Below are 72,089 nucleotides of genomic sequence, written 5' to 3'. Positions count from 1 at the left end.
TTCCATACAGCATTAAAATGTATTGGATCCGTGAAGGCAAACTTCATATTGCCCGAAGTTGCACAAGACTTCAATGAATTAGTATGGTATTCCTAAACATTTTAAAATAGGAATCCAAAGTGGGCTTTGGTATCGGCTGGTACAGTATCTTGGTACCAAAGCCCACTTCGGATTCCTATTTTAAAATGTGTTTTTAATTACCCAAACAGCAATACCATACTAATTCACCGAAGTCTCGCGCAACTTTGCCTACATGGAGCTAATACAGTTTAAAGCTGTACGGAAGCAGCATTAAAAGCAGTGTTTTTTTTAACAAATAGACTTCGGATCTGTGATCCGAAGCCCCATTCACTCTAACCTAGTTATAACATTTGCCAAATCATAAATTTAACAGCATATTAAGACATTACCACTGGTCCCCATTCCATAAGGTTTTCATTGCTTTTTGGTGTCAAGAATAATAGAGTATCAAGTGCTTGGTTAACTGCAATGAGCTTATTCTAAGTCAATGGTGGGGTCCTCCAAGAATGGTTAGGAAGGAACTGTTTCACAATGTATGTGTCAAAACCACCATAACTGTTTTAATATCAGATGCTAATGTGAACACTGCAATGAGTAATTAACCACAAAGACGACTTAGTGGAGATCTAATTACAGCATACTCATACTGTATATGACTGGACAGTACAAAGATCTATCTAATTATGTTTTTATGCTAAAGCTGCCCACATCACATTAGTCTCTTGTCAGCAGAACACGCCTGAAAGGCAGACACTCTACTGTGTGTGGGGATCTCCTGACAGTTGATATTAGGGTAGACAAGGATCAATTTTTTTTAATATTTTTGCACAATCTTTTTGTTCTGCCGGTAGATAAGCCACATTTAGAAGGGTCTGACAGAGGTTTTATACACTCGCCCCATAGAATACTCATACTGTACATGTCCGGGCAAGCCAAACATATATGTGTATGGGAAAGTTGGCAGAGAGTCAGGAGAGATAGCTGTTGGCGAAACAGTCATTCAGCTGAGAGCTGCAGAATGTGCATGGGCCTGTAACCATGACAAGAGGGCATTCTCTAGATCTAGAGAGATGAAGGGTTCACAATCATCATAGATGGGATTCTTTACTGTAAAAGCACTAGGACTATTGAAATCTCTGCCACAAGATGTTGTGATGGTTGATTTATTCTACAAGTTCAAGGACAATCTGGATGGCTTCCTTGAAATCAATAATATCATGTTATATGTATTAGATTCAGAAGAAGGGACATTGATTCAGGGATTTATTCTAACCAGCCATATTTCAAGTTTGGAATCCCTTTTTGCCTTCCTCTAGATCAACACTGTTGGATGATCGGTTGTACTTGAAGGACCTGTGTCTTTTTTTTCTCCCTTATCAACTATATACAGGGTGGGCCATTTATATGGATACACCTTAATAAAATGGGAATGGTTGGTGATATTAACTTCCTGTTTGTGGCACATTAGTATATGTAAGGGGGGATACTTTTCAAGATGGGTGGTGACCATGGTGGCCATTTTGAAGTTGGCCATTTTGAATCCAACTTTTGTTTTTTCAATAGGAAGAGGGTCATTTGACACATCAAACTTATTGGGAATTTCACAAGAAAAACAATGGTGTGCTTGGTTTTAACGTAACTTTATTCTTTCATGAGTTATTTACAAGTTTCTGACCACTTACAAAATGTGTTGGATTGTCAATGCAACCCTTTTCTCCCACTCTTCACACACTGATATCACTGCAGGAGAAATGCTAGCACAGGCTTCCAGAATCCGTAGTTTCAGGTGCTGCACATCTCGTATCATCTGAAGGCAATCGTCTATGCTGTGAAGATACGAGATGTGCAGCACCTGAAACTACGGATACTGGAAGCCTGTGCTAGCATTTCTCCTGCGGTGTTGCTATCAGTGTGTGAAGAGTGGGAGAAGAGGGTTGCATTGACAATCCAACACAATGGGCAGCACATTGAACACATTTTAAAAGTGGTCATAAACTTGTAAATAACTCATGAAAGAATAAAGTTACATTAAAACCAAGCACACCATTGTTTTTCTTGTGAAATTCCCAATAAGTTTGATGTGTCAAATGACCCTCTTCCTATTGAAAAAACAAAAGTTGGATTCAAAATGGCCGACTTCAAAATGGCCACCATGGTCACCACCCATCTTGAAAAGTTTCCCCCCTCACATATACTAATGTGCCACAAACAGGAAGTTAATATCACCAACCATTCCCATTTTATTAAGGTGTATCCATATAAATGGCCCACCCTGTAGTTTGATTAAAATCTTTATCAGTGAATTAAATTTTTTATTTATTTGCTTACCTATTTTTTTTAAGCTTTTTTATATTTATTTCTTATATTAACCCCTTCCCGTCATATGACGTAATAGTACGTCAGGGCGGCAGGTGCATTCCCGCATTTTGACCTACTATTACGTCATGGTGATCGGGCGGGCATCAGAGCGGTGCGTGCCTGATCACTGCAGGGGCCCGGCAGTTCGATGCCGGCAGATTAACCCCTTCTATTCCACGATCAGCGCTGACCGCGGCATTGAGGGAATTTGCGGCGGGTGAGGGAGCCCATCGAGTCCCCAAGCTGCTGTGGCAGGGACCCAAAGGGTGAGAAGGCAGCCTGATGCCATGCAGAGGCTGCCCAATGCCTTGCACGGCATCGGGACCTGCCTTCTATGGGTGCCCAGGAGATCCAGCCTCAGGCTGGGTCTCTTAGACAACTTGTTAGTGTATTACTCACTGTAGTACACGAACAGGCAATGCATTACAATACAGATGTATTGTAATTGCAAAGGAAAAGGGAGTCAGTCAGCACATCCCAATGCGCAGGGCACGTTGCTATGGCTGAAAACAACACTGTAAAACAAAACATGCAATGCAACAGCTCTCTGCAAACCAAAAATGCATGTGGAACCTAAACTCCCTGAATTGTATGGTAGCCGTCATGGCACATAACAGGTCGAATTTTGTGTTAGAAACCCGTCTTACAGAGATCGCCTTGACGTGCGGCAGACAGGCTCAAATAATTTTGTACAAAATGATTTGCCAAACATCTCTAATTTATAAGTATAGCACTAGCAATTATTATGCATTTTTGTACTTTATTTGGTTTGCAGAGAGCTGTTGCATTGCACGTTTTGTTTTACAGATGTATTGCAATGCATTGCTGAGGGGATCAGATCCCCAAAAGTAAAGTCCCAGAGTGGGACAGAAATAAAGTTTAAAAAAAAGTAAAAAAATTTGTTTTTAATAAAAAAAATACGTTTCAAGTAAAAAAACACGCCCCTTTCCACTGATTTTATATTTAAAAAAAAGAAAAAAAGAAAAGAAAATACACACATATTAGGTATTGCCACATCCATAACGACCGGCTCTATAAATATATCACATGATCAACCCCGTACAATAAACACCGTGAAAAATAAAAAATAAAAACAGTGATAAAAAAAAGGCATTTTTGTCACCTTACATCACAAAAAGTGCAACCCCAAGCGATCAAAAAGGTGTATGCCCCTCAAAATGGTACCAATAAAACCATCACCTCATCCCGAAAAAAAGAGCCCCTACATAAGACAATCGCCCAAAAAATAATAAAATTATAGCTCTCAGAACATGGAGACACGTTTCAAAAATGCAATTACTGTGTTAAAGTGAAATAAAAAAAAAGTATACATATTAGGTATCGCCACGTCCGTAACAACCAGCTCTATAAAAATATCACATGACTTAACCCCTCAGGTGAACACAGTAAAAAAATAAAAAATTATTTTTGTGATGTCACCTTACATCACAAAAATTGCAACACCAAGCGATCAAAAAGGTTTATGGCCCCAAAATAGTACCAATTAAACAGTCATCTCATTCCGCCAAAAATGAGCCCCTACCTAAGACAATCGGTCAAAAAAATGTCTCTCAGACTATGGAGACACTAAAACATCATTTTTTTTGTTTTAAAAATGCTATTATTGTGTAAAACTTGAATAAATAAGAAAAAGTATACATATTAGGTATTGCCACATCCTTAACCTCCTGCTCTATAAAAATATCGTGTGACCTAACCCCTCAGGTGAACGCTGTAAAAATAAATAAATAAAAACTGTGCCAAAACAACCAATTTTTTTGGTCACCTTGCCTCATAAAGTGTAATAATGAATGATTAAAAAATCATATGTACCCAAAAATGGTACTACTAAGAACGTCAACTCTTCCTGCAAAAAATGAGCCCCTGCACAAGACGATTTTTCAAAAATGCTTTATTATGTAAAGCTGAAACAAACAAAGAAAATAGACATATTTGATATCACCGCCTCCGTAACAACCTGCTTTATAAAAATAGCGCATGAATTAACCTGTCAGATGAACGTTGCCAAAACAGCCATTTTTTTGTTACCTTGCTTTACAAAAAGCACAATATAGAGCAATTAAAAATCATATGTACCACAAAATAGTACTAATAAAATTGTCACCTTATCCCCTAGTTTCCAAAATGGGGTCACTTTTTGGGAGTTTCTACTGTAAGGGTGCCTCAGGGGGGCTTTAAATGGGACATGGCATCTAAAAACCAGTCCAGCAAAATCTGCCTTCAAAAAACCATATGGCACTCCTTTTCTTCTGCGCCATGCGGTGTGCCCTTACATCAGTATATGACCACATGTGGGGTGTTTCTGTAAACAGCAGAATCAGGGTAATAAATATTGAGTTTTGTTTGGCTGTTAACCCTCAATGTGTTAAAGAATTTTTTTTATTAATATCGAAAGTCTGCCAAAAAAGTGAAATTTAGAAATTTTATCTCCATTTTCCTTTAATGTTAAGTAATAAATATTTTATGGGGTATCACTTTCTGTTTTAAAAGCATAGAAATAGAAATTTAGAAAATTGCAAATTTTTCAAAATGTTTGGTAAATTTGGGATTTTTTCATAAATAAAGGTGAAATATATTGACTCAAATTTATGACTGTCATGAAGTACAATGTGTTACGAGAATAAAATCTCAGAATGGCTTGGATAAATAAAAGCATTCCAATGTTATTACCACATAAAGTGACGCATGTCAGATTTGCAAAAAATGGCCTGGGCAGGAAGGTGAAAACTGGCCCGGGGTAGAAGGGGTTAAAAGATACTCCATCTAAAAGATACAACTTGTAATAAAAAATTTAATGCTACCGTACTAAGTTTGTCAAGGTTAACACTGATTGGACAGGTGTAGAGACAAATCTGCAACTGGTAACACCTAACTGCCAATGTGCATATCTTTCTAGGAAGAAATAGAGGAACAACATAGTGTTATTATTATCTATAATCTTTACTGAAACAGATATTCTCTTTACAACCATGGATAAACAGAAATTAATAGAAGAATTATGCTTTATGGTTGCATTTCTGTCTTCATCTGTTTTTCTTCTGTCTAGGTCACCATTATTTGGGAGCTTTTCTTCTTTCTTGTGGTATGTTAACTACGCTGCTTAAATAATGATTTCAGGCAGCATGGCCCGAGGTGACCCACAAGGCCTCTCCTGATTTCGAGCAGTGCCAGCTTCCACTAGGATTGATCCCTTTGTGAGCGATGTTTGCAATTTGTCACGAATAGCTTCAAATCCACATAATTCAGTGTAAAGCCTATTTAAATCATCATCTGTCTCTGTGGTTAAATTCTGGATGATATTTAATTGTCTTATAATTCACAGATCAATGCTCTTAGCTATCTAACTGGATAGTGGGAGTCGCTGAGAAAGCGGGTGTTTTTTGTAGACAAAATTAATTAATGTCAGATTTGAACCAACTGATTTTGTCAGCAAGTGAGGGAATATCAGGTACGAACCAAAGTATTTCAAGCTCCAGATGCTTAGGTCTTTCTAGATGTTATTAAATTTTTTAGGCCACATTAAATGTTTTCAATATGACTTCATTTATTTATTTTTTCCACTTTTTTTATTCTAATACAGAAAATACAGCCATAAAATCACACAAAACAAAACAGTAATATTTTTTATCCCAAAACCACCCCACAACCAAGCTCCCCAGGAGAGAGAACCAGAGAGAGGAAAAAAAATACAAATAAAATAAAACAGGGGTGCATTAAGTATTTAACCATTGCCTTCAAAATTCTGAAAACATATCCTTCTTTCCCCCGTTATAATATACTATCTTTTCCATCTTTATCATACTTTCTACCGAATTACTCCATTCTTGCACAGAAGGTGAGTAACTTTTGGTCCATTTCTTCAAAATTAAGAGTCTTGCCAAGAACAGTAGTCTACAGAGCACCTGTTTATCCCTCTTAGACACCTTGAGGTGTATTGTACCACCCAAAATACAAATTACTGGATCTTCCTCTATTTGTACACCCATATTATTTTTTATAATGTCGACTATCTGAAACCAATATCGGATCAGTTTTGGGCATCTCCAAAATCAGTGAAATAAACTTGACTGCTCCATACCACATCTAGGGCATTCATCTGTGGATTTCAAACTCATTTTTGTAAGTAATAAAGGGGAACGATGTAGCCTATGGATGATTTAAAACTGAGAAACCCCATGTGAGGCCCTCATTGAGACCAAATGTCTATTCCGTATTACATCCTCCCACTGTGCGTCTGATAACTCTTCAATATCTTTCCTCCATTACTCTTTAACCACTATTTTGATCTTACTTTGTTTAACCCCTTCCCAACTGCCATACGGCTATATACGTGCAGCTAGCACGTGTATAGACGTCATGGCAGTTCTTTAATCCAAGCGCTTGGATTAATCCAAGCGCTTGGATTAAAGCTTCTGCCCCTGCACTGCTGCTGTCACGGACAGCATACAGTGCAGTAATGCCGGCAAGGGTCCAATCAGAGTGGTCTCTTGCCGGCAATCGATCCGATTGGTTAGTCTGTGTAGACTAACCAATCGGATCACGGCAGTGTAAAAATGCCTGTTCCAGGCTCTGATCTGCACTCTGCAGATCAGAGCCTGAAATCAGGTAGTGTATGCTCGTGCCCCCCGACCTGTGCCCCCCCTGTGCACCTCCAATCACCCACCCCGTGAGCCCTGCCTCTTTGTCTTTGCTGGGCAGGCGCTCTCCCGTCCTGCCATCTGCCCCTGATGTGGCGCCCCCCCTATGTATCGCTTGCGCCCCCCCTACTGTGCACCTGATGCGGTGCCCCTGACCCCAATGCAGTCCCCCTGCTGTGTGTGATGGCGGTGGTTCCGTTCCTGAGCCGCTGCAATCAGCATTGAGTGTCAGCTCTATGCTGACACTCTGCTGTAACCCCTTAGATGCCGCTGCATCCTTGGGGTTAATAGAGGACAGGGGCTCCCTCTCTCAACCATCGGGCTGCCGCGCTGGGATGTCAGCGCCCGATGGTTGCCATGGCAACCGGACGCTTTGCAAAGGCGTCTGGTGTTGCCATCTACAGGAAATCTAATGGTATTATACTTTGTATAGTCACAGGGTACCACCTGCCTTAAAACGTAGCCTTTATTATATAATGCATATAAAATAACAAACTCCCATTAGAACAAACACACAAAAAAAGGAAAGAAAAAACAAAATCGACACTCTAGAGTTGGACCAGCGGTCAGTGCTTTGAACCAGGTTATATCTGTATCTTGGTGGGATCCCTACAGGGAGTTGTGATTCCAGGCAGGATACTGATCTCTAAAGCAGGCCTGTCCCTATATGTGGCCCTAAGATATTTATTCCTGCCTAAAAAACTGAATGGCCGCCCCGATAGGGGCGATCCCGTGTTCAGGAACCTCCTGTATATCCCTGGTTTAAGTACAATGTGTCACGAGAAAACAATCTCAGAATGGCTTGGAAAAATAAAAGTGTTCCAAAGCTTTTAGTAATAGAGAATACTCAAGGTCAGGAGGTCTATAGTCATGGCCCAGTGTATTGTGACTCAGAGGTGTCTATAAATATAATTATTGTGCTGAGTGTACCTATATTATAGTTATTTTAAAACATAACTTTTATTTTGTCGATATTTAGAATATAAAGACACTTTTTTTGAAACAATGCTTGTGTTGCACTGCTATCTTTAGAGGAGTGTCAAGCGTGACATAGAGATTCCGATTTTTTCAGGCAGCGGCTTTTTGTGCTGTGGTCGCTTTTTACACGATTATTCAGGTGGGTTGCTCTGCCTGAGTTCTATCCCTACATATACTAGTCGTGATGAGTGGGGAGAACCCTATCTGGCTGTATTCCGGGCACCCGCCCTTACAAGGGCGACCCACAACCGCTGGAACCTCGGATCTATCGCTGTTTCACCCTGACAGCTAAATTCCCTCTAAACTGGAAGTGCCCTTCCACCTTCCTTAACTAATAGCTGTAAGATCTCTTTTTCATCCTAGAAATACTTCCATTCCAAATAAATTCCCTCATCAACCTATCTATGATGACAAAGATTCTAATTGATAATCATGCTGTAGAACACTGAAGAACATAAAGAATATTAGGGAGGAAAAACGTCATTATCAGATTAATTCGACCCATCATTAACAAAGGGAGCCTTCTCCAAATCTGGATTTTTTTTTACGTTTATCAATGAGGGGATATACATTTAGTTTGACATACTCATCTAGGTTATGTGCTATATTTACACCCAGATACTTCAAAATACTTCCCTTATCAACAACGTCTACTGTACATTAAAACACCTCTCCCTATCTCGTTCACTTAGTATCATCAAATGTGATTTTCCCCAATTTATCCTCAATCCTGAAAAATAACTACATTTTTCTATTATACCCATTAAAGTATTCAACTCAAACTCTGTCCCCCAAAAACAACTAAATATAATCTGCATATAGCATTATTCCCTAAAATTACCATATTGAAAGCCTTTATTATTATCATTCTCTCTAATAATTATGGCTAATGTCTATATTGCAATTGCAAAAAGCAGGGCTACATCCCTGCCTAGTGACCCAGAAAGGGCAAAGGGCAGGGACATCACTCCATCCACCACCACACTCGCTCTGGGGTGGAAATAAATTAATTTAATTCAACCTATAAAAGAATCCCCAAAACCAAAGCATTTAAGAACCTCCCACAAATTTTCCCATTCTACACAATCGAATGCTTTAGTTGCATCCAATGATAGTATCCCTTTATCACTGTTTATATCTTTATTACCCTTTATATCTTTATATCACTGTTTATATCTTTATATTCAAAAATAATCTTCTGATATTAGAATATATCAATCGCCCCGGGATAAACCCTGCTTGATCTTCATTTATTATTGATTTTATTTATTTTCATAACCTATCTGCCAGTACCCTGGCTAATAATTTGATATCGGTGTTCAGCAACAAGATAGGTCTGTATGACTCTGGTTTTAATAAATCTTTAACAGCTTTTGAGATCAATATAATAATAGCTTCATTCATTGAATCAGGGAGCTTATTTAATCTCTTGGCCTCAATCAGGGTCTCAATTAATTCTGGGAGAAATATTTGATTATATTCCTTATATACCTCAAATGGTAACCCCCCTTTTTATCTCTAGTGAAATTTAAAGCTCTAGAAAATTCTTATACATTCTCCTCTAATTGATTTTTTTGGACATCAGAAAGTCTCTTAAAGGGAATAACACTTAAGTATCGACATAATTCCTCTTTTTTATACCGAGCTTGAGATCTATATAATTGTTGGTAAAACAATGCAAACACATTACAGATCTGCTCACGGGTTTTAACAATTTGTCCCTTATCATTCTTTATTACACCTATCCAGTTTTTTTTTGCTGATTTTTAATTATACTCGCCAACAAACTACCCACTCTTTCCCCTTCTGAAAAAAACTTGGCCCCCTGAAAAAATTACAATGTTTGATATTTTTCCATTTATATTTCTATCACTCTTTTTTGTTCTTCTTCCCAATTTCTTAGATTTTCTACTGTGGAATTGTGGGCGCAATGTTCTTTTACTTCCTTTAATCTCTGTTCTGCCACTTGAGTTTTTTTTATTAACTTTCTTTTTCTAGCTACTTACTTGTTTATATAGTATTCCCCTCAAGAATGCCTTCGCCGCATCCCATATCACTTGCTTACTGGCTGTATCTCTGTTTAGCAAAAAAGAAAGCTTCAATTCCTCCTTAATAACATCTTTGGGCAGTAGGGTAAGCCAGTTGGGGATAAATCTAAATAACATTAGACCCTGTTTAATCAAAGAGCCAAGTTCCATTACTATTGTGCAATGATCAGACATAGACATACTGTAGGGAAATACTTTATCTTTGTTATATACCTTTCCAAAAATTTCCTATTAGCAAAGATCATATCTATCCTTGACCAGGTTTGATGTGTTTTTGAATAACAAGAGTAAACCTTGTCCTCTGCATTATATAATAGCCACACATTCACCCAGTCAAACTCGGATATCAACCTAGCCAAATTAGTATTATGGATTGAAATCTTGCTATTAAATAATCTATTGTTAGTTAAATCTATCACTGCATTATAATCGCCCAAAGCAATCACCATACAGTCCTGTCTCTCAATCATATATTTCTGTAATTCATACAGTACCTCAGGTTTACATGGAGGAGGAATGTATATATTTGCAATTAACATCGGCACATCGTTAACCCTACACTGTAGGAAGAGATACCTGCCACAGTCATCCACCTTAATTACGTAAAATACAAAATGTACTTTATTATGTACTAAGATATAGACCCCTATTGAATATGATGTGTAAATAGAGTGATATTGTGCTTCTATCCATCTTTTTTTTAACGCAATTTATCAATTATTTATCTTAATGTGTTTCTTGAAGGCAGATGACAGCCAGCAGGTATCTCCCCAACCAATCAAAGATGGCAAACCTTTTCGGCCTCTCTCTCAACCCACGTATGTTAAGTGTAATAATTCTTGTCATTGAAGTAATACTGTATGTGAAAAGAGAAAAAAAAACAAAAAACACTCTTTCCCCTCTCTCCCAGGGAGCAATAACCCCCCCCACCCACATCCCTCAAACCAAACAGCTCCCATATCTTTGAAGAAAGATAGCTCCATAACTATGCATATACTCTGTAATCCCCCCTCTCCTTCCAACTCTAATACTCAACCAAAAACCTATCAAAATAGGGTACACAAATCACAAATACTTCATAGCTCAAAGACCCTTCTGATCTGTCCATCAATTTACTTCCTCGGGTGACTGAAGAAAAAATACTTATCCTGATAGACCACTCAAAGTTTTGCTAGAAAAATCAAACTATATTTAACCCCAGCTTGTCTCAGTCTTTTTTTCACGTCATTATATTTCTTTCTACGGACACTAGTAGCTACAGAGTAATCAGGAAAAACTCTTATCTTTGTCCCATCTATTACAAATTTCTCTGAAGCTCTAACTCCTTTCAGCACTACATCCCGATCTTTATAGCATGCAAATTTTATCAGAACTGTCCTCGGATAATCTCCTGGAATTCTCTTCTGACTGGGAACTCTATGGGCTCTCTCTATTACAAAAGACTTAGAGAGTTTTCCAAGTTCTCATAGATCCATTTATCCATAAATCCAGCACAGTCCAAGCCCTCTATCACTTCCAGTATTCCCAGACATCTCAAATGTTTTCTTCTTGACCTATCCTCCAGATCCATTAATTTCTGGTCCATAACAGCAATAGTTTGTTTCAAAAATGCTACATCTTTTTCAAGCTTATGAACTAGATCTTCCACCACTGATGTCCTACTCTCCATCTCTTGCATACGTTCCCGCAGCTTTACCAAGTCATCTCTAATCAAGCTCACGTCTGATTGAACCGCCCCAACCTGTGTCCCCACTTTCCCCATCATATTCTCCAATCTTGTAACCATGCAAAGGATTTCATTAACCATCTTTGGGTCAGAGTCACCTATTACTTCCTCCATTTCCTTATTTTCTGAGATATTCAGCTGTGTATTCTCTTCCAACCAAGAAATCGCCCCCTCCTCTACATCATTCCTGGGGCAAGAGGATCTCAGTGGGGGAGTTGTAGGTGTCAAAAGTTTGCTCAAGGCATTTTGTATCTGCTTCGTTTCCAGCCTAGCTCTATCCCCTAAACGTCTATTAATATTAGCCCCCTGATGATCTTCTCTTTTTTTTTTGTGGCATGATAGAGACGCAGCTCACTGAGCAAACTTAGTACGTTAGTTGGAAAATAAGAAATTCAATTAAGAAACTGAAGCCAGTCAAAAGAAGGATGTTATACAGTCTTATTTCCTATATGTTAACAAGTGGTTAATGGAGGAAACACAGATTAGCTGTATAAGAAACTGGTAGGGGAGACACAGGCTATCTGTAGACGTAACTTAATCCAGAATCCAAGTCGTTCTATCAAGGATTAAAGATACAAATGCTGTTTAGGAGTTTTAATTCATTAGCAGGGGCGTAACTAGAAGTGACTGGACCCCACAGCAAATATTTGTAAGGCACCCCCCAGCGCGCTTCGCACCTCCCTCCTCCTGTGTAAACCCCACTCCTTTGGCACAGTGTAGCGGTATACTGTATATTGTGGGGCACCGTGTAGCGGTATACTGTATATTGTGGGGCACAGTGTAGGCTATATGTGTATAACATAAACATATTTCATATGAAAACTTACAATTACTTGTCTTGGCCCTTGGGGATCTCGGACGCCACTTCAACACTTTGGCTGGGGGACTCGGTGGAGCTGATGTTGTGTTTTATCCTAATGAGAAAGATTTCATAATAAGGATTTGGAGAAGGGGCAGAGGGATAGCAGAGCAGGGGGAGGCTGGTGCTGTTACTAGGGGGTCATACCATGGGGGAGTAATAAAGCCCACCATAATTCCCCCCCAGTAGAAATAATTCTCCTTATAATGTGACAGTGCAAAAATACCCCCTTGTAATGCCCCCAGTTGAGCTAATGTCCCCATAGTGCCCCCATAGTGCCCCCATAATGTCCCAGTATAAAATACCCCTATATAGTGCCCCCAGTAAATTCCCCCATAGTGCTCCTCTCCCCCCTTCCTGCTAGTGCCCCCCATAATGTACCAGTGTAAAATGCCCCATATATAGTGCCCCAGTAGTTGCCCCTCAGTGTCCAGCCTCTGATAGGCTGCCGGCCTAGTGTCCCCCATAATGCCCCCCAATAATGTGCCAGTAAGTGTCCCCATAGATGCCCCCCCATCATGTGCCAGTATCAAGTGCCTCTCTCCTCCCCCCCACATGTCCCAGTATCATAGTGCCATCTCCCCCCAATGTGCCAGTATCAAGTGCCTCTCTCCTTCCCACCCCCCATGTGCCAGTATCATAGTGCCAAACCCCCCATGTGCCAGTATCAAGTGTCTCTCTCTTCCCCCCCCCATGTCCCAGTATCATAGTGCCATCTCCCCCCCCAAAAAAGTGGCAGTATCAAGTGCCTCCCCCCATGTGCCAGTATCATAGTGCCAAACCCACCCATGTGCCAGTATCAAGTGCCAACCCCCCCACGTGCCAGTATTAAGTGCCTCTCTCCCCCCATGTGCCAGTATCAAGTGCCTCTCTCTTCCCCCTCATGTCCCAGTATCATAGTGCCATCTCCCCCCCAAAAAAGTGCCAGTATCAAGTGCCTCTCTCCCCCCATGTGCCAGTATCATAGTGCCAAACCCCCCCTCCCACATGCCAGTATCAAGTGCCAAACCCCCCTCGCACGTGCCAGTATCAAGTGCCTCTCTCCCCCCCACCCATGTGCCAGTATCAAGTGCCAACCCCCCCCCTCCCACGTGCCAGTATCAAGTGCCTCCCCCCCCATGTCCCAGTATCATAGTGCCATCTCACCCCCAAAAAAATGTGCCAGTATCAAGTGCCTCTCTCCCCCCCCATGTGCCAGTATCAGGTGCCAACCCCTCTCCCCCCCCATGTGCCAGTATCAGGTGCCTCTCCCCCCCCCATGTGCCAGTATCAGGTGCCAACCCCCCTCCCCCACATGTGCCAGTATCAGGTTCCAACCCCCCTCCCCCCCATTTGCCAGTATCAGGTGCCAACCCCTCTCCCCCCATGTGCCAGTATCAAGTGCCTCCCGCTCCCCCCATGGCAGTAACAGTCGGGTATTAAAAAATAAATAAACACTTCTACTTACCTCCATGTCAGTGATGCGATGCAGCCTCTTCCTGTGTCCCGCCCTGTATGTCCATATATGGAGTCAGTGCTTGTATTTCAGAAAAGTTTCTGCTGAGATTCGAACCCACGACCTTCATGTATCAAAGGCAAAGCACTTAACCACACAACCATAAGAGCTGCCTTGCCAATGACTGAAAAAATATGAGACTTCTACTGTTATAGCTGGCTAAGTGTACATCTATACACATGACAGCTGCCCCAACACACCCAGCACTGCTATATCTCTATAAGACAGCTGTCCCAGCACACTCAACTCTGCTATATCTCTATATATGATAGCTACCCCAGCACACCCAGCTCTGCTACATCTATATATCTCTAAGTATTGCTATACAGTAGATAGATATATAGAGATATAGCAAAGCTGAGTGTGCTGGGGCAGCTGTCATGTGTATAGATGTAGCAGAGCTGGGTGTGTTTGAGCAGCTGTCATGTGTATAGATGTAGCAGAGCTGGGTTTTCTGGGGCAGCTGTCATATATAGAGATATAGTACAGGGTGGGCCATTTATATGGATACACCTTAATAAAATGGGAATAGTTGGTGATATTAACTTCCTGTTTGTGGCACATTAGTATATGTGAGGGGGGAAACTTTTCAAGATGGGTGGTGACCATGGCGGCCATTTTGAAGTTGGCCATTTTGAATCCAACTTTTGTTTTTTCAATAGGAAGAGGGTCATGTGACACATCAAACTTATTGGGAATTTCACAAGAAAAAAAATTGGTTTTAACGTAACTTTATTCTGTCATGAGTTATTTACAAGTTTCTGACCACTTATAAAATGTGTTCAATGTGCTGCCCATTGTGTTGGATTGTCAATGCAACCCTCTTCTCCCACTCTTCACACACTGATAGCAACACCGCAGGAGAAATGCTAGCACAGGCTTCCAGTATCCGTAGTTTCAGGTGCTGCACATCTCGTATCTTCACAGCATAGACAATTGCCTTCAGATGACCCCAAAGATAAAAGTCTAAGGGGGTCAGATTGGGAGACCTTGGGGGCCATTCAACTGGCCCACGACGACCAATCCACTTTCCAGGAAACTGTTCATCTAGGAATGCTCGGACCTGACACCCATAATGTGGTGGTGCACCATCACATTATGGGTGTCAGGTCCAATCATTCTTAGATGAACAGTTTCCTGGAAAGTGGATTGGTCATCGTGGGCCAGTTGAATGGCCCCCAAGGTCTCCCGATCTGACCCCCTTAGACTTTCATCTTTGGGGTCATCTGAAGGCAATTGTCTATGCTGTGAAGATACGAGATGTGCAGCACCTGAAACTACGGATACTGGAAGCCTGTGCTAGCATTTCTCCTGCGGTGTTGCTATCAGTGTGTGAAGAGTGGGAGAAGAGGGTTGCATTGACAATCCAACACAATGGGCAGCACACCATTGTTTTTCGTGTGAAATTCCCAATAAGTTTGATGTGTCACATGACCCTCTTCCTATTGAAAAAACAAAAGTTGGATTCAAAATGGCCAACTTCAAAATGGCCGCCATGGTCACCACCCATCTTGAAAAGTTTCCCCCCTGCTGCTGGGGCAGCTATCATATATAGAGATATAGCAGTGCTGGGTGTGTTGGGGCAGCTGTCATGTGTAAAGATGTACACTTAGCCAGCTACAACAGTAGAAGTCTCATATTTTTTTCAATCAGTTGCAATGCAGCCCTTATGGCTGTGTGGATAAATGCTTTGCCTCTGATACATGAAGGTTGTGGGTTCGAACCCCAGACACATCAGGAGACTCCAGGAGACAGTAAGATTAAGATCACATTAGCAAGGGGGCCTGGTCCGCGCCGCTGCTGCTGTGAAGGGGCCCTGAACATTAAGACAAGAATCAATCATATTTAACTAACTTGAAAATAAACTGTCACACACACTGCCGGGGCCCCGGGCCCCGAAGCAGCTGCTTCCCCGGTAGTTACACCACTGTTCATTAGTTAGGAGTTAGCGAGGGGCTAGAGAGAGGGACATAAGCCAGCTGAAAGAGAGGGGCAGGGGGGAAGCATGGTGGTCATAGAATTTCTACAGCGGTAACACAGTCCAAAGTCCAAATTATTTAGTTCGAGGATAAGAGGTCAATGATTTTAACAAAGCTGGGTACATAGATCAAAAATAAAAGGAGATATTCCTGGAACCCCAGTTATCATTAAAAAAAAAGACTCCATTCAGTATATTCTCTCTCACACATGTACTCCAGATAAGATCTTCAGCCTCCAGCAGCCCACTGCAAACAGACCTCTGCTCCTCTCCTCCCCACACAGGTAGCACCCGCGCAAACCCTCCGTCCAGAGAAGACAGCATACAGCTAGCAATCCCCATCTCACCACCTCATGTACCACTGCGGAAGTTCCCAACACCAAGATAATTCTCCTCCAAATACATTGACCGGGACCAAGAAGACCCAGCTGGGTGCATCAAAGGGAGCTGGGCGGCATGTTCTGGATCATACAGAGCGGTTGTGGGCTAACAGCTTCACCACATGGACTGCGCGTCCCAGAATTAGATAGCAGCGAGGAGGGTAGAGGGGGCGGAGTCCAGCGTCACTCGTCAGACGCTTACCATGCGCACATTTACTCTGACCAATATGATTTCATTTATAATAATTTTTAATATTGGACACTTCATTATCTACTGGTTAGCAATCTTATCTTTCTGCAGCTATAGATTCATTTTCTAAAATCTTGTGAAACATTTTGCAATTGCCTTTTCTATAGAGTATCCTTTAGCAATGTATAGACACGTAGCCACAAAATTGGGTAGCGGGCTGTGCACTGGCCTTGCGATATGCCCCCAATGTCTGAGATGGGCATAACCCTTTAAGATACTGTACATCAAGTGTCAGGGGATAGCTGGGAGCTGCCCCATACACATTAGAGTGTCCGCCTAACCCTCTGTTCTCAGCAGGTTTGGCAGACAATACACTAATGTGGGGGATCTGACTGTTATCCAGTTACAAATATACAGAAAATACCTTGTAGAACTGCTTCAGTAAGCTTTTAAAGAAATAAAAACTTAGTGGGTAAAATTATTCTGACATTCTCGACAAAATTGCTAAACCTTAATAAACCTCAAATAATTTAATACATATCATTTCTGTACAATTAAAATATAAGGGAGACAAAAATCCTTCTAGACTCTGTCTATGGTAGACCGATCAATTCTCTTCTATAACAAGGCTATTTTTTGCTCAGCTTGCACTTATATAAATGTTTACATCATCTTATTCTCATGTGGCAGCAACCATCACTTTAACCTTGATGATTCCTCTCCTGGAATCCTCTATAAATCTCATTATGTTAAAGTCCTATGTGTACCATTATACAGACCTATGTGCCTTTTATTAATACAACATTCATTGCCTGTAACCTGCTTGTTGTATTTCTAATGCTTACTTTTTAACTCCTTAACAACCAGAACTATTTGGGCCTAGAAGGATTTTTTATTTCGAAAAAGCACAAGCAGTCTGTGCTAGCAGATTATGTGTGTAGCCAACCTAAGATATTTAAAGCACCTTCTCCTGTGGGAGGGTGCCTGAGCAATAGGTTCTAGTTGTCTCAGTTGTCTAGTTTCCTGCAAAGGTGTGCTACTTGTCTTGTTTGCCCTCCTGTCTGGTTCCTCTGCAGCAGAGTGCAGATTCTTTAATGGAGGTAAAGAGGTGGCGGGTGCTTAGATAATGCCTTTAGGAGTAGCCACAAGTCAAATTTAGTAGACACAATGGCTCTACTTCTACTGTGTAATAAGAAGCTGTAACTTTTTTTTTTTACATAAAGGTATGTGGACTTTGTTTTTTGTATGAGTTGTATTTTTAAAACACACCATTTCAGGGTACTATAACTGCTGTGAGTGTGTGCTGTACGGAAATTATGAACATACATTCACTGACAAAAAATAATGCATCAAGGAGGAATTGTTGGAATTAAATAAAACATATGTGCGAATGTAAGGGCTCATGCACGTGACCGTATGTATTTTGCGGTCTGCAAAACACAGATGACGGATGTATTGCATCCATATTTTTTGCAGAGTGGACATACAGTAGTTATTTTACTTTTTTTTCAAGCCCCATTGAAATTAATGGTTCTGTATACGGACCTGTAAAAAATGGAACAGAAATGGAAGTAAAATACGTAGTGTGCATGAGCCCTAATGATGACATATGTAAGTTATTACAATATTAGGTCAAAAGAATAAGTTTATTGTGGAAAACTGTACAATTAAAAGAAGGCTCTAGCACCCAGTTGGTCTTCCTCTAGCCTGGATACAAGATAAGATATGGTTGGACATGGAGGCGTATGCAACCCACTAGCCAGCAGCAGAGGTGTGAGGAGGTGGAGAAGGTAGGAAAGGTGGCTGCAGCAATGAGAATGGTTGTAGTAATCGTGGTGATTAACTCTACTACATAATTCCCCCAGACTTAGTGTTAATCAAGTGGAGGAACGCAACCCTTCTTCTGAGGCGAGCCCCTGAGGAGCCAGTGCAGAGGATAGGAGTGGTAGCTGTGCTACCTGTGGCTGCAGTTGTCCACTGTATGATGCAGGCATCTAGCTATGCCTGTCCTGAACTGCGGTGGTGTTACCTTATCGTGTTTCCTCTCAACTTGCAGTGAGGTTAGATAGCTTGATCACTCTGCTGACAAAAATACACCATAGTTTACAAATCTTCAGTAGCCTGGGACCCTGCAGGTTCTCTGGGGCAGTGTTCCTACTAGATGAGCTGCTTCTTGGGTTCTCATGGTGTGGAGGAGTGGGAACTGGATAACAGGCTCCCTCACTCCCCACTTTCTAACTCCTCTCACTAGCTCTGGCCCTCTTTGGCAGGAAGTTGTACCTGCCCACTTTTACCAAGAAAGGAGGAATGTGATGGAAAGTCCAATTCCTGTTGCCAAACACTGACAAACATACCCCATCTGCTGGTGAACAAAGTGTATAGCATGACATTACTTTACATTGCATTACACATCAAACCATTTACAATAGTAGTAACCTCAGGTCTTAATGAATACACTTTCACTGTAGGAAAAACCCTGGATTTGGGGGGCTTCTGCCTGATGGTGTCTGGGGTGCCCTTAGTGTCAGATGTGTGGCAGTGGGGTGCAAGGCAGGAGACCAGGTAACCTGGGTCAGACACGCAGACAAAAGATCAGGCCAACGTGGTCAAAGCAAAATATTGTCTCTCTTTTACGGAGTGGGTGATGGGTGGCACATTACAAGTAATACGCACAGTCCTCAGATATATCACAAGGTAGGCTTTTCTCAAAGGCTGTGTATAGGAGGTGGAAATGGCGATAAATCTGACAATTGAGAAGTGTTGTAATCTGGTAGAGACATTCATGGGAAGCCCTATTTTACACAGTTGGAATGAGAAATGTTTAGACAGTGACAGCATTCTCAACATTTGTCCTAAGTACACCACAACAATGGATCAAGTGGTACCTTGGAACTGAACTCGAGTTCGAAAAATGTTTTTTTTACAGTAGAACTCAATTTATGAAGTCATCAGAGCCAATACATTCTAATACTGTACGAAGCGCTCGCTCCTTGCAGTATTGAAACTGAGTTTTAAGTGAATCGACGTCGGATGTTTAATCCGAAGTCAATTTGCTCATCCCTAATTATTAATATAAGGATTATTAGCACTAATATTTTAGTGCAAATATTTTATAGTCCATGAAATGACAGCCTGAAGTTTAGAATGCATGGACCACACCAAATACTGCGTTTCTTCACTTTAGATGTTTTGCCAGGCCTTTTCTGCTGCCCTCTTCTGCTGATGCTTTTTTTTGTTGACTTTCTGGCTTCGATTGTGGCTTCAGTAACTGAAACACATGCTTTAAAGGGAACCTGTCACCAGTTTTATGGTGTCCTAACTAAGGGCAACATGAATAAGTGACTGATTCTCTTAGCAAAATGCTGGGTCACTTTCTTTAATTGACCCAGTCAATCTGCCAACATCTTGTATTGAAAAGCTCCAGCTGATAATGATGAGTCATGAATATTCATGAGCTCCTGACTCTCCCCGCCCACCTGCTGCTGAGTGACAGTTTTTTTCCATATGAATCAGCAGCAGGTGGGTAGGGGAGTGGCTATAGTTCTGAATAAAAAAAAAATGCTGGACTTAATGACATCACGCTGGACTTAAATCAGCTCATTAGCATGCGGCATGTGGCATCTTTGTGTGTATATTATGAGGTAACCATCTGTCACACCAGTAAGTGAATACATCTAAGGTACTTTTTAGGCCTCTTTCACACTTGCGTTGTCCGGATCCGGCGTGTACTCCACTTGCCGGAATTACACTCCGGATCCGGAAAAACGCAAGTGTACTGAAAGCATTTGAAGACGGATCCGTCTTCAAAATGCTTTCAGTGTTACTATGGCACCCAGGACGCTATTAAAGTCCTGGTTGCCATAGTAGGAGCGGGGAGCGGGGGAGCAGTATACTTACAGTCCGTGCGGCTCCCCGGGCGCTCCAGAATGACGTCAGGGCGCCCCATGCGCATGGATGACGTGATCCATGTGATCACATGATCCATGCGCTTGGGGCGCCCTGACGTCACTCTGGAGCGCCCGGGGAGCCGCACGGACGGTAAGTACACTGCTCCCCCGCTCCCCGCTACACTTTACCATGGCTGCCAGGACTTTAGCGTCCCGGCAGCCATGGTAACCACTCTGAAAAAGCTAAATGTCGGATGCGGCAATGCGCCGAAACGACGTTTAGCTTAAGGCCGGATCCGGATCAATGCCTTTCAATGGGCATTAATTCCGGATCCGGCCTTGCGGCAAGTGTTCCGGATTTTTGGCCGGAGCAAAAAGCGCAGCATGCTGCGGTATTTTCTCCGGCCAAAAAACGTTCCGTTCCGGAACTGAAGACATCCTGATGCATCCTGAACGGATTTCTCTCCATTCAGAATGCATTAGGATAATCCTGATCAGGATTCTTCCGGCATAGAGCCCCGACGACGGAACTCTATGCCGGAAGACAAGAACGCAAGTGTGAAAGAGCCCTTAGTAGTTAATGATTGTATATAATTAGTTAGATTATAATCAAATATCCACATGACAGGTTCCCTTTAAGATGCCCTTCAGTAGTGATGAGCGGCATAGGCAATATTTGTTTTCGCGATATTACCCACATTTGTTGCATAATATTCGCAATAAATTAGCGAATTCTAGAATTTGTGATCTCCAGTCATTATTTTCACGATTGTGCAAATCAGCACTAATGATGCGCTTTTTTTTTGCGCAATACATGCAACTTCACATTTTATCAGATCTGAGTAGATATTACTGATTGGTGCACTAAATATTGTTGTGACACAGCACTGTGTCTGTAGTATGTATGTATGGACAGCAGAGAAACAGTAATTCCTATAACACTACCTAACACTCTGCACTGGAACCTATCAGCTACACTATATCAGGATATAACCTACACTGACTATCTCCCACTAACTATCTGTATTACATATATATGAGCTAACTAACTATCTAATGTAATTGGATAAGGAATAGGATCCAGATGAAAGCACAGCAATGACACTGCTCTCTCTCTCAGAACTGCAAAAAAACAGCAGAAAATGGCTGCTGGGCAGGTTCTTATATAGTAGGGGTAGGCAACTTTCCTATTGGTTGATAGAGATGTTGCTAAGCTCTGACAAAGATATTGCAGCCTTCTCATTGGCCCAAAAGCAAGAAGGGAGGTTACTGATAGAAACAATCTAGAATATTCACGATTACGAATATATAGCGCTATATTCTACATCTTCGCGAATTCTCGAAGTGCCGATATTAGCGATACAAATTCACGTTCAACACTAATCCTCAGCCGCTTTTGTTGTATGTTTTGGTGATTATCCATCTACAGTATACTGTAAATCACCATCTTATCAGATTGGCAGCAAATGACTGAATCTGGTAGTATGTATGGTTCTATATTAGGGGAGCACAACCTGCTGCCTGCGATGTTATTCATTGTGGCCCTCAACCACTGGTCACAGACTTGCTTGTCTGTTGGCTGCTCAGATGAATTTTAGATGTCACAGAAAAGAGAAGTGGCACATAGGTTGATGTATTAATGATGGCTTATTTGGCCAGCTCTATGGTCCCTGTATTTAAGCAGAATAGGGGGTCTCCTCAACCCCATGTGCCACTCTAAAAAGGAGTAGATGAGGTGAAGGGGTGGCCATATTCAGTACCCCAGAGCAAAGTACTTGCAAATTGTTTTCTTTGTCATGTTTAATCAAATTTCTTGTGATTTAATGCCATGTATAAACAGTATAGTTCTTACATGGGTCTTGCGGGGTTAACCAACCCTGATACATCCCCTAGAGGAGGCTGAGATGTGGACTGTTTAGTTCCACTAAGTATGTGTCTTGAGTTTGCAGAGGAAGGTAGAGATGTGACTCGTGCTTCCTCCTCACAGGACCAAAGTTGCAGAGAGTAACCTTCTCTTAAGATTATCTACTGAGAAAAAGACCTCACCATTTCTACAGTATTCCAGTAAGAGAGAGAGAGAGAGATTTCCAGGATCTTTAACAGCCGAGCAAATGGCGTCAGTAAGTACATTGCTGCCTAAAAACTTATAGACTTTACTGCTTTGAATGGGATACTGCTAAGACACCATCCACACTGGGACAAGACCTGACCAGTAATATCTTAAACCCTGTATGCCTCAATTGCCGATTACCGAGTAAGAGAAGGAGTAGGAATGTGCTGAACCTAAACCTATACCCATACAGAATCATCTGGGGAGATGGTGTGTTCTGAGACTCTTGGATGTACTACAACCCTCATTCTGTACTTCAGTAAAGAGAGACATCTATTCTGTTACATCTACCCTGGTTACTGACCCCAACACCATTTGCTGGCCACAGCACCAACATCTCCTGTCTTGCACCAACACCAAGGGCACTCCAACTACAATCAGACAGGACCCCTAACATTAGTCCTGAGGGAAGAAAAGGGTGTGGCCTCCTTTCACTGCCCCGACCCTAGGGAGCAATGGTGTGAGGAAAGTCATTGTGATAGACTTTTGCAGTCAGAACATGCATGTGTATGGCTATCTCCATTGTAGTTTTAAGGGTTTTGTAGATAAACATAAATTACAATGAAGAGAGAGCAACATACTGTACATGCATGATCTCTTCCTTGTCTCTTTCTCTTCCTTTCTGGAGTGTGAATTAGGGAGTACCCCCATTGTCCCATAAAGTGGCAGTCCTGGAAGTGGAAAGGGCACCTACCAAATATATACAGTATTTTCAAAATGCCATACATTTTCCAAAAAGTGATACCTCTTTAAGTTTTATTGTTGCCCTTGGGATTGGTTAAATCTGGCATTTTGACACTCAGACCAGAAAAGGTTGTACACCCCTGCTCTATACACTTCAGAGTTTATGATGCTTCATCTATCAACAGTTACATCACCAATAAGCACTAGAGAGTCAGTTCCAATGGCAGCCATGCATGTCCAAACAATGCCTCCACCATGTGTGCTAGATTTAGTGGTAGCCTTCAGATCATGAGCTGTTCCTTTTCTTCTTTTCTCTATATTGTTCTCTTCCCACCATTTTGGCACTACAAATCTATCTTGGTTTGCTTTTACTTTTTTATCTTCCCAGATATCTTGCTCCAGAACAGTTTTTTTTTTAAATGGGGTCAGCAACGTTTGTCACTCCAGCAGTTGTGAAACTACAATTCCCAGCATGCTCCATTCACTCCTATGGGGGTTCTGAGAACATCTAAGCAAGTGTGCATGCTGGGAGTTGTAGTTTCACAACAGCTGCAGTGTTGGAGGTTGCTGACTCCTGTTTTATAAGAAAGGTTTGTTTTTCTGTTTCCAGTGGTTTGTATGTTGAGGTAAACCCTCGCATTTTCACCAGTTTTATTTCCCGACTATCCAGTGCAGATGGTCCTCTATCTTTGTTAACAAGGGATGAGCACATGACCTCAGCAGTCATATGCGATACTACTGGCATCATGACTCCAATTCATCTTGGTTTAACTTTCCAAAAATCTTGCTCCAGATCCAGAACTTGTGGCTGCTGTTTATATTTCCTAAGAACATTTTATCGAGTCTTTCTGTTATTGAGTGTTCCCAGTGGTTTGCATCTTAAAGCAAGCCTTCTGCATTTTCACCTGTTTTATTCTCCACAGATCCAGCACATATGCTCCTCGGTCTTTGTTTACAAGTGGTAAGCACATGACCATAGCAGTTATATGCCGTACTACTAGTATCATGGCTCTAATTGCTGACTGGTGATGTACAGGCTAGAGCTTCTGACGTGAATAAGCAGTGGGTAGATGACATAGTGTTTTTTTTTTTTTTTATAACACTGAGGGCTCATGCACATGACCGTATGTATTTTGCGTTCCGCAAATAACGAATCCGCAAAAAATACGGATGACATCCATGTGCATTCTGTATTTTGCGGAACAGAACAGCCGGCCCCTAACAGAACAGTCCTATCCTTGTCCGTAATGCAGACAATATTAGGACATGTTCTATTCTTTTGCTGTACGGACATACGGAAATGGAATGAACATGGAGTAACTTGCGTTTTTTTTTGCGGACTCATTGAAATGAATGGTTCCGTATACGGTCTGCAAAAAAAAACTGGACGGACTTGGAAAGAAAATACATTCGTGTGCATGAGGCCTTACTGTTTTTATTATTTTAATTCAAATAACCCATTTAATTTGTCATGAAATATTGATATAAGGGTCCAAACCAGTCTAGGAAACTGCTCATTAGTTAATTATTCATTTACTTTTGCGCCAGTAGGAGCTATGTACAAAGAATGTCTGTAATTACTAAATGGTTAATGCAATATTTTTGCAAAACCTGCAAACTGAAAGTCTTTGCTTCAATCACATATTGACGCCTTTATTTCAAATCCATTGTGGTGGTGTACAAAGGCTAAATAAAGAAATGGTGTCTCTGTCCAAATACGTGTACAGGATTCAAGCCTGGACCCACAGCAGTTCTGCAATCATCAGCGTCTCAGTGCTGCAGCGGTCATTAGTTTGAAGCACCAGAAATTGCAGGTTACATTCTTCTTTTTGACCTTCTTAATGTTTCATTTTTTCAATAGCATTCATATAAGCCCATGTGGGAGGGCCATTATTAATTTCAAGGTTAGGCAAGATAATTGGCTTTCTTTGTGGATTGAGAGAATATTTGCTGTTGAAGAGAGTTAGATGAAGGTTTCAACATAAAATACATTTTCCCCAAGGAAAGGCTTTGTGCTTTGTGTGTTCTGTAAATGGTGGCGATATCGGTAGTTCTCTTGGTAACTGCCCTATTTACACACTTAGAAGCAATGTCCATAGTATAGAACACGCCGATTAGAATTTCCCTAGTGACCCGTTAATTCCTATCATGGAACTGTATAGTACATATACTGGTTTGAGAATTGGGATTATTTTATCCTCAATGTCAGTCAGAGTTCATGTTAGGGTCCATTCACACGTCTGTAGTGTATTGTGGATCCGCAGTACACCCAGCCGTCACCCCCATAGAAGTGTCTATTCTTGTCCGCAATTGCGGATAAGAATAGGACATGTTCTATTTTTTTGCGGAGCCGCGGCCCAGAAGTTCGGGGCAGCGCTCTGGAAATGCGGATGCGGAGAGCACATAGTGTGCCATGATTGATGTAAAAAATGATTTATGCCATGATTGATGTAAAAAATGATTTATGCCATGATTGATGTAAAAAATGAAAATCTGACATCATACAGTACATGGCAATCTCTTTCCAACAAAGCTAGAGCCAGCCCTGTACCACACATGGGACCAGAGATCTCCCCATTCATTGCTTCAATTGTTCTGCTAGAATGGAAGATCAAGGGGCATGTCCTTTTTCAGGGGACATAGCCTTTCTGCTCTAGCTCTTTCCCTGTAACTGTCACAGTATAAGGCCTCATGCACACGGCCGTTGTTTAGGTCCTCATCCGAGCCGCAGTTTTGGCGGCTCGAGTGCGGACCCATTCACTTCAATGGGGCCACAAAAGATTAGGACAGCACTCCGTGTGCTGTCCGCATCCGTTGCTCCGTTCCGTGGCCCCGCAAAAAAAATATATCCTGTCCTATTCTTGTCCGCGCTTTGCGGACAAAAATAGGCAGTTATATTAAAGGCTGTCCGTGCCGTTCCGCAAATTGCGGAACGCGCACGGGCGCCATCCGTGTTTTACGGACCCGCGATTTGGAACGCAAAACACACCACGGTCGTGTGCATGTAGCCTAAGGCTCCATTCACACTTCCGCAATTCTGTTCCACAAAACACGTCCGCGGATCCACATAACACATACGGATGTGTCAATGGACCCTTAAACAGAAGATATGGCTGGTGAAAGTTGAAGATTTAAACTGAGTGTGTGTAACCACCTCAGTAAGGTGGGCAAGAAATAATAAAAAGAACAAAAAGCAGGTGGCGCTATACAGAAACACTTTATTGAATAACTAAGTAGCTATACAAAATTTTTAATTACATGCAACTACAAAAGTATTCAGATTAAGGTGCTGATTGGAAAAATTTAGAATTTGTTTCATAGCACAACCCCATTAAGGGGATTTTTTTTAAAGTTTTTGGATATTGATGGCCTATTGATCCCTTAGTGATGAAACCTGTTTGGGCCTTAATGACCAAGCCAGACTTTGGAAATCTGACATGTGTCACTTTAGCAGGGAATAACTTCGTAAAGGTTTTGCACATCAAAGTAATTCTGACATTGTTATCTCGTCACATAATGTACTTTACTTAGGTGGTAAAATTTTACCTATAAAATATGCGTATCTTTATTAAAAAACTGCTTGGCCGCCATCTTTCTTGAGGGCAGGGGGGGGTTTGGGATCGGGACCCAGCTTTCCCTTATGGGCAGGGGGGGTTTTGGGATCGGGACCCCATCCCTGCACCGAAGACTTTCTCCCTCCTCTCTTAACCGCCTCAGGACCGCCGTATGCAGGATTGCGTCCTGGCGGCGGCCCTGCTATTCTGGGTGGACGCATATACGCATCCTCTCGCGAGAGGCGAGATTTCCTGTGAACGCGCGCACACAGGCGCGCGCGTTCACAGGATCGGAAGGTAAGGGAGTGGATCTCCAGCCTGCCAGCGGCGATCGTTCGCTGGCAGGCTGGAGATGCGATTTTTTTAACCCCTAACAGGTATATTAGACGCTGTTTTGATAACAGCGTCTAATATACCTGCTACCTGGTCCTCTGGTGGTCCCCATTGCTTGGATCGACCATCAGAGGACACAGGCAGCTCAGTAATAAGTAGCACCAAACACCACTACACTACACCCCCCTTGTCACTTATTAACCCCTTATTAACCCCTGATCACCCCTAATCACCCCATATAGACTCCCTGATCACCCCCCTGTCATTGATCACCCCCCTGTCATTGATCACCCCCTTGTAAGGCTTCATTCAGACGTCCGTATGTTTTTTATGGATCCACTGATACATGGATCGGATCCGCAAAACACATACGGACGTCTGAATGGAGCCTTACAGGGGGGTGATCAATGACAGGGGGGTGATCACCCACCTGTCATTCATCACCCCCCTGTCATTGATCACCCCCCTGTAAGGCTCCATTCAGATGTCCGTATGTGTTTTGCGGATCCGATCCATGTATCCGTGGATCCGTAAAAAACAGACGGACGTCTGAATGGAGCCTTACAGGGGGGTGATCAATGACAGGGGGGTGATCACCCCATATAGACTCCCTGATCACCCCCCTGTCATTGATCACCCCCCTGTAAGGCTCCATTCAGACGTCCGTCAGTTTTTTATGGATCCATGGATACATGGATCGGATCCGCAAAACACATACGGACATCTGAATGGAGCCTTACAGGGTGGTGATCAATGACAGGGGGGGTAATCACCCCATATAGACTCCCTGATCACCCCTCTGTCATTGATCACCCCCCTGTCATTGATCACCCCCCTGTAAGGCTCCATTCAGATGTCCGTATGTGTTTTGCGGATCCGATCCATGTATCCGTGGATCCGTAAAAAACAGACTGACATCTAAATGGAGCCTTACAGGGGGGTGATCAATGACAGGGGGGTGATAACCCAATATACACTCCCTGATCACCCCCCTGTAAGGCTCCATTCAGACATTTTTTTGGACCAAGTTAGCAGATTTTTTTTTTTTTTCTTACAAAGTCTCATATTCCACTAACTTGTGTCAAAAAAAAAAATCTCACATGAACTCACCATACCCCTCACGGAATCCAAATGCGTAAAATTTTTTAGACATTTATATTCCAGACTTCTTCTAACGCTTTAGGGCTCCTAAAATGCCAGTGCAGTATAAATACCCCACATGTGACTCCATTTCGGAAAGTAGACACCCCAAGGTATTCGCTGAGGGGCATATTGAGTCCATGAAAGATTGAAATTTTTGTCCCAAGTTAGCGGAAAGGGAGACTTTGTGAGAAAAAAAAAAAAAAAACTATTTCCGCTAACTTGTGGCAAAAAAAATAAAAAATTCTATGAACTCGCCATGCCCCTCATTGAATACCTTGGGGTGTCTTCTTTCCAAAATGGGGTCACATGTGGGGTATTTATACTGCCCTGGCATTTTAGGGGCCCTAAAGCGTGAGAAGAAGTCTGGGATCCAAATGTCTAAAAATGCCCTCATAAAAGGAATGTGGGCCCCTTTGCGCATCTAGACTGCAAAAAAGTGTCACACATGTGGTATCTCCGTACTCAGGAAAAGTTGGGCAATGTGTTTTGGGGTGTCATTTTACATATACCCATGCTGGGTGAGATAAATATCTTGGTCAAATGCCAACTTTGTATAAAAAAAATGGGAAAAGTTGTCTTTTGCCAAGATATTTCTCTCACCCAGCATGGGTATATGTAAAATGACACCCCAAAACACATTGCCCAACTTCTCCTGAGTACGGCAATACCAGATGTGTGACACTTTTTTGCAGCCTAGGTGGGCAAAGTGGCCCACATTCCAAAGAGCACCTTTCGGATTTCACCGGCCATTTTTTACAGATTTTGATTTCAAACTACTTCGCACGCATTTGGGCCCCTAAAATGCCAGGGCAGTATAACTACCCCACAAGTGACCCCATTTTGGAAAGAAGACACCCCAAGGTATTTCGTGATGGGCATAGTGAGTTCATGGAAGTTTTTATTTTTGTCACAAGTTAGTGGAATATGAGACTTTGTAAGAAAAAAAAAAATCATCATTTTCCGCTAACTTGTGACAAAAAATAAAAAGTTCTATGAACTCACTATGCCCATCAGCGAATACCTTAGGGTGTGTACTTTCCGAAATGGGGTCATTTGTGGGGTGTTTGTACTGTCTGAGCATTGTAGAACCTCAGGAAACATGACAGGTGCTCAGAAAGTCAGAGCTGCTTCAAAAAGCGGAAATTCATATTTTTGTACCATAGTTTGTAAACACTATAGCTTTTACTCAAACCATTTTTTTTTACCCAAACATTTTTTTTTTATCAAAGACATGTAGAACAATAAATTTAGAGAAAAATTTATATATGGATGTCGTTTTTTTTGCAAAATTTTACAACTAAAAGTGAAAAATGCCATTTTTTTGCAAAAAAAAATCGTTAAATTTCGATTAATAACAAAAAAAGTAAAAATGTCAGCAACAATCAAATACCACCAAATGAAAGCTCTATTAGTGAGAAGAAAAGGAGGTAAAATTCATTTGGGTGGTAAGTTGCATGACCAAGCAATAAACGGTGAAAGTAGTGTAGGTCAGAAGTGTAAAAAGTGGTCTGGTCATAAGCTAGGGGGGCTGAAGTGGTTAGAGATCACATTTTCGGTGATCACCGTGATACAGTGTATCACGGCGATCATGTGATCAGAGACCCCGGAGCTCCAGCGCTTGATTTAAGTGCTAACTTGGGCTGAAGTGCCGCCGTAAAAAGGCGGCGCTCCAGCCCAAGGCCCCTTAGTGACCACCATAAAAACACATATGGGTGGTCACTAAGGGGTTGTCTCACTTCAGCAAATAGCATTTATTATGTAGAGGAAGTTAATTCAAGCCACTTACTAATGTATTGTTATTGTCTATATTGCCTCCTTTGCTGACTGGATTCATTTTTCCATCACATTATACACTGCTTGTTTCCATGGTTACGACCACCCTGCAATCGATTGTGCTCATGCTTGCATACTATAGGAAAAAACACCAGCTAATGTGGGTTCCCACTGTCCAGGCCACCAGGTAGGCCGGCACTTTTTCCTACAGTGTCGTAGCACAGTCACCACTGATGGATTACAGGCTGGTTGTAACCATGGAAACGAACAGTGTATAATGTGATGGAAAAATGAATGTACGAACAAATAAAATAAATACAGCACCCACCACAGGCTTTAACTCTTAGGTCCGGCTGCACGCCCCTGTCAGAGCTGTATCCAACTACTCCCTATAAAGATCCATATAAAATAAAAAATGCTTGAGGAAGGCTAAGGAGTAGCCAAAACGTTGAGTGTACTTGGGCTGCTTGTTAGTGGACTATCACTTATGGATTAAAAGAATGATTTTCCTTTCATGGGATGCTTCCTCCATTTTTTTATATTGAAAAATGAATCCAGACAGCAAAGGAGGTAATATGGACAATCACTATACATTAGTAAGTGCCTTGTTTTAACTTCCTCTACATAATAAATGCTATTTGCTGAAGTGAGTCAACCGCTTTAAGGCTATCTATATTAGATCGGTGGGGGTCTAACACCGTGAACCCCCAACGAACATCTATTTTTGGGCAGTTGCTAGCATCAGAAAACTAAGGCTCCCTCCACCGTGTAGTTCCCAACAGCTTCCCGAAACATCTGTAGTATATCATCCAACTACTGGCTTGGCCGAACATGCATACCGTATGTTCTAAGTGGGGATAATAATCCAAAGCCAGATACCTCTAGAGGTGGCTTATCTGTCTAGAGAACACATGGATCGGGCCCTGAAATTCACTCTGTCCAAACCATCCTTTCTTGATATGACCTGACTGTGGAGAGTCCCCTCACACTTAGTTGGCAGTCTCGGCTGACTTCTTTTTGAGCCTAGGATAGACTTGTGGAGGCTGAGCTGCAAAGAGAGAGAGCAGTAGTCCACTGAACCAGTGAGAAGACAGGAGTTGTGTTTCAGACGACCACAGACTCCCCCTAGAAACAGTAGTCATCGACCATAGCAAGCGCTGATAAAAAATAAATGGCAGGTAAGTATCATCTAAAGCAGGGAACCATAACATTTTGTGGTCTTTGGACAAGATTAATAGATTAAATGAATTCCAAGAGGAAAGGGTTATTGCCATTTCAGACATTTATGGCATATCAAAAATATATGCCAAAAAAGTCTAATAATCTAATGAGTGATGGTTCCACTTTCAGGACTCCCACCTATCTGCAGAAAGGGAACTCCCTATTACCCATTTGCACTTTAAACATGGAGAGACCATGTATGTGGCTTTTTTCATCCATAAATTGGCAGATTGATGGTCTCCTGAGCTGTATGAGACACTCTAGATAGGAATAGATGAGGTGGTGAGGTGGCTGTGTATGCATGTAGCTACATTCATTGGAGTTTATTTTGAGATCCTGAGAGTGTTTCACTGCTCCCACAAGTTACGGTACAATGAATCATTGTGCCAGCACACTTATCTACTCCTTTCTGGGGTGCCACTGAGGGTTCAAGTGACCATCATGCTGCCAAAATATGGGGATTCCATAGATATCTCAGTAGAAGTGACTCTAGGGGCTCATTCTATACATTCATGCAGATATGGTCTCTTACAGTTTAAGCCTTCAGGATGCAGCATTCCAAAAGCCATAGCTTTTTAATTTTCCCATTGGCATAGCTGTATGAACCAAGTTGTTTGACTAAGTAATGGAACCAAGCTGTATGCATAGATACAGTAACACAACCAAGCTGCGAGCATACTGTAGATACAGTAAAACAACCAAGCCATATGCATAGCTATAGTAATGTAACCAAACTGTATGCATGGTGTGATATAGCAAAGGGTTTTGTTTGGGAAGGCAGGTATTTTCCTCCCAACATGGGCGACTGGGCTGATTTCCAGCCAGGTGAGATCAAATACCGGACCGGAGTTTAAGTGCCGATCCGGGTTTTGGCAGAACATGGCTGTCCTTTAAATAGGCAGCTGGGCTCAGAATCAAGGTCTCTGTCTTGGGATCTGAGGCATGGTGCCGTGCTAGAGGGATGAGAGCCGCATGCAGGGAAACAGGCCCCCTAAAGCCTGTTGTGGACGCTGGAAAAACCTGCTAATAAGGTGACTGTTTTGTGCTTTCTACTTTCCTTTGTGTGAACAAACACTAAGACTGAAAATTGTTGCTTTGTTTTTTCCCCCTGTGTGAATAAACACTGAAGTTGTGTTTTACAAACTGTTTCTTTTGCCTCTGTTCTGCGTCCGCTTACCCTGCCTACCAGAGCGAATCCTCACAATGGATAGACTAACAGAACCATTTTGCATGAGCTGAACTCAAAGATCTGAAACATTTTCTACATACACAAAAGACCCATTACTCTCAAATATTGTTCACAAATCTGTCTAAATCTGTGTTAGTGAGCACTTCTCCTGTGCCGAGATAATCCATCCCACCTCACAGGTGTGGCATATCAAGGTGCTGATTAGACAGCATGAATATTGCACAGGTGTGCCTTAGACTTCCCACAATAAAAGTCCACTCTGAAATGTGCACAGTTTTGCCTTACTGGGGGGAAGGGGGGGGTGTCAGAAAACCAGTAAGTATCTGGTGTGGCCACCATTTGCCTTACGCAGTGCAACACATCTCTGTCGCATAGAATTGATCAGGTTGTTGATTTTGGCCTGTGGAATGTTGGTCCACTCCTCTTCAATAGCTGTGCGAAGTTGCAGAATATTGGCAAAAACTGGAACACGCTGACGTATACGCATCCCAAACGCTTAATGGGTGACATGTCCGGTGAGTATGCTGGCCATGCAAGAACTGGGATGTTTTCAGCTTCCAGGAATTGTGTACAGATCCTTGCAATATGGGGCCGTGCATTTGTAGTGTCCCACTAGGTAAATGTGGGCACTACACAAGGGCTAATATGACCATTATAATTTATATGATGTTTTATGTGCATTTTTCCTGTTTATTTGTGTATCAGGCCTGTTAGGGTGTAATTCCACCTCCAAGACAGTAGCGGGAGCTAGGGAACCCCTAATATATATAGTTAGGCCCAGACAGGAAAAGGGGAGTGTAGTCCAGGAGGCTAGTGAGAGCAGTCAAGCCTGCCTGAGGTTCTTGAGACAGATTTTGCTTAGAAGTTTGTTACCAGGGGAAGAGTTACCTCCTGAGAAACCTGCAGTTCCTACAAAGCACAGTACTGAGCAGAGCAGAAGTGTTTCCAGACAGACAAGATAGCTGAAGGGCAGAAGGATCTATCTAATGCAAGGAGATATATACTAGAGGAAGTTTCTTTACCAAGGATAAAGCTACCAATAGGGCATACGGGCCTTGGGATCAAGACAGACAGGAGTTCTGAGGAATAGTGCACAGGATTTCTGAGGAAAAGGTGCAGCCTGATCTGTGAGTGTATTTAACCCTCTGAGTATCTTGCAAGAACATTGTTGCCTGTCATCATTGTATAAGCCTGCTTAAGACTGCTTCTGTCACATGGAACTGAACCTAAAGAACTGTATATCGTTAACTGTTCCAGTAAAGAAAGTTTTGGTTCACTGCAAACTGTGTTCCTCACTTATTACTGCTATCAATTGGTGTGCCACCGTTACAGGCACTGGCGTCACGAATCTTAAAGGGATATTGCCACTGGCACATTAAAACCTGCAACTCCCAGGGCACCTCACCTACCACCGGCCTGGTCCCTATATACAGAGAGTGCCCCAGAGGACTACTGTGCCAGCCTCTCCATCACTGCTGTACGCCTGCCCAGGGTCATCCTATAAACTGTGAGTAACCAAGAGCAACCCTCGTTTGCCTAAGTAACCGTGACCTCACTATCGCAATACCCTGCAGGGCTGCTTACTGCATATTTTGGCGTCACGAACAGGATTTATGGATCATTCCTACGCCATTGTGGAATATAAACTGTGTGCCAATATTGCCCATGAAGTGATAAAGCCCTATCCGTTTATTTGGAAAATTGCTGGGTCAAAGAACTGTAAAAACCGCAGTGTGAAAATCATACTTTGTGGACTGTTTGCCGCTTATTTAAGTCACCGATTGCTGTCAGTGAAAAGACAGCGTTATACTCAAAAATGGCCGCTTGAGTTAACTGGACTATCAGTGAGCCTCGTTGTGTCTGTTCGGCAAGAAAAAGAAGAGAAGGTACCGCCCAGCCTGTGAAAGAAAAGTACCACCCTGTCTGAAGAGAAGATACCGCCTACCTTGAATCCCGGAGCTCCGAGAGGCCGCGCCTACCTCCTGATGCTGCGCGTGGGACCTCCGCACAACGTAATCCCGTGCCTCGTGAGATTTGGACCGAGCATCGCCGGAGTAAGTAAAAACTTTCGGATTCACTGGCCCCTTTATACAGTATATCAGCACCGGGGAGGTTCCGATCCTTGCAAAGAGACTGGGGGAGGTCCCTCATTATTAGCAAAAAACTTAACCCGGGGGTAAAGTACGCCCCACTTAGATCCGACCTGCTCCGTCGCTCCTTAAAGGGCCATACCCACTCCGTAGGTGCCCTTAGCAACGTTTAAGCAAGCAAAGGCCAGCGTGTGTCTGCCTATAGTCCTGGCCACCAGAGACCACACAATGTCCGCACCTGAAGAAGCAGAGCGGGCGGTCCCCGATGTGCCTCCTGAAATGCACGCCACTGATAACAGGGCACCCGCATCAAGCCTGATGCCACTGACCATGCCATATTATTTTGGGGCCCCCTGGTTCCCGCGATATTCCGGAGAAGCCCATAAATTGAAGGACTTTAGAGACCAGATCCTGGCCTTATTCCGGCTCTACCCTATCTCTGCTGAGCAACAAATGGAGATCCTCTTAGCACAGTTAGAAGGGGCCGCCCGCAGGGAAGTCATATCATGGCCCCGTTCTGAAAAGAGTAGCCTGGACCAGATCTTTGATCGCCTCGGCACCACGTTTGAGGCCAGAACGGTGTCCGAAGTTAAGATGCGATTTTTCAGCAGGAAGCAACAGCCTGGAGCGTCACTCCGTGATTTTGCCTTGTCCCTGCAAGAGACCCTGAGGGCCGTGGTCCAGGTGGACCCCAGGGAGGCTGAGGACCAGGACCGGACTCTGAGAGAGCAGTTCATAGCGGGTGTAAACAATGAGCACTTAAAGGGCCATCTGAGGATGCTGTCGGCCCAACACCCCAATTGTGCGTTTTTGGACTTTAAAGAGCTGGCCATCAGTATCCTAGGCCAAAACCCGCCCATGGGGCCAGCGGCATCCCTCGAACCTCAGGCCTGTCAGTCAAAGACTATTAATATGAGGCCGTCCAGAGTTAGTCAAGCCACCCAGGCTCCAGTAACAGATGTGGTGGCGTCATTAATGGAGCAAGTTAACCATCTCACTAAAAGCCTGGAAAAGGTGTGCAGGAAAAGAGAGGAATGGGAAAGACCATTGTTCTTGGAAGACGAGAGCCCCTTACCTCAAAAACTCCTCCCACCTGCATATAAGGAGGTATACTCCAAAGAACCGGATGGACGACCGAATTAACGGTCTAAGAACCACAATCAACCTGTCTGCCACTATTGTAAAAAATATGGACATACTGAATCAACGTGTTGGCAGTTAAACGGGCCACCCCCGAGGCCGAGGACCGCCCCTTGGGAGGTAGAACAGTAGGTCCAAAGGATCCAAGTTGGATGCCTAGATACGTAGGATCTTGTCCAAAGATTAACATAAGCATCAACGGGATACCTTTTGAAGCCCTGCTGGATACTGGGTCTCAGGTCACCACCATCCAATGACCCGCCTTTGATAAATTCTGGGATTCAAGTCTCCTCACCCAGCCACCAGAATCCTGGCTGGATATCATTGCCAGCAACGGCAAGCCGGTGAAAGTTCATGGGTACTGGGAACCTACCCTTCAGGTGGGAGAAGCCACCTTACCACAGCAAGGTGTGATTGTGGTGCAACCTGGAGATAAAGGGGGACACCCCGTGATCCTAGGGACTAATGTCTTTAAAAATTGTTACTCCGAGGTGCTGGAGGCATTGAACCAATCCATACCTTCAGCTTCACCTGCTTCCAAAAGAGTCATTCAAAAGACTACTAGTGTGCTGTGTGCTCAGCAAAGATTCGCAAATGGAAAAGGAGAAATCTGTACTGCCCAGATCCGGGATAACCGACTGGTAATCCTGCCACCGAATTCCCAGATCATCTTATGGTGCCGCGCTGTGCTAGGGATCCAGGGCCTGGACCATCAAGCCCTAGTGGAGCCTATCGAAATCGAGAATCATCCCTTCGTGCGAGCAGCCAAGAGCCTGGGACCGTATCCCAAGGTAAAGTGCCTGTCCGTTTGATTAATTTTGGTGATCACCCTGTTACTCTCTCTAAGCACTGCCCCGTTGCTCAGCTTTTCCAGGTATCCTTCCAGGAGGTTATCTGTCTGCCTGCCACGGAGACGTTCCAGACCGCACAGAGCAGCAGCGCACCTGCCAGCGCCTCTTCAGTATCCTGGTGGGAGGAACTTCATTTGGGGAAAGAATCCTCCCCGAAGGAGCAAATAGAGGGAGTCCTGAGTCTGGTGAAAGAGCACCACAAGGCCTTAAGCAAACACTCCACGGACTACGGAGAGGTCAGTGTAATCAAACACACCATACCTACTGGCTCTCATCCTCCTATTAAGGAGAGATATAGACCCATACCGCCTACTACCTATCAGTCCGTGAAAGAGATGATACAGGAAATGAAAGACTCTAACATAATCCGGGACAGTCATAGTCCCTGGGCTGCGCCCCTAGTTCTTGTTCGAAAAAAAGATGGCAGCATTAGGTTCTGCGTGGACTATAGGAAAATCAATCAAATCACTCATAAAGATGCTTATCCGTTGCCACGCATTGAAGAGTCCTTGACTGCCCTGGGGTCATCAGCCTACTTCTCCACTCTGGACTTAACCAGTGGGTACTGGCAGGTACCTATGGCCCCAGAAGATCGGGAGAAGACCGCTTTCACTACGCCTATGGGTCTGTTTGAATTTAATTATATGCCTTTCGGACTGTGTAACGCTCCAGGGGTGTTCCAGCGGCTGATGGAGCGTTGTTTGGGCCATAGGAACTTTGAGACTGTACTGCTATACTTGGATGACGTCATTATCTACTCCAAGACATATGAGGATCATTTAAAACACCTGACTGAAGTGTTTCAAGTCCTTGTTAAATATGGCCTTAAAATCAAGCCGTCCAAGTGCCATCTGCTGAAACGTCTGCCATCAGCAGTAAAGTACCTAGGGCATGTTGTTAGTGACGAAGGAGTCCAGCCTGATCCTGATAAACTTGCTGCTGTCCGTAATTGGCCTACTCCCACCACTGTGAAAGAGGTGAGAAGTTTCCTCAGCTTTGCAGGATATTATAGACGCTTCATCCAGCATTTTGCACAAATTGCGGATCCGATCCAGGAACTCCTAAGGGGGCATCCCAAGAAGAGTCCAAAGACTCCTATCCCTGTTGAATGGAATGAAGAACGGGAGATTGCCTTCCAGCTCCTAAAGAAGAAGCTGACTGAACCCCCTGTCCTGGGTTACCCGGATTATCAGAAGCCGTTTCACCTCTACACGGATGCTAGTAAAAGAGGCCTGGGAGCCGTGTTGGCTCAGGTGCAAGACAACAAAGAGAGGATGATTGCCTACGCCAGCAGATCCCTGAGGGGAGCTGAGAAAAATGATCAGAATTATAGTTCCTTCAAGCTGGAGTGTGGGCTGTGACTGAAAAATTCAAGGACTACCTTGCTGCCACTCCGTTTGTTGCCTTCTGTGCCAGCCTCTCCATCACTGCTGTACGCCTGCCCAGGGTCATCCTATAAACTGTGAGTAACCAAGAGCAACCCTCGTTTGCCTAAGTAACCGTGACCTCACTATCGCAATACCCTGCAGGGCTGCGTACTGCACATTATCATGCTGCAACATGAGGTGATGGTCGTGGATGAATGGCACAACAATGGGCCTCAGGATCTCGTCACAGTATCTCTGTGCATTCAAAATGCCATCAATAAAATGCACCTGTGTTTGTTGTCTATAACATACAGCTGCCCATACCATAACCCCACCGCCTTCATGGGCCACTCGATCCACAACGTTGACGTCAGCAAACCTCTCACCCACACAACGCGACACACACTGTCTGCCATCTGCCCTGAACAGTGAAAACTGGGACTCATCCGTGAACAGAACGCCTCTCCAAACGGGCCAGACGCCATCGAATGTGAGCATTTGCCCACTAAAGTCGGTTACAACGACGAACTGCAGACAGGTCCAGACCCCGATGAGGACGACGAGCATGCAGATGAGTTTCCCTGCAAAGCAATTGTTGCTGCAGCTGTCCGGGTGGCTGGTCTCAGACGATCATGAAGGTGAACATGCTGGATGTGGAGGTCTTGGGCTGGTGTGGTTACACGTGGTATGCAGTTGTGAGGCCGGTTGGATGTACTGCCAAATTCTCTGAAACACCTTTGGAGACGGCTTATGGTAGAGAAATGAACATTCATTGCACGGGCAACAGCTCTGGTAGACATTCCTGCAGTCAGCATGCCAATTGCACGCTCTCCCTCAAATCTTGCGACATCTATGGCATTGTGCTGTGTGATCAAACTGCACATTTCAGAGTGGCCTTTTATTGTGGGCAGTCTAAGGCACACCTGTGCAATATTTATGCTGTCTAATCAGCACCTTGATATGCCACACCTGTGAGGTGGGATGGATTATATCGGCAAAGGAGAAGTGCTCACTAACACAGATTTAGACAGATTTGTGAACAATATTTAAGAGTAATGGGTGTTTTGTGTATGTAGAAAATGTTTCAGAGTTTGGCTCATGCAAAATAGGAGCAAAACCGAAAGTGTTGCGTTTATATTTTTGTTCAGTGTAGATACAGTAATGGAACCAAGCTGTATGTATAGATACAGTAATAGAACCAAGCTGTATGTACAGATACAGTAATGGAATCAAGCTGTATGCATAGATACAGTAACAGAACCAAGCTGCATGCATAGATACAGTAACAGGAGCAAATTGTATGTATAGATACAGTAATAGAACCAAGTTGTATGTATAAATACATTAATAGAAACAGGCTGTGTGCAAAGATACAGTACCAAAACCAAGTTGAGAATATAGATACACTAACAGAACCGAGCTGTATGCATAGATACAATAACATAATCAAGCTATGTGCATAGACACAGTAATGGAACTAAGTTGTATGCATAGACACAGTAATGGGACCAAGTTGTAAGCATGGATACAGTGATGGAACCAAGTTGTATGCATGGATACAGTAATGGAACCAAGTTGTAAGCATGGATACAGTGATGGAACCAAGTTGTAAGCATGGATACAGTGATGGAACCAAGTTGTAAGCATGGATACAGTGATGGAACCAAGTTGTAAGCATGGATACAGTGATGGAACCAAGTTGTAAGCATGGATACAGTAATGGAACCAAATTGTATGCATGGATACAGTAATGGAACCAAGTTGTAAGCATGGAAACAGTAATGGAACCAAGTTGTAAGCATGGAAACAGTAATGGAACCAAATTGTAAGCATGGATACAGTAATGGAACCAAGCTGTAAGCATGGATACTGTGATGGAACCAAGTTGTATGCATAGATACAATAACAGAACCAAGCTGTATGCATAGAAATATTAACAGAACCAGACTCATTTAGATAAATCAACAGAAGTCACAGTTGTAATAAATTACTGTATGTACAGAACCGGACAAACCAACTCATAAATTAAAGCTTATACCAATGTCTCATAAGACCAGGGCTGTGCTGTGACTACACAAGTGTGTACTGCATACAGCTGCACAGAAATTTCCAGTTTGTGATGGGAAATTTGCTGACTATCTCAATCAACTCATGTGCATGCAATGTCTGTGTATATCCAAAAATCTCTATCTTGTACACCCCATTTTGGAGATCATTCTCCCCAAAATTATGACTGCAGTGAGACTTTCCTAAGAAAAGATTAGTGAATGTTTACCTTTCCCCTTGAGCCCCAGTAAGGGTGAATTCACACATCCATTTTTACTGAACAAAAAAGGCTTGCATGCAGGACCTTCTTGATCAGTCTTTTTGATGGGTTCTGCAATGGAGGCCCCAAACAGAACTTCCAACGTAGATGTGAACAAGCTATAAGGTAAGCCCTTTGATCAAAAATGATGTAGGAAAGAACACATCCCATGGTCCTATTAATATCTTAGGGCTAAATAAAAGTGGCAGGAGCTCCCTCATCCACACATTCAGACAACTGCTCACACATTAACATGCATGTTCTCATACACACAATGAATAAGGCAGGTTCACACACTCTCATGCACTCCTTTTACACATCATGGACAAGCATACTTTTATAATCCATACTTCTACCCATGCAGGCACACTTTTTTTGCATGCATACAGTAGTAGCAGGCATCAAACAAACTTGCATGCTGCACAATCATATACAGTAGTAGCACACGTGTGCTATTTGTGTAGTCCACTGCTCATTTACATTACATTAGATAGGCCATATTATGCAAATAGCGTAGTGTGCAGTGGCCAGGAACGAAGATGTATCATAGTTAACATTCATTTAACACCTGCTAGAGTACATCTTACTTTTATATATATAGACAGACTTTTAAATGCATACTTCTATACATGCAGGCAGGCATTTACATGCACAATTCTACACATGGGAAGTGAGCCCCTGAGATGCTGGAGCAGAGGATGGGAGTGGTAGTGGCCCTTATCATGGTTTACTCCCTGAGGCCATCACACCCTGCTATTCTAGCTCTGCTCTTGACAGGAAGTAGTCCACTCCTACCAAGAGGGGAGGATTGGGAAGGTTAGTCCTATCCCTATTGCCAACCATACCTTACCTGCTGGTGTACAGTGCAAGTATTACATAGCCTGGCAAAACATAATATAAAATTGGATTACAAATAGTGATGATTGAGCACCAAAGTATTCGGGTGTTCGGGCCGAACAAGTTAAAAAGTATGCTTTACACAGCGTATAAGGGTGATGTCACAGCACAACAGGAATCTAACAGGGGAAGAGGTGAAAGTAATCCTCCTCCTACCACGACCACGCCGGCAAGGACAGGAAGCTTTACAGAAGTGTTGTTGATGGAGGACATGCAGAGCTTTTTAAGTCCTACGCATCGCCACAGCCCTTCGGGGTCCACCCTCAGAGAACAACTCGACCGACAGGTAGCAGACTACCTCGCCTTAACTGCAGATATCGACACTCTGAGGAGCGATGAACCCCTTGACTACTGGGTGTGCAGGCTTGACCTGTGTCCTGAGCTATTCCAATTTGCGATAGAACTTCTGGCCTGCCCCGCTTCAAGTGTCCTGTCAGAAAGGACCTTCAGCGCAGCAGGAGGTATTGTCACTGAGAAGAGAAGTCGCCTAGGTCAAAAAAGTCTAGATTACCTCACCTTTATTAAGATGAATGAGGGATGGATCCCGAAGGGACTGACAGTGGGGGATGCATTTGACTAAAAAAGGCCTGATGAGATGCCTTGGGCTATAAAATGGTCCACACGCTGCTGTATTTAATCTCTGCATGCCGGATGACTTGCGTGACTTCTCCGCCACCAACTAAGGCTCAAGCCGCAATGTTTTAGTGCACTTTCTGCCTGGAAAACAGGAGGTATTGTCCCATTACTTTTGGTCCCTTAACAAGTGGGAGGCACATAAGTAAACTGTTGTAATTCCTTCACCGTTCACCTGATTTGGATGTAAATACCCTCAAATTAAAGCTGACAGTCTGCAGTTAAAGCACATCTTGTTTGCTTCATTGTGGTGGTGTATAGAGCCAAAAATGTTAGAATTGTGTCGATGTCCCAATATTTATGGACCTGACTGTATGTCACAGAAACACACAGAATATGGACACTAGATTATGCCCAGAGATTAAGATTTTGCTCTAAAGACACTGTTTTCTGAAGCAGGACAGTATATGTCACAGAAACACACAGAATATGGACACTAGATTAGGCCCAGAGATTAAGATTTTGCTCTAAAGACACTGTTTTCTGAAGCAGGACAGTATATGTCACAGAAACACACAGAATATTGTCACTAGATTAGGCCCAGATATTAGGATTTTGCTCCAAAGACACTGTTTTCTGAAGCAGGACAGTATATGTCACAGAATATGGACACTAGATTAGGCCCAGATATTAGGATTTTGCTCTAAAGACACTGTTTTCTGATGCAAGACAGTATATGTCATAGAAACACACAGAATATGGACACTAGATTAGGCCCAGATATTAGGATTTTGCTCTAAATACACTGTTTTCTGATGCAGGACAGTATATGTCACAAACACACAGAATATGGACACTAGATTAGGCCCAGATATTAGGATTTTGCTCTAAAGACACTGTTTTCTGATGCAGGACAGTATATGTCACAGAAACACACAGAATATTGTCACTAGATTAGGCCCAGATATTTGGATTATGCTCTAAAGAAACAGTTTTCTGATGTAGGACAGTATATGTCACAGAAATACACAGAATATGGCCACTATTTTAGGCCCAGATTATGGGAATCTGCGGTATAGACACTGTTTTCTGATGTAGTTTATATTTATATTTTTCACTATATCTGGCCCTGACAACCTCAAAATGTATTGAAGCGCATATCACTGATTGCACCGTTAACAGCAAAAATGTGGATAGATTATGGGAAAGAAAAATAGTGTTTTCTGTATTCTAATTTTTTCCCTATATCTGGCCCTGACAACCACAAAAGGTATTGCAGTGCAGATCTGACAACTCACGGATGACACCCATTACAGCAAAAAGTGGATAGATTAAGGGGAAAAAATAGTGTTTTCTGTATTCAAATTTTTTCCCTATATCTGGCCCCGACAACCACACAATGTATTGAAGCGCAGATCACACAATTCACGGATTGCACCGTTTACAGTAAAAATGTGGACAGATTATGGGAAAAATACTTATTGCTTTCACTATTATTCTTCCTATCTCTGCCCCGGACACACAGAAGGTATTACACAGATGTCACAAGTTACTGCAGACACCTCTATATAGAAAAAGAATCTCTATTTTGCAAAGTATGTAAAAAACTATTTGAGTACTATCTTGCTAAAATAAATTGCTTCCAACCACACACAATAGTCCTTAAAAGGACTTTTGGGTCTTTGAAACGTTATTCACTTGAATAAAATACGATCACAAACTCCCTACACTGTCTGTCCCTTCCTAAGCGCAGCTCTCCCTGACTCGCAATGAGCCGAACCCCCTATAGCACCCAATGACGCGTTCCGGCCAGCCAATCACTGTAATGCCAGCAGCCAACATGGCTACTGGCACTACAGTGCTGGCAGCACTTAGCTGCGCATTTATTGGCTGCTTAGCAGCCGCAAATCGTGCGGGGAGCATATATTCGGCCGAGCAGGCTTGCTTATCACTAATTACAAACCAAACATGGCAGATACCCCTAGGTCTGGGGTACTGCACATGCAGGTAAGCAGTTACACACATAATTCTATACATGCAGGCAGACTTTTACATGCATACTTCTATAAATGCAGGAAGGCTTTTACACACATTCTCTTACACAAGCAGGCAGGCTTTTACAATGCATACTTCAATACATGCAGACAGGCTTTTTCACATGTTCTTTTACACAAGCAAGCAGGCTTTTGCATACATACTTCAATACGTGCAGGAAGGCTTTTTCACACATTCTTTTACACAAGTAGGCAGGCTTTTACATGCATAATTCTATATATGCAGGCAAGCTTTCACACCCATACTTCAATACATGCAGGAAGGCTTTTACACACATTTTTTACACAAGCAGGCAGGCTTTTACATGCATACGTCTATAAATGTAGGCAGGTTTTTACATGCATAATTCTATATATGCTGTCAGGCTTTTACATGCATACTTCAATATATGCAGGAAGGCTTTTATGTACATTCTTTTACACAAGCAGGCAGGCTTTTACATGCATACGTCTATAAATGTAGGCAGGTTTTTACATGCATAATTCTATATATGCTGTCAGGCTTTTACATGCATACGTCTATAAATGTAGGCAGGTTTTTACATGCATAATTCTATATATGCTGTCAGGCTTTTACATGCATACTTCAATATATGCAGGAAGGCTTTTATGTACATTCTTTTACACAAGCAGGCAGGCTTTTACACGCTTCATTTTACACAAGCAAGCAGTTTTTTACACACACATTGTACTTTTAAATATGGCACTGTTGTATACTACACTACACATATATCTCTTACCTACTTCATATGGCTCTCTTGCAGGTGTATGACTGGCTAGCTGCAGCTTCCAACTGTGGCTCCAGGTCCTGTACCAGGCCCTGCCTCCTAATAGCAGCGGGCTCTATAATGATACAGGCAGTTCCTTCCTTCCTGAATCAAATCACAGGCCGCAGTGGTGACCTGCTCGCCTTGCATCCCTACAACTGGTCACATGACGCAAGGGGAGCGGGTCACTGCTGTGGCCTGTAATTGGCTGTAGCGGTCACTTGTTCCCCTATCAATAGATGTTGTTTTCAGTGCTGCAGGGAGAGGAAGAGCTGGCCCTTGAGCAACAGACACCGAACGCAGAGGTAGGGACCAGGTAAGTATGATCATCACTGTGGGTCGGCCAATCTGGGAGGTCTGTCTGACTCTTGGATAACCCCTTTAAAAAAGAACTCCCGCCAAAAATTGTATTCTCTGACCTGTGAGAAAGGTACATGATGTAATCTGTAGTGAATGTAATTTTCTTACCAGTGGCTGTATTTGTGAGTTATCCTCTCCCTTCTGATCCTCAGCTGTGTCATGTGACCAACAAACAGACTTTCCAAATAACACAGCATCTTATGTGTGGACAGGAAGTCCGTTTCTCTATGTGTTCCTATGGGAGCCTCCATGTCTGTCTCATAGGAATGAATAGAGAAGCAACTGACTTCCTGTCCTGGGTCAGCTGGAGATAAGAGAGTTGGTCACATGACATCACTTTCTAGCAGGTCAGAGAATAAACATTTTGCTGGGAGTTCTACTTTAAGCGTGGATTCACACGTAGGTTTGGTTTTTGATGCTGTTTTTTTTTTTTGTCAGAAATAGTTGGAAAGAAACGAGAGATATAAATGAAGGAAAAACTTCTGGCTTTAGCTTAAAAAAATTAAAAACTGTCACAAAAAGCTGTGTGACCGTTTTTAGTTAATGTGCCCCAATATTTATAAGGGGCCATGAATTGACAGCTTGTTGCAGAATTGACATTTTCCATCTATGAAATTATAACTACCAGCATATTCTGACAGCTGAAGCTGGGAGTAGTAGTTTCCAAACAGCAGTGAAGTTACTGATATGGAGATTTTATGCCATATATCCTAAATAAATCTTTGCAGGTTTTATGTACAAAGTACAGAGCAGATAACACGAGAAGCTAACATAAGCTAATGACTGCCATTATGTAGCTGTCTGAGGCCAGCACTTTGTATTGGAGGATATATAGGAGGCTGGGCAATGCATGGAATAAGAACCAGTGTAAGTCCCCGGGTCACACAGAAGCTGACCCACTTCTTAATGAACACATGATGAAGCAGGAATAAATAGTGTTTTATTTTCACAGTAAATGAGATATGCAATGTGCTAGTCATTTCTAAAGTGATTTCCCCATTTAGCTGCATCATTTGGAGTATGTGCTTGGACTATATATCTGGATCTGATGGCTTGCGTGCACAGTGGATGTGCGCTTCATTAGTGAATGAGCTTTCCCAGCCTGTCCACTGCTTCTGCATAATGCGGATGATAAATACATTTACAAAATACCCTCTAGTGCAAGAAGGGCAGTAATAAATGGGAACGCTGAGATGGTTTGACAGTTCTTTGCCAAACTCTCATCTGTAGATATCTTTTTGGTAAGGACCATTAATTTTTAATCTATCAGTCTTCACAGTGCGCTGACATTCAGTTACAAAAGCCCGTCAGATTGTAGGAAGCTCGCTGCGGCATCTGCATTAGTAGTAATATCTGGGCCACACTAGAATTAGCCTTAATTTATGGAGCTGTTTCAGAGCCATTATTTTTTATACTTATTAAAGGTCGCTGCTAAAATTAAGGATTAGATGGAACAAAAATAACCATAAAGGCAAAGAGATGGACAGCAGCCGAAGTATAACGTAATAACATATTAACGAGCAGTGTAATCTGCTGATTGTCTTCATGAGGGAGATTATCTCATGACAAATCACCTTTCTTCCTTATATTAGAATGCTGGAGCGGTCTACCGGTGCCTGAGATGAATCTTGTGTGAATTGTTTTTCTGCATAAAAACTGAAATTTATAATTAAAGTAATAATAATTATTATGGTTGACTGTAATCAATCACTGGGTAGTCCAGTTTAAAAGTTATTCAGGCCCGTAGCAAAAAATGTGGGTGACTTTCCAATGCATTATCTGGATTAAAGTATGCACCGCTATGTATGTAGGGTAGGTCCCCCAAAACATAACCATTGCTTTCTTGTAAAAATCCTCTAATCCTGAGAAATGCTTCTTTTTAGTTTTCTGCAGTTTTTGGTACACCATCGATAGGGCTGCTCTGTTGGTGCACCATCGCTCTGCCAGTAATGCCACCCAGCACCTCCCCCTCTTGTTTAGTTGCAGCCCCTGAGATTTCACAGTCAGTAGTGATGATGTTGGGGAAGCCAGTTGCAATGTATAGAGAAGTCTCGCCCACATTGAACCAAAAACCTTACAGTATTTGCATAAAAATAAATAAAAGCATTTTCAGGATTAGAGACCTGTTTTTTTTCCCCAAAAAATCTTCAGAAAGTCCCAGAGGATGGGAGTGGTAGTGGCCCTGATGAAGTGTCATGTCATGGTGTACTCCTTCAGGCCGTTGCTCCCTGGGGATCGGTGCAGTGGAATGTAGTATTGAAGAAAGAAGCCAGAATTAAATGTTTAAAAGTCTTTTTACTAAATGCAATGTAGAACTTCAAATACATTCAGTAGCAGCAGATTTTAAGTACATCTGGAGGCAGGTTGGATGGCTGCCGTTTAGCACTGGTACCGGCCTAGTACCCCACAGCAGTGTCTTTAAATGCTGGTTGTAGCTGTTCACTCTTCTCAAGGATTTACTTGAGGCACAATCAAGTTGCTCTCTATTTGGAGAATAATTTTCAGGAGCAGGAGCTCTGCAGTGTGCTTCCTCTCTACTCTCTGTCTGGACAGGAACTCCCCTCGTAGCAGGAAGCAGGACCAGCCCTGTTCTACCAAGAGGGTGGTTAGCCCTGTTCCTGTCAATCTTTACCAACCATTCCTTACTGATAACAATGGCTATAACATATATAATGCATAACAATATATAACAATACAAACTCTTATACAATTGTAGTACCTCCAGGTCTGGGGTACTAAATATCTTTTTATTTTGCTTTTCAGAGCACTTACCCTACATGGCAGTATGCTTACTTGAAACTTATTTTGGAGGTGACAAACTCTGTTTAATTCCATTGGCTTTCAAAATCTCTGCTTGCAGTCATTCAGTTGAAACTTTCATTGTTTACTGTCAGGGGATAGAAATCTATTAAAAATGCAAACAACAAGCCTGGAAATAGTTCCATTAAAAATGCAGAAAAAAACAAGCCTGGAATTCTTCTTGTGTAAAGCATGTCAGCAGATCAAAGACACCCCTTACATTAGTTGATGGTAGTGTTATCATGGATCCTATAATTATGATACAGAGCTGAAGCAACATGTTATTTATGTTGATAGAAGACAAACTTTATTCTTTAAGGAAATCTGTCACCACCAAGTATATCTCAATAAAACCAGCTGACCTGAGAGATCTGCTGTTGTCAGCTGAATTTAATGGGGTTGGTGCCATTGTGTTTTATTAATATGCAAATGAGCTCCTAAGTGCAATGAGAGCAGTGTTGTTGCTCTTCTCACTCTCTTGCATGCCATGCCTCCACCACTTTGACAGACAGGGCCAGGCAGTGAAGACATAATCATGCCTGGCCATGAAGTCTCTGGAAGTCTCGCACCAGAGCGTTAGTTTCAGTGTTCGATGCAGGTGCAGTACAGTCCAGAAGAGCTTCTGCCCTGCGCCTGCACCAAACAAAGATGACAATGTGCAGGCATGAGACTTCAGGAGACTTTGGAGCCAGATTTCCTTTAAAAAATATTCTACAGTTTTCAAACCAGCACCTGGATCTGAATTATTTTGTAATTGCAGGTAATTAAAACATTTTTACAGCCACTGTAAGTCGTATTTTTAAGGGCATCATTTAACTTATCATGTCTGTTATTGGAAAATAAATAAAAAAAAAAAAAACCCTCACAATTCCACCAAGGTTTTTGGGGTTTTGACACCACAGTGTTTACTGAGCGCTAAAAAGGACATGACATCCTTATTCTGCGGGTCAATACAAATATTGCGATACCAAACTTATAAACCTTTGAAAAAATCTAACTTTTCTTTGCATCAGCATTTTCTGACAGTCAAAACTTTTATATATTTTGGTCTAGAAAGCTGAATGAGGGCTTGTTTTTTGCTGGACGAACTGTAGTTTTTTATGATAGCTTTTGTGTGGTATATACAAATTGTTTTATCACTGTTCAATTTTTTTGTGACTACAAAATGGTGAATCATGTGTTTTTCATTTTTGTTCCGTATAGGCGTTCACTGCACAGGAACGCCTGTATATTTTTATATATTTTGGTCTAGAAAGCTGAATGAGGGCTTGTTTTTTGCTGGACGAACTGTAGTTTTTTATGATAGCTTTTGTGTGGTATATACAAATTGTTTTATCACTGTTCAATTTTTTTGTGACTACAAAATGGTGAATCATGTGTTTTTCATTTTTGTTCCGTATAGGCGTTCACTGCACAGGAACGCCTGTATATTTTTATATATTTTGGTCTAGAAAGCTGAATGAGGGCTTGTTTTTTGCTGGACGAACTGTAGTTTTTTATAATAGCTTTTGTGTGGTATATACAAATTGTTTTATCACTGTTCAATTTTTTTGTGACTACAAAATGGTGAATCATGTGTTTTTCATTTTTGTTCCGTATAGGCGTTCACTGCACAGGAACGCCTGTATATTTTTATATATTTTGGTCTAGAAAGCTGAATGAGGGCTTGTTTTTTGCTGGACGAACTGTAGTTTTTTATGATAGCTTTTGTGTGGTATATACAAATTGTTTTATCACTGTTCAATTTTTTTGTGACTACAAAATGGTGAATCATGTGTTTTTCATTTTTGTTCCGTATAGGCGTTCACTGCACAGGAAATTTTTAAAATATTTTAATAGTTTTCGGATACGGCTATATTCGGATATGATTTTTTTAAATTGCTTATTTACACTGTATTTTTATATGTACAATTAGGAAAGGGGGTGATTTAAACTTTTTAGGTTTTAAAAAAAAATAAAAACTTTTTTTACTTTTATAAAAATAACTTTTAACCCCCTTAGGGGCTAGAACCTGGGATCTTTTGATCCCTTGTTTTATTCAATAGAGGTTCTATTAGAGTGAATGGGATTTTGACACGATGGCAGGCCTGGGAAGAGTCAAACTTTCAGGCTGCCATGGTAACCGATCGGAGCCCCGCAAATTCAATGCCGGGACTCAGATTGGAAGGCAGAGAAGCATTTTTACAGAGTTTCTAGTTGCACCTTTGCAACTTCTTCTGTGAGTAAATTAACTTGAAAGGTCAGTGGAGTTATCAATCTACAGTGCCCTATTTCTGGGAGGCATGATCAGTACCTAATGATGCAGATTGAAATCAGCTTCTTATAGATACAGTAGTATGGAGTTCACAACATGAGGGCTTCCTTACAAAAGGAATGAGACAGATAAGTGTGTGTGTTTGTGAATTGAAGCAAGCTTTGTACACTTGTTTGTGTCTATTTAAAGGGATTTTTCGGTCCTTTTATTTTGATGGAACAAAAGGTATAGGACGGCTCACCCTTTTGATGGTGATGTATAGGTGCTCCAATCTAGTGTGACACCCTACTCAGTCAAATATATAAAAGTGAATGGGCACTCTGATAAATGGAGTCACATATGAAAATAGATCAATATCGAGAATTTATTAGTATCACACAATAATATACCACATTAGTATATTGATATTGACTATTAAAAATACCCTGGCATATGTTAAAAATATACAATAAAAACAAAAAAAATAATATATATAGATAAAAAAAAATAATTGTACAATCAATATAAAATCATATAAAATATGAGTGGTTGGTGTCCTCCTATCGGATCCCAGATATGAAGGAACCAGATGTTGGCACAATATGGAGGCTAAATCAAACAGTCGCTATAAACATAACAGGCACAATTAGCTCCGCAATATATGTATCCTGATAGGTTTCTATTGAAAAAGCCTCTGATGTAATGGGGCGGTTTGTAGGTTATATTCACAGATATAAGGTCAAAGTTCTAAAGTTCCTCAGAAATAAATGTATGGTAGTCCTACAATCGTTGTACAAGCTTAGGTTTGCTTATCAGAGAATAATAGTCCTTTCTTATTCCACAGTTATATGCGTGTATCGGTAATAGCATTCAACCGATTTGTGGACAGTGACACTTTCAGATAGAACGTAGTTCTGAATAGATTGCACAGCAGAAGGTGATTATATAGTGAGTATAAGCTAATAGGTAATCTGCCTTTGAAATAAAGAAACACTTCTATAGTTCTCTATATACATTATCCTACTCATGATTGAGAGACATTCACTTTATATATTACATCGGTTATATTTTGTAATGTTTGAATAATTATCCTTTTGATGCTATACTCTGTATGAGAAATTTATAAATATGTAGTCACTCTACATTAATGCAAAATATTGAGTGAAAAATAACCTATAGAAACTGTAGAATAGGAGATGGAGACCCTGTGGACCAAAAAACGCATGAGGCCATGAAAAGACGCATCTATATCGCATCTATATGGTGAGATAACTGCAAAGATAAACTATCATTGACCTACCATGGATTCCATTCCACTTTTTCCAGACAATCTGGAGAGGGCACGTATAAAACCCGGCTACACACAGAGATTGAGCATAGCCACTGAGGAAGGATAAGAATAGTCCCCGAAATGCATCTGGCGGTAACACTCGGTCATTGGATTAAAACAGCCGGTCATATGTCGGACAACACCGATCGGATGGTCCACAAGTGAAGCGCTTCCCCAAAGGTACCCACTAGCGGAATTCCGATTTTGCCATTCTAAAAGGAATCGGCACACAGCCGTCTCACCATCAAACACTGGGGCTCTATAGACTTTGAGACACGTGGGGCGCTAAAGGAATCCCACTGATTGTACAACTAGTGGAAATATCGGGACCGTGTGTGTAACAGCTCGACACAGCTATAATCCAGCAGAAGATTAAAGATCCAGTATACAACCAAAGGAAAGATCTTTTTCATTAGATGAAACAGTAGGTAAGCTTATCATACAATTACAGCACGTGGGACGCCACGAACTGAAGCTGCTAAACGTTAGTACTATTTGCTCACACTGAGAGTGTAACGGTCACGTCCACACACACACAGGGGGAAGGATAGTGACCACTGCGCTCCACCCTCACCCCTGGCTTTGCCTACTTGCCTCACGAGTCCTGAAGACAGGGGACAACTGGACGACAGTCCCTAACTTAGGATACGTGCAGGGAAGACAGACAAGACAAAATACGGAACATGAACGGACCGGGTCAGAACCAAGAGAGCTACGCAGTACAAAGGGTTAAGCAAAGAAAGGTCAGGAGAAGCCGGGGTCAAATACCAGGAGAGTAGAGAAGTACAAGAGGAGTCCTAAGAGAGTAGTCAGGTGGGAGCCGAGGTCACAATACCAGGACGGATGCGCAGTACAGGAGGAGCAGGCAAAAGGATCGTCAGGGAACGGAATCAGGTGAGTATTCAGTAGTCCAACAAATAGCCAGGAACCTAGAAATTAACAGGCAACCTGTGGCTAGCAGGCTGCTTGTATTTATAGTGGGGAGTGAGGGTCATGTGACGTGGCTAGCGTCACATGACCGACAGACCAACCAGTTGAGCACCGAGTGATCAGCTCGGCGCTCAAGGCAGACCTAGGAGCAGGGAGCCACCCAGCAGTAAAGCTGCCCTGGGAATGAGGTCAAACACAGATCCTCATTCCCAAAGCTAAGAAACAGTTCTGCGGGCAATGGGGGACCGAGTGCACCTTCGGAACCCCGTTACAGAGAGCTTACTAAACTGCTTTAACAAGCACCTTCTGCTGTGCAATCTATTCAGAACTACGTTCTATCTGAAAGTGTCACTTTCCACAAATCGGTTGAATGCTATTACTGATACACACATATAACTGTGGAATAAGAAAGGACTATTATTCTCTGATAAGCAAACCTAAGCTTGTACAACGATTGTAGGACTACCATACATTTATTTCTGAGGAACTTTAGAACTTTGACCTCATATCTGTGAATATTACCTACAAACCGCCCCATTACATCAGAGGCTTTTTCAATAGAAACCTATCAGGATACATATATTGCGGAGCTAATTGTGCCTGTTATGTTTATAGAGACTGTTTGATTTAGCCTCCATATTGTGCCAACATCTGGTTCCTTCCTATCTGGGATCCGATAGGAGGAAACCAACCACTCATATTTTATATGATTTTATATTGATTGTACAATTTTTATTTTTATCTATATATATATAATTTTTTTATTTTTTTTGTTTTTATTGTATATTTTTAACATATGCCAGAGTCTTTTTAATAGTCAATACCAATATACTAATGTGGTATATTATTGTGTGATACTAATAAATTCTCGATATTGATCTATTTTCATATGTGACTCCATTTATCAGAGTGCCCATTCACTTTTATATACTTTTATTTTGATGGCCTATTCTTAGCATAGGCCTTCAATATCTACATCCCGAGCTTTGGAAGTTGGCAGTGAATCTACTTACATCTCTGTCCAGTGTACGTAGTAGATGGAGCTGGTTACTGTAGCACTGCTCCAATTGAAATGTATGAGAGCAGGGGCGTAGCTATAGGGGGTGCAGAGGTAGCAGTCGCTACAGGGCCCAGGAGCCTGAGAGGGACCATAGACCCTTGTGCCACATAAGAAGACACCGATATTATAGAAAGTGCATGCTGGTCAAGTGACAGCTCTGGCTGGAGGGAAGGGGTTAGGTCAAGAATTTGGCGTGGGGGAGAGGGTTGCCATTTCAATTTTTGCCTCAGGCAGCATGAAGGCTATGTGCTTCTCTGCCCCTGGCCACAAAGCATTGAGGGAAGGGGGTCCCAAGCTGAACTCTTGCACCAGGGCCCGTGAGCCTTTAGCTACGCCCCTGTATGAGAACAATGCGGCAGTAATCAGGTCCATCCACTACACACAGTGGATGGATGGAGTTGTAGTTCCAGGGCAGACTTCTAGAGCTACTGCAGAAGAGCCCTTAGTTCCAGTGAAGGGAATTCTTAATTCTTCAGCATACCAAGACATTTTGGACAATTGTATATTTCCAACTTTGTTGGAGCAGTTTTGGAAAGGACCTTTTCTGTTCCAGCATGACTGTGCCCCAGGGCACAAAGCAAGGTCTATAAAGGCATAGTTGGGTGACTTTGGTGTGGAAGAACTTGACTGGCCGCACAGAGCCCTGACCTGAACCCCATCCACCACATTTAGAATGAACTTGAACAGAGATTGTGAGGCCAGAATATCGAAGGCATCACCTGAGATCCTCTACTTTCATCTACTTATTAAAAAGAGATTTGTGCAGGGTATTTAGCTGAACTACTCCTGCCATACCCTCATAATGATCTGGTGGTGGTGGCAGTTCTGGTCTTTCCTTGACCTAGTCTGTCTGCAGTAAGGAGGTAGAGCAAATGATTGACTTGCTGCTTCTTTCCCTGAAATCCCTTGAGGTTTTGTGCTGAGATTTTTTCAGCCTGTAAATGACAAATTCTCAATCTTTTTTAGTATTATTATTATTGTGCAGTTGAAAACAATTTAACCAAAAATACAGGCAGTCGAATTGGAATTAGAAGAGTTTTGGTAACTGGGTTTTTTGTTTTACAGCCGCCAATACTGTGCTGCGAATTTTAATGTGCAATTCCTCTAGCCTGGCTGCAATGAACTCAAAAAATATAGGGTGAAGCTCATTCACTATACATTAGGAACATTATGACTAGTATAGAAATGACTGCGTATCACAGATTGCCTTGTGGCTATTAATTAATTTCATTTGATTAACCCAACTGTTCATGAACTGTAGCATGCAGCTGAAGAACCGAAGCCCAGCTGTATACTAGTCGTGGCTCTATAGATTTAGTGTCCTTATAAAGCTGTCTTTGTAAATAATTTGCTGCCTTCCCTGAAAGGTTTAAAGCCTCTAGCCTGAATCCGCTTGCGATGACTGAGCTCTATTTTTTTTCCTGCTTTTTCCCCTTTGGTTGTAGTGGAACAGAATTGTTTTATTATTGAATGATTATTTTATTTTCATTGACCGTAAATCTCTTTCTTAAAAAAAAAATGCATCTCTTTATTACACTACCAAACATGTCACAAAAATTGATTATCGTCTATTAAAATGCTATGATAAAATATGCATTATCCATAAGCTGTTATCCATGTTCATTAAATTAAAGGCTAAGGGCAATAGATATACAAATCAAAACAACATGCACATACTGTAGCCTAAAAGATGTAATGGCTGGGACTGCGCCTGAAAACACTTGTAATATTTAGTTAAAGAGGCCTTTCACTACAATAAAAAATGTAAACTAAGTATACAGACATGGAGAGCGGCCCCCAGGGATCTCCCTGCACTTACTGTTATCCCTGGGCGCCGCTCCGTTCTCCCAGTATAGGCTCCGGTATCTTCATATTTTCGGCTCAACTGGGTGGAGCCTGCCGGCGTCTCCTTCTCCCAGGCTGGAGAGCTGGCCAATCGCAGCGCTCAGCTCATAGCCTGAGAGTTTTTTTTTTCTCTCAGGCTATGAGCTGAGCGCTGCGATTGGCCAGCTCTCCAGCCTGGGAGAAGGAGACGCCGGCAGGCTCCACCCAGTTGAGCCAAAAATATGATGATACAGGAGCCTATAGCGGGAGAACGGAGCCGCGGCCAGGGATAATAGTAAGTGCAAGGAGATCCCTGGGCGCCGCTCTCCATGTCTGTATGCTTAGATTAGATTTTTTTTATTGTAGTGAAAGGTCCTCTTTAAGGTCTTTTCTGTGTGGAAAAATTTTAAATCAAGGGCTGTATGTTGCAGAAGCAAATAGTGGTATCCTAAGGGACATGCCAATAGAGGTAGCTGCCTTCAGCCGAGGCTCACTCAGAGGCATTTAATAGCATTTGCTGGTTTAATGTAACCGAAGATTAATAAAAGTACAATATAGAAAGTTCTGCAATTTCTAATATACCTTGTGTTTCAATCTTCAATATGTTTTTAAGAACCCTGCCTGCTGTCGATTAATGAAGACCATTTCAGAGGCTGAAAACGTACACAGATCTACTACTATACATTTTACTACTAAGGTTTTGCTACAGTTACATTGTCGGTAAAATTCTCTGTCTGCGCACAAGGTATCAAACAGATTGTTAATTTTTGGTGCAGAATATACACATAAACTCGTCTGAACATGGCTAAAGGTTCACTAATTGCAAATGGTGTTTTACAAATGGAATCTACCACAGCAGTCAGATGTTATCTGATGTAGACTGGAATCATTAGAATTATACACTGTGGTTTTTGCATTGCCTTAGTTAAAGGGGATTTCGAGGGTTATATACTGGTGGTCATCAGCATCTGGTTGGTGGGGTCGGACTCCTGGCACCACCGCCAGTTAGCCGCTTGAAGAGTCTGCAGGACTCTGGTGAGCACCATGGCCTCCTCACAGCTTACCAAGCACAGTGCCATCCATTGGATAATGGCTGTGTTTGGTATTGCAGCTCACCTCCATTCAGTTGAATTTATGAGACAGAGTCAGAATTAAGTCTCTTGGGCCCACCAGAGCAAATGATTCTGAGGGCCCACCCTCTGAATATACAGGACCTTAAGGGCCATTATTGTCAGAGCTTGGGCCCACCGGAGGATTCTCTGGTACTCTAATGGGCCAGTCCGACACTGAACTGAGATGCGCCAAGGCCATGTGACTGATGAATGCGATGTCACTGGCCTAGGGTAAGCTGTAAGGAGGCTGCGGCACTCAATGGAACCACATAGCCTCTTCAAGCAGCTGATCCGCTGGAGGGCCAGTAGTCGGACCCCCACAGATCAGATAATGATGACTTATTCTGAGGTTGATCAAGACATTCGGGAATCCCCTTTAAAGGGGGATTCTAGCAAATAAAATTGACTTCCAGTAGGATCCTATTGCTGTAAAATAATAAACCAGCATACTCACCACCCCGGTTCCCCTTCACTGCCATTCTGACTGTGCAGGGGTTCCTGCTGTGATTCACGTGCTGATGACTTCTTGAAGCTTCAGAAAATGGTTGTGAATGTTGCTCAGCCAATCAATGGAAAAAGCAATGACCCACCGCAGCCAGAGATTGACCGAGCGGCATTCTCAGCCACTTCCTGCTGTGTAGTAAGTAGGAAGTGGACCACGGCTGATCCCAGCCCCCTCATTGGTATGGTCTTGTTTAGTATGTGCAAATTGCACCAAAGTACTGTGCAGCACATTTTTTGTGGCCTTGTGGTTTTCCTACTAAAACTGCAGTGTACCTGCAAAGACTCTTGAAAGGCTGCATGATTTTGCAGGTAAACAGCATCTTGCCTGCCTGTCGATTAATATGTGAGGCATACCCTCACTTCAGAGATAGGTTTTCCTGCAACTGAGGGGTTTTATGAGGAAGACTTTAAGGATTCACCTAGGAGTTTCATAATATGCATAGGTGCACTCAGCTTGCAGCATTGCACTTTTATAAACATAAAACTCATTGGTGAGGTCTAATAATTTTATATGCAGGGTACATTTTCCCAAATTTTATATAATTCTAAAATAGTTGGTCTAAAGTTATTAAAAATCATTTCAGTAACAGATGCCCTTTACATGTCTATTGATGCAAAATAGTTTAGTGCTCTCATTAAGAGAAACAAATTAAGAGTATTGCAGGTTTGATACCTTTTACTGGCTAACAAAAATAGAAGTTATGATGTGACATAGCGAGCTTTCGAGACATCACCAGTCCCTTCATCAGGTTTACTACAAGAATATATGAAGTAACAGCAATATATATACTGTACAATAAGAACAGAGACATGGGGAAATGAATGGACATTTCAAAAATAACAGAACAACATATCAAAGATCTTGAGAATGAGTCCTTAATTATGTTACAGATAAGGGGTGTGAATGTTTTATGGTCTCTAAATTGATGTTATCTCAGACCTGGTGCCCCAACTATGTCTATAGAAGACTCTTTAGATCTTGTAGTGTGTCATAAATCCTGGGGACAAATTCAGTCCAGTATTCAAAGTGTCAAGCAGTGTGTCACGATCAGTGTGGAGGGAGGGGGGGGGGACGGGACTGCACACTGAACATAGGAGGGAAGGGGAAGAGTAACTGGGCCTGGAAACTAGGGAAGAAACAGGTCACCTCCTAGACAACCCTAATCCGGGCCCTGACTACCTATCATCATGACTAGACCTCGAAGGTAGGAATATTGATATGCAGTATACCTAGGGCCTGATTTCCCTATAAGGCCCTGGAATAAGTTTAGGACCAGAGACAACCCATTCCTCCCCAGATGGACGAATGGAAGTCTCTGTCTCAGGCCCAGATACAACAACAGGGAATATAACAAATACAAACAAACACAACACTTAACTTCTGTAGAGATGGAAGAGCAGGAAAACCAGAGACAATCTTACACCAGCTCATCCAAACCCAAATGAAGCTATCTACTGCATAGTCAGAAGGGTAGGGTCAGACTATAAAGGGTAGAAGTGATGACCACTGAGCAACAGCTGAGAAAAGGGAAGTGGTCATTACCCTATCAACACTGAATAAAGAGAAATCAAGGAGGCAGTTAGATTCCTCCACACTCAGCCAGTCTCTCTGATCTCCTGACACCAGTCACCTGAGGGACCGTGACAGTACCCCTCCTTCTACTGGTGACTTCCAGGCACCCAGGACCGACCTTGTTAGGATGGGCTCTGTGAAAGGCCTTCACCAGACGATTCAGCCGCTGGAACCCACATCCTCTCCTCTGGTCCATAACCCTTCCAGTGGACGAGATACTGGAGGGATCTACGGAGAACTCGGAAGTCCACAATCCTGCTGACTTGAAATTACCGTCCACCATGACAGGAGCAGGAGGCAAGGAGGACGGCTCAACAGGTTCTACACATTTCTTCAACAACGACTTATGAAATACGTTATGAATTTTCAAAGCCTAAGGAAGTTCAAGACGGAAGGCTACAGGGTTAACAATGGCAGTGATCTTATATGGACCAATAAATGTTGGGCCCAACTTCCAAGAAGATAGCTTAACTGCCTCAGGACCGCCGTACGCAGGATTGCGTCCTGGCGGCGGCCCTGCTATTCTGGGTAGACGCATATACGCGCCATCTCGCGAGAGGCGAGATTTCCTGTGAACGCGCGCACACAGGTGCCCGCGTTCACAGAATCGGAAGGTAAGCGAGTGGATCTCCAGCCTGCCAGCGGCGATCGTTCTCTGGCAGGCTGGAGATGCGATTTTTTTAACCCCTAACAGGTATATTAGATGCTGTTTTGATAACAGCGTCTAATATACCTGATACCTGGTCCTCTGGTGGTCCCTTTTGTTTGGATCGACCACCAGAGGACACAGGCAGCTCAGTAATAAGTAGCACCAAGCACCACACTACACTACACCCCCCCGTCACTTATTAACCCCTTATTCACCCCTGATCACCCCTGATCACCCCATATAGACTCCCTGATCACCCCCCTGTCATTGATCACCCCCCTGTCATTGATCACCCCCCTGTAAGGCTCCATTCAGATGTCCGTATGTTTTTTACGGATCCACGGATACATGGATCGGATCCGCAAAACACGTACGGACAGTTTTTCTCACTGAAGGAACAAACAATTTCCCTGGAAGAAAATAGTCCGATGCATCCTCTTGGGCCTCCAACACCTTAGCCTCAAGATCAGGATATAGGGCAGATATGACTACCCTTCAGACAAAATAGGACTAGGATCTTTAGAATCCCCCCCCTCCCCCAGGAAATCTGCATAACAAAGCATCCACTTTGACGTTCTTAACTCCAGGGCGGTAGGTGAAAATAAAGTTGAATCTGGTGAAAAACAGCGACCATCTGGCCTACCTTGGATTCAGTCGTTTAGCCGATTCAAGGTAAGCCAGATTTTTGTGATCAGTAATTACCGTAATAGGATGAATTGCTCCTTCCAACCAATGGTGCCATTCTTCAAAAGCCAACTTAATACCCAGCAATTCCCTATTACCCAAGCCATAATTTCTTTCAGCAGTCGAGAGTTTTTTAGAGAAAAAAGCACATGGGCGCCATTTACTAGTAGGTGAAGGACCTTGCGACAAAACTGCTCCCACCCCTACCTCAAAAGCGTCAACCGCTACAATGAATGGCTGAGACACGTCCGTTGCACCAGAATAGGGCTGAAGCAAAACATTCATTCACAGCAGAAAAGGCGTGTAATGCCGCCTGAGACCAAACAGAGAAATCAACCCCCTTCCTAGTCATGTCTGTTAAAGGTTTAACCACAGTTGAATAGTTCAAGACGAATTTACGGTAGTAGTTGGTGAATCCCAAAAACTGCATAAGTGCTTTCAGATTTTCGGGTCGATCCCAGTCCAACACCGCACAGACTTTCTCGGGATCTATACGAAAACCTGAGGATGAGAGCAGGTAACCCAGGAATTGCATTTACTGAACAGCAAAAACACATTTTTCCATCTTCGCATACAATTTATTCTCTCTTAGGATCTGTAACACCTGTCTCACATGATCCTGATGAGTCTCCATGTCTGTAGGATAAATTAGTATGTCATCCAGATATACAACAACAAATCTCCCCACCAGATGATGAAAGATGTCATTGATAAAGTGTTGAAAAACTGCTGGAGCATTGGTTAACCCAAAAGGCATGACCAGATTCTCAAAATGACCCTCAGGGGTATTAAGGGTCATCTTCCATTCATCCCCCTCTTTGATTCTTACCAAATTATATGCCCCCCTGAGATCCAATTTAGAGAACACCGTTGCACCGACAAGTTGATCAAACAAATCTGGAATCAAAGGAAGGGGGTACGGATCACAGACGGAAATACGGTTGAGCTCACGGAAGTCCAGACATGGTCTAAGGGTACCATCTTTTTTTTTTACAAAGAAAAACCCAGCAGCCACTAGGGATTTAGATGGTCTGATATGACCATTCACCAAGCGCTCAGTGATATACTCTCGCATAACCTTTCTTTCGGGCTCCAAAAGACTATACAACCAAGATTTGGGCAGTTTAGCTCCAGGAATAAGATTGACAGGACAATCATACTCCCGATGCGGGGTAACTCCTGTTTACCACTCTCAAAAAACACATCAGAAAATTCAGAAATGAAGGTACGGTTTTAGTGGTGACCACAGAGAAAGACGCATTGAGACTCCAAACGAGAATCTGTCTCACTTGCCAGTCGATGATAGGGTTATGTTTGCTTAACCATGGCAAACCCAAAACCATCGGAGCAGACAGACCCTCCAACACATAACATAAGATAGACTCCTGATGGAAATCACCCACACTTAAATGGATGTCATTTACCACCTGCTACAGGGATTTTTGGGTAAGAGGTGCAGAATCAATAGCAAAGACAGAAATGCTTTTCTCTAGTGCACTAGTAGTCAACCCATGAATACAAACAAACTGTCCATCAATCAGGTTAACCCCAGCCCCACTGTCGATAAATACCTTGATTTCCACAGTTTTGGACTCTAGCGCCACCTCGGCAGACATGAGAAATCGGGTACTACCAGTAAATGACAAAAGTAAGTTTTCTTGCTCTCACCCACACCACCAATAGTAATTTGGGGACTACGCGTTTTTCTTTTGTTTGCACCTTGACGCTGAATGTACAGACAAATATTCACAAAATGTCCCTTTTTTCCACAACAAAAACAGACTGCCTTCATATGACCAGAGCTCTTACCAGCAGTCCCAGGAGTAGCTCCCCCCAACTGCATAGGCTCCTCACAAGGCGTGACCACAGGTATCTTTTTACCATATGTGTCAAAGGAAGCCGCCACCTTATTTGACAATGCGTCCTGAGGGTGAGGACCCTTAGATCTCCCCCTCAGACGTCTATCCAGACGTACAGCAAGGGACATACAGTCAGATCCATAAATATTGGGACATCAACACAATTCTAAAAATTTTGGCTCTATACACCACCACAATGGATTTGACATTAAATGAAGAAGATGTGCATTAACTGCAGACTGTCAGCTTTAATTTGAGGCTATTTACATCCAAATCAGGTGAACGGTGTAGGAATAACAACAGTTTGCATATGGGCCTCCCACTTGTTAAGGGACCAAAAGTAATGGGACATAATAATAATCATAAATCAAACTTTCACTTTTTAATACTTGGTTGCAAATCCTTTGCAGTCAATTACAGCCTAAAGTCTGGAACGCATAGACATCACCAGACACTGGGTTTTATCCCTGGTGATGCTCTGCCAGGCCTCTACTGCAACTGTCTTCAGTTTCTGCTTATTCTTGGGGCATTTTCCTTTCAGTTTTGTCTTCAGCAAGTGAAATGCATGCTCAATCGGATTCAGGTCAGGTGATTGACTTGGCCATTGCATAACATTCCACTTCTTTCCCTTAAAAAACTCTTTGGTTGCTTTTGCAGTATGCTTTGGATCATTGTCCATCTGCACTGTGAAGCGCTGTCCAATGAGTTCTGAAGCATTTGGCTGAATATGAGCAGATAATATTGCCCGAAACACTTCAGAATTCATCCTGCTGCTTTTGTCAGCAGTCACATCATCAATAAATACAAGAGAACCAGTTCCATTGGCAGCCATAGATGCCCACGCCATGACACTACCACCATAATGCTTCACTGATGAGGTGGTATTCTTAGGATCATGAGCAGTTCCTTTCCTTCTCCATACTCTTCTCTTCCCATCACTCTGGTACAAGTTGATCTTGGTCTCATCTGTCCATAGGTTGTTGTTCCAGAACTGTGAAGGTTTTTTTAGATGTTGTTTGGCAAACTCTAATCTGGCCTTCCTGTTTTTGAGGCTCACCAATGGTTTACATCTTGTGGTGAACCCTCTGTATTCACTCTGGTGAAGTCTTCTCTTGATTATTGACTTTGACACACATACACCTACATCCTGGAGAGTGTTCTTGATCTGGCCAACTGTTGTGAAGGGTGTTTTCTTAACCAGGGAAAGAATTCTTTGGTCATTCACCACAGTTGTTTTCCCTTGTCTTCCGGGTTTTTGGTGTTGCTGAGCTCACCGATGCGTTCCTTCTTTTTAGGAATGCTCCAAACAGTTGTTTTGGCCATGCCTAATGTTTTTGCTAAATCTCTAATGGGTTTGTTTAGTTTTTTTAGCCGAATGATTGCTTGCTTCACTGATAGTGACAGCTCTTTGGATCTCATCTTGAGAGTTGAAAGCAACAGATTCCAAATGCAAATAGCACACTTGAAATGAACTCTGGACCTTTTGTCTGCTCATTGTAATTGGGATAATGAGGGAATAACACACACCTGGCCATGGAACAGCAGAGAAGCCAATTGTCCCATTACTTTTGGTCCCTTAACAAGTGGGAGGCACATATGCAAACTGTTGTAATTCCTACACCGTTCACCTGATTTGGATGTAAATGCCCTCAAATTAAAGCTGACAGTCTGCAGTTAAAGCACATCTTGTTAATTTCATTTCAAATCCATTGTGGTGGCGTATAGAGCAAAACATTTTAGAATTGTGTCGATGTCCCAATATTTATGGACCTGACTGTAGCTGCTTTCAATGACTCCGTTTTTTTCATGAAAGGCCAATGTGTCCTGCAGCCTCTCACTAGGAGAGCGGTCCACTATGTTGTGGGGGAGCGCCTGGGACAGGTGGTACACCCTAACCCAAGACCAGTGCAGAAAGATGGGTATGTCCCGGGTGATTGGGTGATGGTCAAAACCAAATGGCCGTCTGGGAAGTTGGATTGAAGGTGGGAGGCAGTTCCATACACGGTGAAGAGAAGGGTAGACCCCGCTATTCTGGTCTATGAGGTAGAGCCAGTAGGGACAGGGGGACCCTCACGGAACTTACACCGTAATATGTTGAGACGTTTCAATTTTGATGAGCCGGTGTGCGTGGAGGGGGTGCCTCCTCACGCTCCGAGTATGCAAGAAAGTCCCTCAGATGAGGAAGAGGAGGAATAGTGGGTTGTCCCTGCCCAGGTGTCCACAGAGGTTCCGGCTGTGACAGGTTTGCCACCCATGTGCAATGCTGAACAGTCAACAGCTCTTCTCTTGTCAAATAGGCCTGATGTCCCCAGTATTTCTGAGCCCCTCAATCTGAGAAGGTCAACGAGGTCCAATGCTGGTGTGATTCCACAGCGCTATGCACAGGATGAGTTTGTATGGGGAGAGTTGCTGAGTACAACAACCTCTAGTGGGGTGGCATGTGAGATTGTGGAACAGCTATTCCTGCATAATGTTTGTATTCAAACTGTCATTTGGCATTCCGGGCACTAGAGGCCACTGTTTTGCAGCTACAACCAGCACACTCTGGGATTTGCATATGTAAAGCATGTGATGACTGATGCTGGCTGCTGGTGAGTGAACCAGGAAGTGTTGATCTGACATGGTGGAGAGATTGAGCTGTGAGGGACTGAATCGATTCCATCCTGGCTTGTGGATGTCCGGCAGTGAATGGACACTCAAAGGAAGGAGAGTAGCTGTTGTCTCCTTACTGAATCCAGCTCTTTGAAAGAGAGGTTGTCCTAGGAAGACCAGTTCCAGTGTGTGGACAGAAAGCCTCATCATCAAGCAAGGCCGCACGGTTTCTGAGAGCTTGGTGGCCATCCCGGGTAAGCGGCATTCTAGGGCCCAGAACGGACGCAGTTCTGTACAGAGACTAAGCCTAGGCCTGAAACTAGATAGATAGTTAGGGTTGTGTGATTGGCAGGTTGTTCAGGACTGTTCTGCGGCGCAGTATTGACTTTGCAGGCTCTGCTGTGTCCGCCATCGGCTAGGTTTGTCCTGTTCTGCGGCACAGTATTGACTTTGCAGGCTCTGCTGTGTCCGCCATCGGCTAGGCATGTCCAGTAGGCAAGGACAGTGACTGTGGGATATAGCGTTTTCTATGCATGTTTGTATTGTTGTGGTTATTCTGGTGTTATAACTTTTTGCCTAAGTAAAGTTTCTGTTCTTGCATATTAAGCTGGTGTCAGTGTCGCTTTTCTTGTCTGTGACTTTGCTGTATCCTGGGGAGCCCACCCCGGTACACGGCTTACAACTAGGCAGAATTTTCTCCCCAATAAATAGTAGCAGAGAGATTCTAGTGCCCACTTGATAGACAGGCACTCTCTCTCCACTATACTATACCGGGTCTCGGCTGGGGTGAGATCACGGCTAAGGAAGACAATGGGATGCTTTTCCCGTTAACTTCCTGAGACAGTACAGCACTGAAGCCTACTTCGGAGGCCTCGGTCTGTACTATAGACTTCCTTTTGAAGTCGGGCATCACCAAAACCGGGGACCTGCACAGGGCCAACTTCAAAGCGGAGAAAGCCTCTTCCGCCCAATCATCCCAGCGAACCATTGTTGACTTGTGTCCCTTTAAAAGTCCTGTCAGGGGCGTGGCTAGAGTAGCAATGTGGGGAACAAAACTCATGCAATAGCCCACCATTCCCTGGAATGACTTTATTTGCCTAGTGGTGACAGGTCTGGGCCAATTCCATATCGCCTCTATTTTGTTCACTTAGGATTTAATGACATAACCCAGGTACTTAGTCTCTTCTAACCCTATCGAACATTTTTTGGGGTTAGCGGTTAGGCCAGCTTTCCTAAAGGAGTCCACTACAGCCTGTAGAAGCTGTCAGCAATTTTTACTGTGGCAGCCGCCTCTCTTGCATCAGACAGAGGGGCCGGTACCTCTTCTCCTAGGAAACCTGGCCACAGGCAGTCTTCTGTACAGGTTTCCATATCTTTCCACGGTTCGAGTAAATTCACATGGTAAACCTGCTCTGGCTTTCGGCGCCCTGGCTGGTGTACCTTGTAGTTTACAACTCCAATTTTCTCGAGTACCTCATAGGGCCCCTTTCACCTAGCCAGAAACTTACTGCCCACGGTCGACACCAGAACCAAAACCCGATCACCCGGGTTAAAGTTCTAGACCTGAGCCTGCTGATTACAGCCAGGTCCATAAATATTGGGACATCGACACAATTCTAACATTTTTGTCTCTGTATACCACCACAATGGATTTGAAATAAAATGAACAAGATGTGCTTTAACTGCAGACTGCCAGCTTTAATTTGAGGGTATTTACATCCAAATCAGGTGAACTGTGTAGAAATTACAACAGTTTGCATATGTGCCTCCCACTTGTTAAGGGACCAAAAGTAATGGGACAATTGGCTTCCCAGCTGTTCCATGGCCAAGTGTGTGTTATTCCCTCATTATCCCATTTACAATGAGCAGATTAAAGGTCCAGAGTTCATTTCAAGTGTGCTATTTGCATTTGGAATCTATTGCTGTCAACTCTCAAGATGAGATTCAAAGAGCTGTCACTATCAGTGAAACAAGCCATCATTAGGCTGAAAAAACACAACAAACCCATTAGAGAGATAGCAAAAACATTAGGCGTGGCCAAAACAACTGTTTAGAACATTCTTAAAAAGAAGGAACGCACCGGTGAGCTCAACAACACCAAAAATCCGGAAGACCACGGAAAACAACTGTGGTGGATGACCGAAGAATTCTTTCCCTGGTGAAGAAAACACTATTCACAGCAGTTGGCCAGATCAAGAATTTTCCATGAGGTAGGTGTATGTGTGTCAAAGTCAACAATCAAGAGAAGACTTCACCAGAGTGAATACAGAGGGTTCACCACAAGATGTAAACCATTGGTGAGCCTCAAAAACAGGAAAAGGCCAGATTAGAGTTTGCCAAATGACATCTAAAAAAGCCTTCACAGTTCTGGAACAACATCCTATGTACAGGTGAGACCAAGATCAACTTGTACCAGAGTGATGGGATGAAAAGAGTATGGAGAAGGAAAGGAACTGCTCATGATCCTAAGTATACGACCTCATCAGTGAAGCATGGTGGTGGTAGTGTCATGGCTTGGGCATCTATGGCTGCCAATGGAACTGGTTCTCTTGTATTTATTGATGATGTGACTGCTGATAAAATCAGCAGAATGAATTCTGAAGTATTTCGGGCAATATTATCTGCTCATATTCAGCCAAATGCTTCAGAACTCATTGGACGGCGCTTCACAGTGCAGATGGACAATGACCTAAAGCATACTGCAAAAGCAACCAAAGAGTTTTTTTAAGGGAAAGAAGTGGAATGTTATGCAAAGGCCAAGTCAATCACCTGACCTGAATCCGATTGAGCATGCATTTCACTTGCTGAAGACAAAACTGAAGGGAAAATGCCCCAAGAACAAGCAGGAACTAAAGACCGTTGCAGTGGAGGCCTGGCAGAGCATCACCAGGGATGAAACCCAACGTCTGGTGATGTCTATGCGTTCCAGACTTCAGGCTGTAATTGACTGCAAAGGATTTGCAACCAAGTATTAAAAAGTGAAAGTTTGATTTGTGATTATTATTATGTCCCATACTTTTGGTCCCTTAACAAGTGGGAGGCACATATGCAAACTGTTGTAATTCCTGCACCGTTTACCTGATTTGAATGTAAATGCCCTCAAATTAAAGCTGACAGTCTGCAGTTAACGCACATCTTGTTTGTTTCATTTCAAATCCATTGTGGTGGTGTATAGAGCCAAAAATGTTAGAATTGTGTCGATGTCCCAATATTTATGGACCTGACTGTATATAAGTGGTGCAAGCACCATCTAGGGGCGAATAAAGGTAAATGACACTGCTAGCCTGCTAAAGGGAATTAAAGCATGATACCACCATTCATTTGATATGACATTTAACAAGAGTTGCCACATATAGCACATAGTGGGACACTGCATCCAGATGAATCAGGCGTGGATCACCCAGGATTTCCACACACCAATGCCTGATGCATCAGACTAGATCATCCATCGTGCCACACCAACAATTTGACAAAAGAGACCGGTTTCTTCAGGCTACCTGCCTCAGCTACTATTCTGATGCTGTTACCCGCCTGATGCCACACAGCTGATGCCAAGTGCTTCTTCTTTCACCCACCATCTTCTTTAGGTACTGGTATTGCCACCGAGCTCCACATTATATCACTTTGCCACTCTGTGGCATCCTGATGCTGCTGCCACCTCCAGACTCTGTCATTGTGCCGCTCTGTGGCCTCCTCCTGATGCTGCTGCTGTTGCTGCCGCCACATCCAGACTCTGTTATTGTGCCACTCTGTGGTCTCCTCATGCTGCTGCCACATCCAGACTCTGTTATTGGGCCACTCTGTGGTCTCCTCATGCTGCTTTCACCTCACCACTATGTCATATGGTAGGTCCACTCTGTGGACTTCTCATGCTGGTCCACTATTTTTGCTTTCGGCTTGGCTGACATCATCATTTATTTGACACTTCTTCTGATCTGTCAGAAGGAAGGAAAAACAAGACAACAATGGCTTATGATTTGGTAGCCAAAAGCAGGAGTAGGTAGAAAACACAGAAGACATGCAAATATTCCATTCACGTGTCATCTCTGTTTAGATTAGATCCACTCCGTTTTTTTTTTTGCCTTTAGCAATAATGATGGATTATTGAGCAAATGCTGACCGAGTGAAGACGTATGCTCCACAGACAGGATCCGTTTTTTTCTGGGTAATTGTTCTGACGAATCAGAGAATGGAGAAAATGAATCAGTGACGTCAACACAAACTTACTGCTGACACCCTCTCCACTCTGTCGGGGGGCTCTACTTGTATAAGCGTTTAATAGTATAGGTTCTATAGACATCTATGTGGAATCAGCTGACGACAGTGTAAAAGGAGTGCGCTTCTTCTTGGCGCTAACATCGACCTGTAAGGCTGAATTCATACTTGAGTTATTTGGTCAGTTTTGGCCCCGTGACTGCCCAAATAAGTGAAGTATGCTATGATTCTAAGAGCGACGCCTGTCATCTATATGTCATACTGACTCACAGTATTATTTCACTACCAAAGCAGACTCCCTATGCGTGTTACTACAAGGCACAGTGTTCTACACCACTATAAAGGCTCTCAGCAGCCAGGAAATAGCCGTTTTTTAACGTAATTTATTCAGACCGAACCAAATTTTTCCCGAAGAATTAGGCAAAACGGCGAATCGAATTTTTTAAAAATTCTCTCATCTCTAACCCCTTCTATCAGCCAAAATGGAAAACCTCTTTGTAAGAATGGTTACTACTCTGACAAACTCAAGCCATCCATGTATTAGGGTATGTTCACATCTGTGTTCGTTATCTCAGGTAGTCTGTTCTGGCAGAGGAGTAGACTACCGGAGTGAACCTACTCTTTCCATTATTATCACTCATCTAATGATTTTGCCCATCAATATCAACTTTTTTCTGGTATTGATGGACAATCCGCTGATGAAACAACCACTTTAACAGAACGTTAAACAAAGAAAATGCAATTTCAAAAACCTCAATTTTTTTTCTCATATTACTTTTAGAACTGAGAAATATGTATAACAAAAACCTCTATATCTCCTATGAGGTCATCCATGTCTCATCTCCTCCTTCACACTGTTGTGTAACTGGCTGTAAAGCAACTGGCTGAGTTGCTTTACAGGCTGAGGTAGAAGAAATCAGCCTGATATTAATTAATACCTGTGTTCTATGCAGGATTTCATTTTTCATCAAGATCCTGCAGAAAATGAAGCAGAATGACGGACAATGAGGGCAACTGTTTCTCTTGTATACTTTTATCATTAATTTCTAGGTTTAGTGTACCTTTAAACATATACTGTATTTTGTTTATTTCTTCTTTAATTTTGGTGGTCTTTGGTGTTTTACATCTTAATCTTGAAATATTGTAACTTTTCACAATAGTCTGACATGTCACATTTTAGCAGTCATCTCATCATCATCAGAGGGTAGGATTACAATGATAGATCTTCTATAATAAAACTTGAAGCTGAAAACACAGGCTGATATAATTGATAATATAGCAATTGATAGATGAAACTCACCTTCTTCCCATTTCCTTGTTTATAGATCAGAGCCGCACATCAGGCAAGATGGCTTCCCCATAATCTTGGAAAAATATCTTATAAAAAATATGAAATCACAAAATTAAAACATGCTAGTAATAAGTATTGTGTTAGAGTTGTAATTATCAGGATTATTTAATTAAGATGATTAATTATTGAAAAGATACATTGCCTTTAAGATGTGTGTAAACATACAGTTGCAAGAAAAAGTATGTGAACCCTTTGGAATTATATGGATTTCTGCACAAATTGGTCATAAAAGGTGATCTGATCTTCATCTAAGTCACAACAATAGACAATCACAGTCTGCTTAAACTATTAACACACAAATAATTAAATGTTATCATGTTTTTATTGAACACACCATGTAAATATTCACAGTGCAGGTGGAAATAGTATGTGAACCCCTAGACTAATGACATCTACAAGAGCTAATTGGAGTGAGGTGTCAGCCAACTGGAGTCTAATCAATGAGATGAGATTGGAGGTGTTGGTTACAGCTGCCCTGCCCTATAAAAAGCACACACCAGTTCTGGGTTTTCTTTTCACAAGTAGCATTGCCTGATGTGAATGATGCCTCGCACAAAAGAGCTCTCAGAAGACCTACGATTAAGAACTGTTGACTTGCATAAAGCTGGAAAGGGTTATAAAAGTATCTCCAAAAGCCTTGCTGTTCATCAGTCCACGGTAAGACAAATTGTCTATAAATGGGAGAAAGAACAGCACTGCTGCTACTCTCCCTAGGAGTGGCCGTCCTGTAAAGATGACTGCAAGAGCACATCGCAGACTGCTCAATGAGGTTAAGAAGAATCCTACAGTGTCAGCTAAAGACTTACAAAAGTCTCTGGCATATCCTAACATCCCTGTTAGCGAATCTACGATACGTAAAACACTAAAACACAAGATTAGGCAGAGAGAGGCCAAGCAAGTTATAAGAACTTCTAAAGCGCAGGCAGAAGAAAAACTAGCTCAGTCTATGAAAAAAGGGGATAAGACATTCTTCAGATATATAAATGAAAAAAGGAAATTAAAACAAGGAATAACTAAATTAAAAACAAAGGACGGAAGGTATGTAGAAGAGAATAAAGGGCTAGCCGACTGCCTTAATGAATACTTCTGTTCAGTTTTTACAAAAGAAAAAGGAGAAGGACCTCCACTAGAAAGAATGACTATTAAATCGTTTGATGCATGTATCTTTACAGAGGAAGATGTTCTAAGTTTGCTGTCTAAGGTGAAGACAGATAAGTCACAGGGGCCTGATGAGATACACCCAAAATTATTAAAAGAGCTTAGTGGTGAGCTGGCAAAACCGTTAACAGATTTATTTAACCAATCATTAGTAACAGGAGTCGTCCCGGAAGATTGGAAATTTGCAAATGTCGTGCCCATTCACAAGAAAGGTAGTAGGGAGGAATCGAGCAACTATAGACCAGTGAGTCTGACATCAATAGTAGGCAAATTAATGGAAACCCTATTAAAGGATAGGATTGTGGAACATCTAAAATCCCATGGATTGCAAGATGAAAAACAACATGGGTTTACTTCAGGGAGATCATGTCAAACAAATCTTATAGATTTTTTTGACTGGGTGAATAAAATAATAGACGGTGGAGGTGCAGTAGACATCGCATATCTAGATTTTAGTAAGGCTTTTGACACTGTCCCACATAGAAGACTTATCAATAAACTGCAGTCATTGAGCATGGACTCCCATATTGTTGAGTGGATTAGGCAGTGGCTGAGTGACAGACAACAGAGGGTTGTAGTCAATGGAGAACATTCAAAACAAGGTAATGTTACCAGTGGGGTTCCACAGGGATCTGTACTGGGACCGATTTTGTTTAATATCTTCATAAGTGATATTGCAAAAGGCCTCGCTGGTAAGGTTTGTCTTTTTGCTGATGACACAAAGATATGTAACAGGGTTGATGTTCCTGGAGGGAAACGCCAAATGGAAAAGGATTTAGGAAAACTAGAAGAATGGTCAGAACTCTGGAAACTGAAATTTAATGTGGATAAGTGCAAGATAATGCACCTGGGGCGTAAAAACCCAAGGGCAGAATATAGAATATTTGACACAGTCCTGACCTCAGTATCTGAGGAAAGGGATTTAGGAGTAATTATTTCAGAAGACTTAAAGGTGGGAAGACAATGTAATAGAGCAGCACGAAATGCCAGCAGAATGCTTGGATGTATAGGGAGAGGTATAAGCAGTAGAAAGAGTGAAGTGCTTATGCCGCTGTACAGAACACTGGTGAGACCTCACTTGGAGTATTGTGCGCAGTACTGGAGGCCATATCTCCAGAAGGATATAGATACTCTAGAGAGAGTTCAGAGAAGAGCTACTAAACTAGTACATGGATTGCAGGATAAAACTTACCAGGAAAGGTTAAAGGACCTTAATATGTATAGCTT

This window comes from Bufo bufo, chromosome 1, assembly GCF_905171765.1.
Source record: "Bufo bufo chromosome 1, aBufBuf1.1, whole genome shotgun sequence".
Taxonomy (NCBI): domain Eukaryota; kingdom Metazoa; phylum Chordata; class Amphibia; order Anura; family Bufonidae; genus Bufo; species Bufo bufo.
Note: the sequence above shows the minus strand (reverse complement) of the source record.